The following is a 70,507-nucleotide window of genomic DNA, read 5'->3' as shown; positions in this document are numbered from 1 at the left end:
TTGCGTTGGATGTCATCATATTAGAATCAATTACCTTGACTTTTTATTTTTGTATTTTTAAAATCTTTACTCCAACTATAGGTCATACATAATCACACAATAATATTGATAATCTTTCTAATCCAGTCTAATACCAAACATACAAAATGCTCTCACTAATCATCTCAATTATTAAGTATTTAATTTTTATTCACATTTTCATTCCTATGTTTGAACGAAATACACACTTAATCGATTTATATATATATATATATATATATATATATATATATATATATATATATATATATATATATATATATATATATATTTTATAAGTAGATTTTTTTTTTTTTTTAACTCATGATAGCGCTAATCGTTTTATGAGTACTTAATAAATATTAAAAGAAATTATTAACATAATGAATATTATGATATACGGAGTAATTTTTTTTCAAGCAATTTTTGTAGAGAATGAGAAGATAAGGATGTAGGGGATCGGAACAATAGTTATATCGTGTGCGTCCTGACTCAAAACGATGTCGTTTTTATAAGTATTATTTAGTAATTTTGTTACAGTTTTTTTTAAACACTTGTGTTTATGTATATTATATTAAGAGTTTATATATATTATGTATTATGTTAGATTATGTGTATTATATTAGGAGTTTATATGTATTGTACTATACAATGATGCACATACAAAATAAGATATTTTTTTATAGAAGTTAACGATTGAACGGAAAACGGAATTTCTATAAATATATATATATATATATATATATATATATATATATATATGTATGTATAAAACGACGTCGTTTTGAGTCAAGATATATAACGTGCGTCTTGATGTACGATATAATTTGCCACTGGCAAGGAGTGGGGCCTACGGAAATGGGCACCGTCTGACCAGTGCAAGCTGTAACTGTAATACACACGCGCGGATGAGGGGGCCACAAACAACATTAATTCTATCATTTTGACTTTTCTGGGCCCTGAAACCTAAGCATACATCCATAGTTAAATGAACCCTCGCGATTTCTATCCATTCTTGCCCTTTTCTTCTTGTTACTTTCATTTCCTTTCTAGTTCCCTACTTTATTTTGCTATGATTGGTTATTTTTAAACCAAAAATGGTAAGAATCCCACTAGATAATAATGTTTCTGTAACATGTTACCCATTGATTAAACAAAAGAAAAGTGAAAAAGATTCACTACTGGAAATTATGGAATTTTCGACCACTTGAAAGTGATCTTAAATTAAGTCGAAAGCCTTGTTCCGATCACTTTTAGTATCCGGAAAAATCTTTGTTGCTATTTCCGACCATTTTTCGGACTTTTTGGTATCAACTTGATTTAAGATCACTTTTAGGTGGTCGGAAATTCTATAATTTCCAGTAGTGATTGTTTTTTTTTTTTTTTTTTTTCATATCAATTGTGAATTATCGTGTTAAAAAAATAAAAAATACATTAAAGTATTATTGTCAACATATTTTTGTTTAAGGTCGTCGCACATGATTTTTTTAGTAAATTTTACTTCTCATGTGTGCTTTTAGAGTTTTACATTCTAGCATGTTTCTCTTCATTCAAAAAATAAATAATAAAATAAAATATTGTGATGCATAATATATCACTTTTTACATTACCATCAATAGCCATGTCATTAACCGCTACGCCAGTACGCCACACGTATTGCAAGTAAATGACCCTGAAACTGGGTAACGATGCTTTATGTTTCGAAACAAGTGTAATGAATTAAGATGAGTCAGACTGTTTAATGTGATAAGTTAGGCTAATCGAGTCATTTAAAATGAATTGGACTGTTTGAGTCTTTCGAGACGAGTTAGGTCATGCATGTACTCTAATATGAGCTAGGTTAAGTTGGGTTAAATAGATCTTTTGAAATGAGTTGAATTGACCCTAACATAAGCAATTCATGATCAATTATTTAATTAGTATCTTGTTTAATTTTATTTTGTTAAAAAAAAAAGTTCTAATAAATGTTTGTATGGTAGAGAAATGGTATTTCGATTTTAACAAAAATGATTGGTATCTCACCTATTTTCAGAGAAGAGAAAAACGCTAAAGAGTGCCCATACTTGTTAACGGCGAGCATAAAAAAAAAATATTTGTAAAATTTGGAGAATTCTAAAATTAAGTGGTCCTACCATTCATTTTATTTTTTCACATACAAAAATTAAAGAGATGAGCATTAAATGCTTTTTTTTTTTTTTTTTTTTTAGGGAGACCACATTCACTAATTACTATTAAAAGGTGTATATATTAAATAAACTCCACTCTCATGTAGTAAATAAGATTAGTAAATTAAATTAGAAAGATCATGGGTAATGGACAAGAATGTGTTGGCTTAACAAGACTAAGAAATCTATTTTTCCTCTTAATTTTATCTCATAATGTTTACTTTTAGACGTGACAATAATACTATATTTATTCATTGACTATTGTAAATTGATAGACATCACTTCGCATTGATTAAATATGAAAAAAACCACTCATATATTGTCTTATCAGAAGGTGAATCATGAATGTAGCGCCAGCCCGTATGGGTAGTTCAACTGATCATAGGGGTGAAGTTTGGGAAGAATGATCAAGAATCGAGTCTCAACAACGGCAGTGAGCGGGGTTCCTTGTGTACAGTTAGCAAAGGTCTAACCTCTGTGGTCTACACGAGTTACCATAATTTACATCCTTCCAAATGCTCTGTCGGATCTGTGTGTGGTGGGCCTTTGGTCTAGTTGAGTTAATTGAGTTACCATAATTTACATATTTCCAGATGTTCTGTTAGATCGGGGTTAAGGATTCAACCTTTTGAAAGAATGAATGTAGCACCATTTTTTTTATTACATTTATATTTAAATTTCACGAGATAAAATTAATTTATTTAAGTCTTAATTGGAGCTTGTTTGGGAACAAATTTCCAAAAGCATTATTGCATCATTATGGTTCAAACTCTTATAAATCAATGAAAATTTAAGTCATACTCTAATATGTATGGCGGCCCAATGGACATTGGACAATGAATTCTACACCGTTAGATAAGCTCTTTTCTTTTTTCTTATTTGGATTGTCTGATCTTAATATTTTCCATTCTCCCCAACTATTATTAGAATTCGTGAAGATCTTTGATTACATAATTCTTGGCCCATCCCCAAGCAATCCGCAAATTATGCCATGGAATCGTGTTCACCGAGAATGGTGAACACAAGACAAAACGATGTCGTTTTTAAGCCAAAAAAAAAAATTCGCGGATGTGGAGTTAACGGCGCGCGTTTGATCAAATTATGAATTTTCTGTTATGAGATTATGAATTTATGAAAGTTCATAATCTCATAACAGAAAATTCATAATCGCATAACTGAAAATTCATAATCTCACAACTGAAAATTCATAATCTCATAACAAAAAATTCATAATCTTATAACAGAAAATCCATAATCTCATGGTTCCAAAGTGAATGTGTAGGCATGGTTCCAAAGTGAATGTGCAGCCATGGATTCATAATTTATGAATGTCCGTGATTTCGGACGGGAATATGTAGGCATGGTTCCAAAGTGAATGTGCAGCCATGGATTCATAATTTATGAATGTCCGAAATTATGAATGTAATGAAAATTCATAATCTCATAACAGAAAATTCATAATCGCATAACAGAAAATTCATAATCTCATAACTGAAAATTCATAATCTCATAACAGAAAATTCATAATCTCATGGTTCCAAAGTGAATGTGTAGGCATGGTTCCAAAGTGAATGTGCAGGCATGAATTCATAATTTATGAATGTCCGAAATCTTTGTTCACCTCAAATTAAAGTGAAACCGCAAAATGTGAAAATAAAGAAGAAAAGTCACGCAATTAATTATAAAAAATTAAAAAAAAAAAAAAAAAAAAAAAGATAACGGTGTACTAACACGGTTCCATGGCATAACGTCTGCAAGCAATCTCTAGCTAGTTTGGTGTTTTACTCCAGGCCCAAGAAAATGAGTGACACATTTATTTTATTTTGTCAAGGTGTACTCGGGTTCAAATGTTCACAATTTACATACTAAATATTTATAATTATCTTTTTAAAAATTTATAATTTGTATACTACGTACACATAAGGTTAACATATATGTAATTTATTATTTTATTTTGTATTCACAAGTTCCTTTCAAATACTACAGTAACACAATATTAATAAATTAAGATTTGATGATTCTGTATTGTATTCACAAATTCTCGTTGTTATGTGTTTTAACTTAGAAACACAATTTATATTCTAGAAGTTCATAATTTCAATATTAAAAATACAAACAATTTATATATTGTTTGGACCAGGGTCCACCTTCATGGTATATCAACTCTCAATCGATATATACAAGATTCCGTAATTAGAGAAAGAAAATTTAGTAGTGTTTTTATATGTTACGATTCAGGGGTGGAAGTGTGGAAGGGGAGAAAACTTTGTGAAAGTACTCAATTATTCTTAACAAATTTTATAATAAAACATTTTGTTGTAATATATCGGAAAGGCGGTAACTATTATCTAAAAAAGCGTTTTAAGTGAAGTATGCTTTGTGATCCTAACTAGCTAAGAAACACAAAGATGTAAACTAGACTAAGTTAACTATAATTAATCGACTCAAAGCAATAAAATAAATAAACAACTCTTAAAAAGAATCGAATTTAAAACCTTGAGATTAACAAGCCAACAGTTTAATTGTTGTTGTTGAAAGTTGCTCCGATATATAAGAACATTTTCCGTTGAACAGTGAACATGATAGATTGTGACAGAGGTTTGGTTAAAATTACAAATTTAAAGATAACTATAGGGATTTAATAACAATTCAAGAATAATTAAATGACTAATACCGCTATTTTCCCATCCAGGGATAATAGGCCCAAAATACTAAGAATTGGGCTCGGCCCATAACCTGATCTAGCATTCTAACGATGTTGAATCACTACAATTCATCTTCATCTGGACAGAAGATACGATTATGCAACTCCCGCCGGCGAACCGGCCTTCCTCTTCCAAATATTCGGAATCGGAATTGGAATCGGAATCAAAGCCAGCAATATAATGCGAATCAAAGCGCGAACGCAGATCCGATTCAATCCCCCTTTAATTTTCCGAGTCGTATGTCAACCTCAGATGAGTACGAGAAGCTAAGCACGCACACAGCTCACAGCTGTATTAACGGATAAGATAATGGTGACAACCAATTCGATCTCCCATGATGTTTTTTCGTTTAGGACACTTACATGTTTTTAAACCTTATCATCATCATCATCGATCTGTCAACATTACATACATACATAGATGGATTAACATCAGCCATATATGTGAGTCCAGATTTTTTTCACCGCCCTTCCTCGTCCATACATACATACAATATACATATATACATACGACTATACATACATTTATGATGTCGCTTCAATGCAAAATACAACAAATCATACACCCTGGCTTTCTGGATTCTTGTCCTCCACAGAGTGAATTCGAGTCTTGTAATCGCCATCGCACAGCTGTTTCTGCCTAACACTGCGAATTATTTTTTATTTAATTAATCAGGGAGATGGAGAGAGATCGATCGATCGGTAAGTTAGTTAGCTGCCGTGCCTGTAATCACCCACCAACTGCATTAATTATGTTTAGTAATTGTGCCACCTTATACAAACAATCATGTTTTAATTTCTTGCTCATAAAGGCGAGATTCTCTCGCTCTTGAGCTCCCAAACTCCAGTTCGACAGGATAATATATGGAGAGTTAAATCTGGTGATTCAGCAGTCTATTAAGTGGGAGAATCAATACCTAGTGCAGCCTACAACGAGCCAATAATAATTCGCTTGAAGGTGAAAAATGAGAGAATTGTCATTTTCGTTCCTGAGTTATTGAGTAATTTTTAATTTTGTCTTTGCTGGTATTTTGTTCTTAAACTTTTACGGAGTATCTAGATTGCTCTTTTTGTCCCTAATTCTTTTGGTAATTGCTATTTTCATCCTCAATTATTGTGCAATTTTCTAACAATTACCAAAGAATTCATTAAGGATGAAAAATAACAATTATCTAAAAATTAGGAATGAAAATTAATGACGAAATACGGGCACATGCATAAACTAGCTACGCAAATAACAATTACCTAATAAATTAAGGACAAAAATAATAATTTTCACAAAAAAATTGTATTAAGTTCATAGTTTAGGGACTAATAGTGCAGAAAATGATGATGGATTATTATAGGTTATAACACTACAAAAGTTGCGGACCTGGAGTAAAAAATATTCTTTTAATTTTACATTAGACTAAGCTTCATGTTAATTAAGTTTAGAGCACACTACTCTCGATAACATATATGTTTTTCTTCCTTAGTTAATTCCAATTTTGATCCTTGCATTATTATTATTTTTCATCTTTGGCTTCTTAAGTTTTAAACATATATGTTATTCCGTATACTTTTAGTTCTTGTAGTGTATTTTGAATAATTGAAGTGCTAAAATCCATTAATTTTAAGCTTAAAAACTAACAATGAAAAGAAACAATAATTAATGGACTAAGATCAGAATTAAGCCGTATTGTCCTTCATTTTGGTACACTAATTAAGTAATTAACATGTTTAATGTTGACATGTTATGCTTAATTCCTTAAAATTAATCAAATCATTTAAGTACATACTACGTACTTCCATAAGTACTTCCGCGTTCCGCGGGACTTCAAGGGTCCGTACGTTGAGCTGTCCTGGGACCATGTCGTACTGTCATGGATTTAACACCTCAACATAGTTTTGAAATATAAAGTAGGGAAAATGGCACTTTTTCCCCCTATGTTATATACTTATAGCACTTTTTCCCCCTCAATTATTTAAGTGGCTCTTTTTCCCCCTGAAATGTTAAATTGACATATTTACCCTTAAAATAAATATCTCATTTATTTTTATTCTCCAATAAATTATTACTATAATTTGGTTCAAACCAGATACTATAGTAACCAAACCAAAATATTCCAATTACAATTTATAATCAAAACGCGATATTTAGAGTTTATTAAAATCGCGAACTTGAATGGCCGGTTCATGTTCCGAACTGAAAAAATAAAATACATTTATTGTTGAATTTAAACTATTTTAAAATAAAAAATAAAATTTTAAAATATAGACAGTTCAAAATCGCGAACGGGATCCGGAACCGCCGGTTCATGATCCAGTTTTTTTTATTCTTAAATTTAATAAATTGAAATCCAAATATTGGGTTCTAGATCTGAATCATAACTGAAAGCTTTTAATTCGATTGCTATAGTGTCTGGTTTAGTTCGAACCGAACCGTGGTAATCGCTACATATACGCAATAATTTGTTGGAGAAGTAAAATAAATAAAATGTTTACTTTAAGGGTAGAAATGTCAATTTAATATATTAGGGGGAAAAACCACCACTTTTAAAATAATTGAGGGGACTAATGTGCTTACATAAATAATTGAGGGGGAAAAAGTGCTATAAGTATATAACATAGGGGGAAAAAGTGCCATTTTCCCTATAAAGTATTAATTGAAATCTATATTTAACAACATTTAAATGAATTCATCACCACGTACTTGAAATGAATTCAAACCTGTTAAAAGAATATACAGAATAGACAAGGGAGAAAGGAGAATCATTTCTATTCATTCATCTACTTCCTTCATATTACAACAATACATATATGTAATATACATTTGTAACGGAAGGTAATAATGGTAGACATAAATCTGACCGTTACATCAGTTACATAATCAATCTCATAATGTCCACACTTAATTATATTTATAACACTCCCCTTGGACATTATAACACCACGATCTTGCCTCATTAAAAACTTGCTAGGAAAACCCTGTGGGAAAAACCTAAACAAGAAAAGAGTACAAGGTATATGGATAGCATACATTCATGCCTCATTAAAAACTTCACTAGGAAAACCACGTGAGAAAAAATCTAGTTGAAGAAAAGAGTACATGATATATGTAAAAACATATATTGTATTGGTCGCCTCATTAAAAACCTTAACTTAAGAAAACCCTGTGGGAAAAACTTAGTTAAGGGAAAAAGAGTACAACCATAAGCCTTCAGGGCGCAAACAGCATAATCTTCAGGATTTTGGGGTTTCTCCATTTTAGCAATTATTTTGCAACTTTTCCCCATTGTCATTACTATATCATACTCATGCCTCGTTAAAAACCACACTAGAAAACCCAATGAGAGAAAACTAGTGAGGAAAAGAGTACATGATATTTATGCGTTGCAAATAGTGCGCAACTGTTAGTCTTTTATGACTTAATCTTTAGGATTTTACGTTCAATCTTCCGGATTGATTCGAGTAAATGTACTTCCCATCTCCCCCTGAAGATAACAATCTTCAAGTTCGACATGATAAAATGTATTTCAAAATTTGAAGAAATTGATTGGACAAATCTTCTGGATTGTCACTAGCGTAAAAATCTTGTACAATAATCATATAGCTCTTCTAGAGCTCATATAACATTGGTGCAACACAAGTGTTATTGTCCTCATTTTGATCATTTTGGAAAATTCATTGTATAACCAGTTTGGACTTGGCATTGCGGGGATCAAACACAATAGCCAGTACCCAAGTAGCCTATTAAAACGGTATCATGGTTTCTTACAAAAATGTCATGTCTTTGTATCTCGAAGATACCGGAGGATATGTTAATCATTATTCAAGTACTTCATTTGTAGGGGGGGCACTAAATTTTGCTAGCAATTTCATCGCAAATATGTTGCGATTATGGAACTTCTGGTTCTATAATGGTGCTCCAACGATAATGAAGTAAGGGACTTCGAGTCCAAAAAAAAAAGGTTCCTTATCTGCTTCAAGAGATTATTAGGCAACCTTTAGTTTGATAAAAACATGAAACTTATATGCATATAGACATGTGAAAAAGCATTTTTAGATGTAGGCTGACTGGTGTATATAAAAAAAAATCTTCAAAAAAAAACTCGATCTTCAAGTCGAGATAATACTTATAGCTTTCACAAGCTTTTTATTTCAAAAGTCTCAGTCTTTAAACATGAACTGACACATTATCAAGCTCTTTATATATTTCATTGATGTTTACACCATCAATCTTGACTGGGATAATAAATAAGTTCATTATCAACTCTTTATCGAGCACACAATGGTACATATTATTCCTTCAATGAGGATATTAACTCCATTCGCAACCCTTTAAAGAGTAAATAATGACACATAATAATACTTAAATAAATCCTCACTTCGAGAATTATGAATCCATCAAGGATTTCTCAAAATAAATTTAACTGCATATCTAAATTTATTATTCTGCCAATTGTATTATGTAGTGGAACTTAATGCCATTTACCATGGGAGAGTATATTTGATTAAAATCAATTAAGGGTCTCTGCGTGGACCCATAGGCTACAAACTCGCTGCATATCATATCACCTTGTTATTCTTACTTCTCTTTCATGCACACACCCATTTGTAACCTTCAAGGTTAACGCTTAATGGTGTATTGTTATAAAGAGAATTTATTCATATTAGCGAGTCGAGCTATGCCTTAATTGCTCCTTTATATATTAAATAGTGATGGCACTTCTGGTGCCTAACTCTGGATCCAGATTAAAACATAGTGACTATAATCATTGAAAAAGCAAAGAGCACATCTTGCATACCGTTTTCCAGATTGAAAAATATATGGCAACCACAAAGCAATTATCACCTCACCAAATTCAATGTCATCAGTGCACAACAAATATTGTGATGCTTCGTAAAAGTTGCGCCAGTCAATTATCATTGCAAGAATAAAACAAAACCACAGACTATGCTCATCACCTTGGGATTTTGCTAATTGTAGGAAAGTAGTTTATCACAATGGCGTACTGTAAATCTATGAAGATCAGTTTCCCATAAAACAGATCAAACAAAACGCAAATTTCGTGTTCCCAGTCTATAAGTCACATTACTATGCATATTAAGATTATTAGAAAGCATGAGTAGTCACAGTAGTAGCTTTCGAAGTATGAACATGGTCACAATTATTACTAAGTGTTGGCACTATGGTTTGAGGAGTTTGGGCAGAGTCATGGCCACGATTTACAGCCACATTAGCATAACAATGCTGATTAGAAACAGCAGAAGGATTCCCAGCCATAGTACCAATGTTAAGAGAATTTAAAAGCAAAATTTTCAAAACCACAGTCCAGAGAAGTACGAGAAGAAGCATTAGCAGTAAAACCAAATTAACCTGGGTTTGCTGCATTGCGTCCTATAGTAATTGAGTCTGGAAGGCGAGACCGAGCATCATCGGAACGGAGTCAACGCATTTTGCGATGGTGCTCTGTTGCGGCCTCTTCGATCAGTGTCGGCATCATCAAACGCGGCCATCAACACGGCTTGCTACTGGCGCGGTAGTCTCGCGGTGGAAGCGGTGGTTTCGCTCCTAGACAGTAGTCACGATCGGTGATGACGCACGCCGCGGTGGGTTGAGTTTTAGAGCGACGCCGCCGTAAATGGACGCCAGAGAAGTTCAAACTATTTCTCATCGTCTTCTGCTTCCCTTGAGCGATATTCCAGTCGCCAACTGAGGAGGCCAATCTGGATCGCCGACAGAGCTGATAGATCCGTCAGTAAGATCGTGAGGATTCACCAATGTCCACAGATCGTGTGCTTGATGGATGATTTGAGCGCATCCCCACCAGCCGCACCATGATCTGCGATCCCAAAGGCCGATGTCTCAACCTGCAATTTTTCCGAAAAAAAACCGCCGAGGCATGCGATCGATCTGAGGATGGGTGTCGATCGTCTAATCAGAAAAAAATTGCGACGCCTTGACATCATTATCGGGCAACTGATTTTGGCGATGATGCGGATTGGTGTTGGAGACGATTCTGGACAACGGCGAAAACACCCTCGCCATCCGTCGCTCATCCATCGCAACATAATCGCAATCCACGATCCGAAGATCGTCAGTCTGCTGCGACATCTCACGATCGTACTCCCTCTGATCAAAGCCAATAATAATCCATTGGTAAAGCATCTATGCTGATAACGTGTTAAAAGAATATACAGAATAGACAAGGGAGAAAGGAGAATCATTTCTATTCATTCATCTACTTCCTTCATATTACAACAATACATATATGTAATATACATTTGTAACGGAAGGTAATAATGGTAGACATAAATCTGACAGTTACATCAGTTACATAATCAATCTCATAATGTCCACACTTAATTATATTTATAACAAAACCTTTTTTCTAAAAGTTTTTAAGATCGAATGGAGAAAAAATTCAAAAAATTAAATCAACTCTACTGATGACTTCTTACAACTATATCCCTTGATTAAGAAATGTCAAAATTTTTATCTAATAATTAAGATACAATACTCGATTGTTGATCTCTTTCCCTTCACTGTTATGCATCACAATTTATCAAGGTTGAAAATTAAATTACGCATTTTTATTGGTACACCGAAAAACAACTAAACTCACATTTTGAAAACAATGCATATTACATTCCATCAACTAATGTCATTTCTTGATTACATCTCAACTAATTTCATGAATGTGCTAAATGTTAGGTTGGTGATGTGAAAATGGTAGTTTATTTTGTTGAATAAAATTTTTGTAAGACACTTGATGGATTTAATTACCCGGGGTGGATCCGAATTACTAAACCCGATAAATAATGGACAGGAAAAGGCGATGAATATAGGTCGCGGGGACAACTTTCGTATTGATAGTATTTCATAGGAGAATTACAAGGAATATTTGATATTTAGAGAATGTAGTAAATGTCCTCAACAAGACAATGATCCCAATTTTTATATTAGCTAACCTCCCAACCGCCCACGCTATTCTCGTGGGGCGGTTGGATCGCGGTTTGACCGAGTCCACGCGAGGACCCGGGGCAGTCTTCTGCCCCTGGGTCGAGGGAGGCCCCAGCCGTGGCCGACGGGTCGAAGTAGACCCCTGCCGAGGTCAACCTTGGCCGGGCCGACGGGTCGAAGTAGTCCGATCCCCTAGCCGAGGCCTTAGTCGGCCCGTGCCGGGGCTGCCGTCCTTGGCCCCTAGCACCATGTCTTCCCGGGTTGACCTTGGCCGGGCCGCGGGAGTCCCCTAAATGAGGCCTTAGTCAGCCCGTGCCGGGGTCGCCCTTGGCCCCTTGCACTACGCCTTCCCGAGTCGGTTTGTCCCGAGCCCGTTCCTAATATATCCATCAACACTTTTTTTTTTTTTTTTTGGGTATAGAAATAGAATGCATATATAATTTTGGCATTGATGTAACATTTTTTATTCTCAAAGTTTTAAAATTGAAACTTAAATAATTCAATATCAATCATAAGTTTTATCACTATACTATAAAAGAAAAATGGATGGTACAAATTTTGTATATAATATCAACTTTAATTTGATACTATATTATCAGATATGTTGTTATTCATAGTATCATATTAAATGAATAAAACATCATGTTAGTTAGTATGTTACTATGATATATGCTTTATAGATCGACTTATATAGTACTATACTCAATAATTGTTGATACTATGATTTATATATAGAGATTGTAATACCATTTATACATATAATATTTAGTATCATAACAAATGAACTAAGTACTATGTTAATGCTGAGATTAGAGATACAGTGACAAGCTGGCAAACTGCTACCTAGTATTTGCATTTAGTGTCACATGAAACAAATTAAACATTAATTGAAATTAATGTCATTTTGAAAGTATATCGTCACATGAAATGAATTAAACGATGGAGGACATGCATATATAATAATGTTATAATAATAATAATATATACTTTTTTATACTATATTACATATATATTGAGAGATAGTGATAATATTTCTCAAAGGACTGAACATGCACAACATTATTCCAACATCAGCTTACAGGTTTTTGAGACAAAGAACTCCACCATCTCTGAATATCTCCAGTACTCTACTGCTCCATGGGGTCTCACTGTAAATAAGCTTTTTATTTTTATTTTTTTAATACAACATTTTGTATTTTCACTACTGTGAAATTAATCTGGATTCGCTCTGCTTTATGCCGAGTCCACACAGTTTAACTCTCAATCTTGTTTTTTTTTTTTTTTAAAATGACAAAAAATTCTTTAACATGTAGACACACATACGAGAGTCAATTTTAGCCCGCGCTTATCAACTATTGCAAGCTATTAGGTTTTTATTTACTTATTTATTTTTTCGGATGATGAGAGAAATCCGTAGTCATTATGAACAAATGGTATGCATTAGGTAAGTAAACCTCTTTCATGTATAAACCACACTGAATAGGTAAACCACACTATAAAGATTATGTGCAATAGGCGCGAGTGAGAGGGTGTTCGAAAGAATCGAATTCGTTCTTTTTTTGCTTTAGTTTTCATGTGTTGAGCATCATAAATATAAGTAATAAATGTTCGTCAAACTACCCGCTTAAAGCCTCAAACTTTTAATTGAAATAAATTAAAACACATCTTTATGGATCTTAGTCGTACATATGTACGTACGGTGCATAATTTAGTAAATTAGAAAGCTGATCTAACATAAAATATAAAAATTATCTTATTGGAAACCAACACAACAGATGTATATATGATTTATGGCATTTTGTCTGTCACATTGTTGCCCCCACTTTGCAACACATAGCGTGTTAAGCATTAATTACGAAAGAATTGAAAAAATAAAAATTATAAAATTATAAATCATTCTTATGTGTAGGTTCAGCTATATTAATCAAGTGGCATTTTTGTACCCTATGTGCTTCTGCCCTTCCTTAAAACGACCATGTTTTTCTTTAATCAAGATTGCGACAGCTCCAACAATTTTTAATATTATTTCAAAACTCCATCCATATTATATTCTAAGTTGTTTAAGTAAAATAATTTTTTTATCATCATAGTATCTTCGAAAACTTTGCCGTATGAAGGATATGAAGCCCAACCTAAGGGGTCTTTAGAAACTTTGTGGGTTGTGTGAAGTCCCTTTTAAGGTTACGTATAGTTGACCAGTTTAAATTGAGTAGGTATATTATTGGGTATTCATATATCGATATACAATTGTTTAAAAATGGGTCTTCAAAAATTGTGCATTTTGAAGTTGTCCGATATTATCTTTGATCTTGATTCTATATAAATCAAAGCATATAACTAGTTATGAAGGATTGATATGATCTATCAACCATTTCACTGGCTGTATTTAGAACTAGGGAGTTGCAGATTAGAAGTCCAATCTTCTCCTTCTTGCCTCCATTTTCTTTTTGTACCTTCCTTCCCCTTGTTTAATCTCCATCAATGCTTAATAGTCATATTTCAAAGATTTGATTGATCACAATTATGGATGGAGTGACTCATAGTTAGTCATCAATATATAGCCTACTAAGCTAGAGCCAACAAGATGTTCTGATCTAGCATAGTTTTTAATTTCCCAAACCTCGCTCTAACTTGAGCCTATATTATCATACTCAATTCGTTTTATCTTAAATCACACATAATTTATTATATCAAAATCATATGTTATTCATGATAGTGTAAATTAGGTTGTGGTCTAAGAATTTGCTATGATTTTTGGTGAATAGAACATAGTGTATTGAAGTAGTATGCTGATCGATCGATCGAGCTGAGAGACTCTTATTAGAGGATCAGGTATTGCTATTGAGTGAAATGAGTGTGGTGAAAATGGGTACAAGATGACCCCTGCTGGTATGGAGTGAGCTATTTATACAATATATGCAGTTGGCATACTCTAATGAAGTCGGTCTAATGTCATGTCTCCATATATCTTTCACGGGATGGCTCATTAGGTCAGTTGGCCGGCCCATATGCATCTGGCCTCAAGCCGCACTCTCTCTTTTATTGCACATGACCTCTTGCATCTCAGCTAGTTATACCAAGAGATACATATATTTCATGTTACTCGGCGTCTCCATCAACTGAATAGGTAACGCCCACTAATATTATAGGTCACTTAAAATTTACACTTTTAAAATTATACTTTATATTACACATGAAAATGAAACTAACTCCAACTAATAAAAGTTTAAGTTAGTTAAGAGCATGAACCGTGCAAGCATAATGTACTTGAGAATATACCCAAGTCAAGAAACCGGCCAGGCCATTGAAGGAAAATGAGAGGAAGTTTCTCAAGTTGAATCAAGACAAAAGAAGAGCTAATTAATTAACTAAGCAATGAATTAAAATTTATTTTTCTTTTTCTTTTTTTCCCCTCTAGTTAATGCATTAAAGTCTAGAAGCTAAGGGTCCATGATGTCTTGATGAAAGCCAACAGTAAGTAATAAACTCTATGGCTGAAGGTCTCTTAGCTTATTCACCCCCACAACTCCACATGCCTTTGTTGTTTTCTTTCCTTTAATTTTCTCCATTATTTTACTCCATACTCACATTTCCATCAAACCCAAATCCCCATATTATATATATATATCCCTCAACCCCCTCCCATTCCCACAACTCCATCCATCTTCTCCAAAAACCCAACATCACAGATTCACATTTAACTCATTTTCTCTATCTGATCTCCCACAGCTCAAGATTCAAGAACAATAATATAATGGGTATCAGAAAGTCAAAGAAACTGCAGGCCCAGACCGCAATGATCAAGCAGATTCTGAAGAAACTCGGGAAAAAACATGGGTACGATGAAGAAGGCCTCCCCATCGACGTTCCGAGGGGACACTTCGCCGTCTACGTCGGCGAGAACCGGACTAGGTACATTGTTCCCATCTCCTTCTTGACCCAACCGGAGTTCCAAATCCTCCTTCAACGCGCCGAGGAAGAGTTCGGCTTCGACCACGGCGACATGGGCCTCACCATCCCCTGCGACGAATACGTCTTCGAAAATCTAACGTCGATGCTTAGGTAAAATGTTCCCGGCCGACCACTATTCCGACCATCGACCGACGACCGAGGGCTTAGCTTTGTTCCATGAAGCTATCAGCGGCAATCTACCACCCAGGAATCAAAAGTGTTGTACACTTAAGGATGGATGGCCTCATGGCCTTCTTGTAATCTAACTTATGACTCCAACATTTATGGGAGATTTAATTTTATCGTTTAATTTTTAGTTCATAATTATGTCTCTAATTACTAATCTCCTCGCGGTGGTGTTCGATTGTAAGTTGTTGTAACTTTGTTCCCTGCAGGGAGATTAGATATATATTAAATCTTTTTTTTTTTTATCGTAATGATAAATATAATAGTATAATATTAATCTTTATTTTTAAAGTTACCTGTGAGAGTTATGTTAGTTTTACTTTGACTCTTGTTCATAATATAATAACATTAAATAAAAGAGCTAACACATTCTGGTCTAATGAAATCAGATTGGACTTTCATATATATGAGAGGTTGTGGATTTGAGTTTCAGTAAAGACGGTATTTATACTAGAGTTAGTAACATTAAAAAAGTATTAAATTTTAAAAATAGTATTACAATAAAAAGATCGAGTGTAAAGTTTCGAAAAGATTCCGAAAAGGGTTAATACATGATGGGGATTCTTCCTTCATATTGTGCATGGTTGTATGCCATTCGTGAGCTTCTAAAAAGGTAGTGCTTCATATATATATATATATATATATATATATATATATATATATATTCATTGTGAAGTGAATTTTTGTGTCAATTGGTTGGCCACGCATGTTTCATTTACTTTACGTGTGTGTGGTTTTTTTTTTTTTTTTTTTTTTAATTCCTTGGTGTCTGTCCTATTTTGATAGTTGAATATGTTGATCCATATAAATTGAAGATGGTCCATGGTTAAAATATGTGTATAGTTGGGTGCACTAAATTTGCGACCATTGCACATGCGGACTCCAGAATGGGATTCAACGTACCACATCATTAGTACACTTATGAGTGTATGGATGAACAGCTGGTACAGTTAGAATAGTAGATGAAACGATATTGAATGAATTGTAATCGGAGTGGTCAAATCACTTTAATTGTGTAATTTTTTTTTAGTTATTACACAAAAACTTTTAATTGTAACGATATAGGTGTAAATATTTTCCCACACACACACACACACACACACACACACACACACACACACACACACACACACACACACACACACACACACACATATATATATATATATATATATATATATATATATATATATATATATAGATTTTGAATCCGGTGCACACCCCCTAGTCAGCCGAGCCCGTGAGCTCACTCCTTAGTCGTTGATTTTCTTTTTTGAACGGTTCAGATGGTGTTGTTATTAATCACACGTGCGCTGTTTGTTTAGGTTGAAAGGGGTGTTTTTGTACTTTCTTCTTGTCTTTTATTATGTCATTGCTTTATTTCCGCCGGTTATTTTGCGTGTGGGAAGAGATTTATTAGGATTGTCTTTTTGTTTCTCTTCCCATTGCATTCGATCCCTAGGCTATTCTAACTCCTCTCTCATCGCTTCGGCCGCAAGCTCCTTTTCCGTTCGTATCCTCTCTCCGATTTCAGCGCATCAATATCTCTCTTTATCTCCCCTCATGGCTTCCAAAGAAGTTAATGCACACGCCTGTTGACAAATATGCATCTACCTATGTTCATCTTATCATCCAACATCACAATCTATAATTTACGCTACCAATACCTCTTTAAACATTCTGTGTCCTACCGCACTCTAACAAATAGGTTACTCACGCACACACGTCCCATTCTACGTTGTTTGTATTACGATGTATTCTAAACAAACACGACAAAAAATGAAACCTGAAAATGCACAGACCGAAAAAAAGTAATGCACATACCGGATTTCATCTCATGATTTCATCTATAATAGAGGGTGCACCGGATTCGAAGCCTATATATATATATATATATATATATATATATATATATATATATATATATATATATATATATATATATATAATTTTGGGAAGTTAAAAAATTAAAATATGTCACTTATATATGCATATAGTGATAATTCGGGATCAGAACCATACATGCACACACCTACACATACTGTTGGTATGAGGTCATATGTATCAGATAAGTGTCTAAACTCAAATCTGTACTGACGAGACCTAAAACGAACAATATCATACTAATGTAGAGTTCTCATGCCAACACCCATGTGCTAGGTAGCTAGATAAATAAGAAATGAAAAAATTTACCACAAAAGCAATAAATTAAACTTGAATATCATAACTCCTCAAACAAACACATGCACTACACAAACTAAGGTCCACAATATATATATAACAATTGAACACAATATCAAAATAGTAAAAGATAAAGGGGTAAAGAATTTTGAAGGAGTGAAGGACATGTAATTAAAGGGTTGGCCTATGAGCATGGTCCTTTGCAAAACAACCTCTGACCCTTCCTAGACATATTGGGACGATACCAAATTTTGTTTACCAACACCCCACACATCCATAAACTATACCTATTCATTTGTATGCAGCTAGCTTGCATGCCCGCCCTCTCTTTATTGCTATCAATCAAACACCTATAACATACTCTCATACCAATTAATCCTCAGATCAAACGCGTCATATTTTGATGACAAAATGTTATACTTGAATCTCTAAACTGCCTCCCAACACTTTAAATGTGTGTACGTTATTGCATACAAAACAAAATTAACAACGTTTTTTAGTCATTTATAAAATTTAAACCGGCCTTACACTATACAGTTGCTATCCAAGCAAAGTTTCACATCTTATTTTGAGTTGAGGTGCCTTTAATTTCCTGGTTTGACCAAGAAACAAAAAAAAAATTAAAAAAAAAAATTCCAAGCTAGAACACCATGCATGCATTCATGACTCATGAGCATATGTCAAGATTTTCATCAGTTCCTTAATTTCCACAACGATCATAGAGGAGAAATTCAACTTCCCATCTATGTATGGGACTTAATTATCAATTGTTGTATGCATTGTAATTATCATATGGTGGAGCATGGTCCGAAAATGACACTGTTTTATAGATAAAGAAACGACGGCTTTTATATTTAACACTGTATTAGTAGTATGTTCATAACAAAATGATATTACATTGTATCTAAAATGAAACTGAATAACTTGTCTCATATATTGTGTTTATATTATCAAATGAAATGGTAATTGAATTTAAATGATATTTTAGTTGTGTTGAAATGAAACTACAATATGTATAAAATGAAACTGAATAATATGTCTCACATATTGAGTTTGTAATATCAAATGAAACTGTAGTTATTAATTTTGATACTTTAGTTATGCTGAAATGAAACTACAGTATGTATAAAAAGAAACTAAATAGCATGTCTCATATATTGAGTGTATATTGTCAAATTAAACTGTAGTTATATCAAAATGATACTTTAGTTGTGTTGTGATGAAACTACAATGTATACAAAATGAAACTGAATATTGTCCAATGAAACCATAGTTGAATTATAATTATAATTTAGTGGTGTTGTAATAAGACTACAATGTGTAAAAAATGAAATTCAATAACAGGCCGGTCTCACTGCAATAAGACTATTATTGTATGTATAATGTCAAATGAACCTGTAGTTAAAACAAAATGAAACTTTAGTTGTGCTGAAATGGAACTACAATGTATATAAAATGAAACTGAATATGTTATAAAAAAGAATTAATTACACGAAAGCGTTTTGGACCATTGTCACAGTAAAATTTGCCCTTAATTATGGGCTGATAACTTCCTTCATCTGGATTATATGATAAGCAAACTTAACAGAGAAAACACCAGGCCATAAGCTCAAAGGGGTCCAAATAACTTAGGCATATCTATCTAAACGGCCCCCATGCAGCTTAAAGGATCCAAATCATATCTATAAGTATATATATCATATATATGCATTAGTTTTAGGATGGGTGATTAATGATTTTGTGTATGTGGAACATTATATCATGCATCCAGGGTCCACCTAACCCTGATATATAGAAATTTCAATTAGGTCAGCTCGTTTGCATAACTAGTTTTATCGGGTTGTCAATCTTATCATTTTTTTTTGTCGAGTTTAAAATTCTTGGCATCTTATCATTTTTTTTTGTCGAGTTTAAAATTCTTGGCTCTAATCCTAAAACTTTAAGCTATCAGAGTGCAAATTATATCGTGCACCCGGGTACACAATGCATTGTGTGCCTTGATCAAAACAACGTCGTTTCTCGTTTCTGTCGTTGACTTCTAAAAATTAAAAAAAAAAAATTCCATGTTTCAGATGTATAAAATTATATAGTATAATACACATCAACTCCTAACATAATTCACATAATCTAACATAATACATAATACACAAATTCTTAACATAATACACATAAACACAAGTGTTAAAAATAAAAATAAATAAATAAATAAACTGTAACGGGATTAGACAGACGAAACGGTGTTCGTCGCATCAACTCTCCACACAACTTATAAAAATGACGTCGTTTTGGACCAAGGCGCATTGTGCGCCCTGGTGCATGGTATAACGATTGGTATCAAACGAGTCCAACTAAAACTTTTCACATTGGATTAAATTATTTAGCTCTAATAATCTTAAATTTTATGATCTTATTTGGCCATTTCATCGATTTTAGGCTAAGAGTGATATATATATATATATATATATATATATATATATATATATATATATATTCATTTTTAGTATATTACATAAATTCATTTTTAATGTACGACTGATACATATTTATTTTTAATGCATGGTGAATCAAAATTAACATATAATACGTTAAATTGAAGTACTTCGTATTAAAAATATAGTTTATTAGGTGAACCCTAGTCTAGGGTGTAAGTATTGTTGTGTATATAAGCCGGCCTAGATATTGGGCATGGCTAGGGCAGTAGGGTAATAGGTGTGATAATTGGTTAGATGGGGAAAGGTGGTCCTGGTGATGAAGATATTTCAGAGCCCACTTTAATTTGCAGTCAAATTATTTTATTAACGATAGATACGTATGCTGTTGGGATTTTAAATGATGGATCAATTGTGGATGAGAGATCATGAGACATGATAGGGATTCCAAGGATGACATATATCCATCTATATATATTTTCAAAATCTCCATTATTAATTATTCATTCACTTACCAAATCTCATACGTCTCTAATTTATAAAACATTATTTCGATATAATTATACTTTTATTATAATCATTATTTCAAAAGGTTGAATCCCAACTTTAACTTTTATTATAATCATATCATAATAATATCATATATGATCGATTTTAAATGGTCCGATTTTCACTCTAAACTCAACATGTTCTAAACTGTTCTAGACAACTCACTCTTCAAATTCTTTTTAACTTTCACGGGACCTTATCAAACACATGTAATTATGATTCTAACTCAAAACTCAAGAAGGATTTTAGATTTTTTTTTTTTTAAACAATATAAAAAAAAATAATTGTTGTCCCATTCACACAAATTCATCCATTAATGATGCTGCTGCTTCTAGGATGATGGTCCAAGTAGACTGGACCGGGCTTCTTCATTGCACAACTTGACCTTCACAATCGTGTATAGTTACGTAGCCATGTAGATGCCTTTAATATTAAAAATATGTTTGGTTCATGTAATTGGTCAGAATTGAAATAATATTTTGTAGAAATAAATTAATTTCTTTGTTTGTTTTGACCAAACGTGCTATAAATGTTCATATATTAATGAAATACAATACGAATTCTAAGCTCGATTCCTAATGGAAGCGGTCTATTAATTTTCTTAGTTTGAGTGAATTTGTTATGGATAACTTATGCTGATATATTCTTTTTTGGTCTTTAACTGATTAGGATTAAGATTGGATTTACCTATTACACAACAATAACACCATCGAATAGTGGTTGTTGGTATATCTGGTCACCAACAAAAAACATAATAGTGCCTTCATTTGATTTATGAGGATATAAACTGCGATTGATTGAAATTCTTTGATTTACAAGATAGCTCGTAGGACTCTATGTATTCTAGTCATATTGGTTATGTATCCTAGTCTTATTGCAACTCTGATCTTGTATTGTATTTATTATGTTATATTCTTGTGACTCCATTGATTAATCCAGAATATTCAGCACTATTGTGTTTTGGATGTAACCTTACTTGTGATCTTAGTCGATAAGGATCACAATGAGATCAAACAACTTAAATCGTCAACAATTGATTGCTGGTTCAAATAAAAAAAAAATCAATAAAATTAAGTCTTCTACTGTTGGGTGTACCTCTTTTTATCGATAAAATGTGCATATTTAATACTTAATTAAGAGTACATTTATATCCTACATATATTGAACATTGAATGTATTTGAAATTTAACAAAATTGCACATGCATCCGACATAGAAGAGGTACTTGAAGTTGAACTACATTGTACTATATATAATACTATACATGTTAGAGTGATTGCAATGACCTCACTTTTCTGAGAATAAGATTTCTTGTAAGAAATGTAGACATATGTTAATTATTAATATAGTAGATTTAACAATTGAAAAATAAATAAAAATACAGAAATAGAAAAAAATGATGATCAATTTTATAAAAATTACAAAATTTAAAAGTATGTAATATTGATGAAATTAACCATATCTTTTTTCCTTTATTTCTAACCACTGATCATTCTAGATGGATGACTCAAATTTATCCACATTTATTAACAAATATATTGTTCTCATTTGATCATGATTACGAGTACAACATTATCATCAAGTGCCTTGCTTTTAAAATTATTCAACTATTTTTAACTTTGATTTACTAAAAAATTCACAAATGCTACTCGAAGGTGCGTTATATGAGTGAAGTTCACTTGTAAATCTAGCAAGTTAAGGACTATAAAAAGATGCATTCAAAAAAAGGACTATAAAAAGATAAACGGACTTAAGTTATCCGTAGCTAAATGATTCAAATCAAAAAAATTAATAGACAGTTCAAATAAAATGTTGATCAAACTTAAAATCTTATAGTTACTAAGTGAGTTATTTAATTATAAAATTAAAACTTGCCATCCTTGTATATGTCGGCATGCGTTATTGTGATGATTTTTATTAGTTACTCCCTCTGTCCCATTTTGTTTGTCTTACTTTCCTTTTTAGTTTGTCCCAAAATGTTGTCCACTTTCCAAAATTGAACATCACCATCATTCTACTTTTTCCCAAATTACCCTTATGACTTTTGCTTTTATTTCCAAAAGTGAAAAAGTGAAGGGCATAATTGGAAAATACATAACATTTACTTTAATTCCTTAAAAAGCGTGCAAAAAGTAAATGAGACAACCAATTCGGGACGGAGGGAGTATTTATTTCATAAGTAAATTAAAATTTGAGTTTGAACAAGTTTATGGAATTGAATATGAGATGAGACGATATGAATGTGTAGTAATGAGTGCATGGTTGTTGTACATTTATTCTGATTAGATGGATGAAAGTACAGCTTAAACTAATGCACCTATAGACACGTTGCGACAGAAATGAAAGATCAACTATATCCTATATCCTAATTATTATTTTCTTCATCATATTAATATGCTAGATCCAGTTGATTGCTTCTAGTTTGTGCTTGCCTTATTTATCTATTCTAAGAAAAATTTGTGTGATATTTTTATACAATAAAGAATAAGTTTTGTGTAATAAGTCCATCTCACGTGAGATGTCAGGATTGTAAATGCACAATTTTTTAAAAAAATATTAACCTAACAGTTAAAATTATGCTTTTATAATTTATAGTAAGATATTAGACTCAACTCTTCAAATTTCGCTCAACACGAGACGTGTAATGTTTTTTTTTTTAGTTTAAATGTAATTCATGAAAAGTATTACATTTTAGTTTAAAAAGTATACAAAACTTATGATAAATATTATCTTTAATTTTGTGCTAATTACACTTTTTTTTAATCATGGCCAAACATTCAAATTTGGAAGAAGAAATTATTATTATTATTATTATTATTATTATTATTATTATTATTATTATTATTATTATTATTATTATTATTATAATTATTATTGACAAATCAATTTTTTTTAAAAAAATACAACACACAAATGGGAGTCACATCAGGATGTCAAATTAGGTAAAATTATGTAGGTTACTTGTTAGTTAATGCTATTTTTGTAATTAATGTGTATGTAGTATGCATTTAATAGAATATGATTAATTAAGTTGACCCTAAATTAGTGTTTTTACCTAAATACCTCTAATAATTAGAGGTTTTTAATAGAAATGAATATTTTAAAAGACCCATGAGGTATTAAGTGTGAATGAGTTACCATGGGTCTATTTGTACTGAATTATTGGGTTTGATTCTTGAGAATACAACTACTTTAAAATCCATAAGGGGTTGCTTTGTCATTCTTTTAAGATCGTTCTACCCAATATGAACATGATTAATTTTGATATGTGAGATCTTACTAGTGTACCCTGGTTGAGAAAACCAGTGGTCTAACCAAAATAAATAAATTGACTGATTTTAACACTAATTGCATTGCAATTCCACCACAATTCTTTGGTCACCCCAATTACAATATTTGGTTGGAGGGAATTGCAATTCACCCCTTTTATTGAATTGCAATTCAATGGTTGTGAGAAAGAAAAAAATAGATGAAATTACACTACTACCTTTGGTTATTATTATTATTATTATTAGGTAAAATTACATTTTTCGTCCCTAAGTTATAGGATAATTGTAAAATTCGTCCTTAAGTGTTGATCATGCTCACTTTTCGTCCCTAAGTTAGCATTGGCGTTGCACTTTTCGTCCCTGAGTTATAAGGTAATTGTAGGATTCGTCCCTAAGTGTTGGTCATGTTCACTTTTCGTCCCTAAGTTATCATTGATGTTGCACTTTTCGTCCCTGAGTTATACTAAAATTGTAAATTTCGTCCCTAATCACTACTACATAAATGGTATACTACGTCACTTAATAGACGGCGATTTTTTAAATAACCGATGTCTAATATATTGTGTTATACTACGTCACTTAATAGACGTCGGTTGTTTAAATAACTGGCGTATATAGTTGACATACATAGCGGTTGTTTAGCCGCAGTATATAGTTAACATACACGGCGGTTTTCAAAACCGCCGTAAAAAGTGTATTTTTACAACGGCATTCACTTACACGGGCGACACTTCGAAAACCGTCTCGAATGTTTAAACAAAAAAACCGCTGGTGATTATTTAAAGTGTATGATGTAAAAAAGTTAATTAAGCTATATACGGCGGTTATATAAAAAAATCGTCTTCTATTAAGTGACATAGTATAACAAAATATATTAGACGGTGGTTATCTAAAAAACCTCGTCTATTAAGTGACGTATTATACCATTTATGTTGTAGTGATTAGGGACGAAATTTGTAATCTTAGTATAACTCATGGACGAAAAGTGCAATGCCAATTATAATTTAGGGACGAAAAGTGAGCATGACCAACAGTCAAGGATGAATTCTACAATTACTCTATAACTCAGGGACGAAAAGTGCAACGTCATTGATAACTTAGGGACGAAAAGTGCAACGCCATTAATAACTTAGGGACGAAAAGTGAGCATGAGCAACATTCAGGGACGAATTCTACAATTACCCTATAACTTAGGGACGAAAAGTGTAATTTTTCCTTATTATTATTATTATTACACAAGTACATTTTAGTCTTTATATCATTTCTTTCATTCTCAATCTTAATAATTCCATTCCTCCCTAACAAACAACGTAATTTGAATTCTTACTTTATTCCAACCTTATTCTTTCTCACTGAATTACAATTCTTTTCCTCCCTAATTCCTTCTTTCCAATCAAACGTCCCGTAAAAATTTATTTAAATCGGTATTTATGTTAAAAGAAACAAGTCGAATCTCACTGTAAGAGTAGTGTAGATCTACCATACTATGTTACATTCCAAAAATGATAACTCTCCAATTTCACATGTCTAAAATCTCTATCCCAATAAAGAATCGAATCAACCGATGCACACATCTACCATGCATTCCAAACCTCTATCGCAACTTGATAAGGGTTGGAATCTTTGATAATTTTAAAGTAGAAATATTATTAAAAAGAGAGGAGAAAAAAAAAAAAAAAAAAACATTATATTGGCCTTAGGTTGACAACAATCTTAGCGATTGCTACACGTAAATTGATAATCACCTCTTATTGTGTTTCTTTAGAAGTCGATGGCGCAAAGACAAGAGGGCCACCACCTTTTTGAGGTTGGCATTGTTGTAAGGGGGCATAGTGGGCTCCAAATGTATCCAACGCTCTTTTTCTTTCAAAATTTGATTTTCTAAAATGAAGATGAAAGAAAAAGAATACTATGTCCAAGTTTACTCAAAAATTTAAAAAAAAAAAAATCCCGAAAGAGGTGATTGAGTGAGTGGAGTATGATTTTTATACTAGAAGGCTATAAATTCGATTGTTGCCTACACTTATTAAATCGAGTTGTGGTAATGATTATGGATTTTTCTTATCACCCAAATATTTACTATATTTATGTGATTTTTTTGTATAACTTTTAATGAATATTTCTAATATAATTAATGAATTTGTCCACCTCAATGAATTGAATTGAATTGATTATTAAATCGAGCTGTGATAATGACAAGGGTTAAATTAAATAACTCTAAAATGAATTGAATTGATTATCACATGACACGTACTATATTCTTACTCTCACTTTTTATTTCATTTTTCCTTCTACTAATTTGACTTGCTTGATTAAATTAAATTATTAAAAAAAAAAAAAAAAGTTGCCTCTACCTTTATTTCTTTCATTTTCTTCCCTAATAAAATTAAAACATATGGTAAGTATGTTATTCTCAGAGTACATATCATTTAATTTTTTTCTTCTCAATTAAATAGGGTCCGATAGGAGTAGGAGTGAAGCTTCTTTTTCTTTTTTTCCCCAGATTAGAGGAGAGGGAGGTAGACCCTAAAAAATCCCACTAGTAGCTAACTAGCTAATCCTTAAAACTATACGAGTTGGACGCATTATATTCCCATGCTATTGTCACCATTAAAGATAATCTAAAACTCTCTATCTCTGATGACGCTTGACCAGGTTCAGACCTCTCTCATGCGTTAAAACTTCATTTGCAAGGAATTGAAGTAGGTGTAATTAAACATCCAATTTTGGTAATGGTTTTGTAGAAACTACATACACTACTAAACCTCAAAATATAATTAATGTAAAGCTTTTTGTGTTTGAAGACACAAAACAAGTGTTACACAACAGTAGTTGAAGTTGGAAAGGGATGTAGAAATTAATATGGGACAAACCAAAATGGATGTATCCGATACAACTAGGAATGAAGTATATATGAATAACAAGGTTGTCAGAGAGTTGTGGGTTATTAAGACTGAATTAAAGTGTCCTACGACAATTCTTGCCTAGCGATGGGTAGTTGGGTTCCAACCTAATATATTGTCTGATTCTGTGTAATTCGGTGCAGGTAAACTGTGAAACATGACAGCGCGGTAACAATAAACATTGTTCAACTTAGGTTTTTTTTTGTATTCGACACCAGATTCTTAACTTTGATTCTTGAATCCTTTTCTTGCTTTGTTTGAGGGGATTCTATTACCTGTCTCGATGGGATTGGAATTCGATATGTTTTTTTTTTTTTTTTAAGAATGGATGTGGGAATGGAGAGAATTTTATTTTTTTTGGAAGGGTACAAAAAATATACCCGTATCACCACTTTGTTCCATTGTGAGATATAATTTACAGGGGAATTCTAATCGAGTCAGTGGGTCCACCAATTGATTTGATAATTACAAAGTTTAATTTCAAGCCTTCATTTAAGAGTTTTTTATTGGGTTTCTTGGTTTGAGCGGATCAGTTATAGGTAACGGCTTACTTCTTTATGGTCTTTTGTCAGCTAGCTAGAGTCATACGATGAGTTTCACCCAAGCTCACTTTCGAGTAGAGATTGAACTTTCTTATAAATCAAAGATGTAATTCACTTGTGTCTAAATAAAAAGAAGAATGAACTTATAAAGGTGAGATGACGTTTGTCTTTTCTTCTTTCTTGATCAGAAGTCTCAAGTTAATACAGTTAAATTAAAATTTATAAGCAAGGTTACTCTAGTGTGTGGTTCTAGGACGACTTTGATTGCATTAATTGTATAGTATAAAATGTTCTAATCCTTTCCAAGTATACATTATATATATTTAGGAAATAAGAATTTAAAAAAAAAAAAATCCGATTGCAAATAGTATAATGGGCCGCATGTACAAATTGGAGCCCAATTTTGTATGGGTCGTTGTCCGGGCTCTGAGAGTGAGCTATTTCTATGCCGCAGGGACTAACAGGAGTAGTTATGCTGTGCATCCGGATGCAAAAACGACGTCGTTTTATTAAAAACATGCGTCTTTCCTTAAAAAAAAAAAAATTCAGGTTCGATTCCAGCAACAGCATTATGTTGTTCATTCATTCTGGAATTTTAGTTCATAGATTATAGAATTTTAATTCATTGATTCTGGAATTATAGTTCATCGATTCTGGAATTTTAGTTCATAGATTCTGGAATTTTAGTTCATTCATTCTGGAATTTTTAGTTCATAGATTAGATTCTGGAATTTTAGTTCATAGATTCTGGAATTATAGTTCATCGATTATGGAATTATAGTTCATCGATTCTAGAATTTTAGTTCATATGTTGTTGCTGGAAATCGAACCTGAATTTTTTTTTTTAAGCGGATACACACGTTTTTAATAAAACGACATCGTTTTTGCATCCGTATGCACCATGCATGGTGCATACGGATGCACAGCATAATTTGCCGACTAACAGTAACAGAGACCAAATTTAGGTCCAATATACATCAAAACATGTTTGATTTTCATACTCGTTATTTGCCTCAAGTTAGTCACTTGTCTAGCAATCTGTCCCTTAACTGATTGAATCCCTCACTCCAATCCTTACAACAATTGGAACTTTCCTGTGCACGAATGGCGGCCTGCAATTCCCCAATTCAACAACAAAAAAAAACATCATATATGCATTCTATGTTGTTTTATGTTCTTTAATTTGTTTGCCTATTGGCACATAAACCAAAGGAAACTAACATATATACCACGAGGAGATTCGGATAGATTCCCTCCCTCAACACTTTCATATATTTTATTTTTAATAAAACTTACATGGACTCTAAATCAGTATAAACCGGCGCCATGTCATCAGATAACCTGAAAAATTTATAAAAAATTTTAGGCGAAAAAAAAATTAATGGTTTGTGGATCTAAATATACATTTTGAAAAATCAGGGTGCGGCATGAATAATCATGAATGGTTCATGGTGCGGGATGACACTTTAACCATAATAAAATGAAAAAATACAAAAAGATCTATAATTCACTTATAATGTTAGAACCAATATGGTTGGTGTGGTAGCTCAGTCCATCCACACCCATGTGAGCATAGGCGGACCACAATGGGGGAAGTGGGGGCTGCTGCCCCACTGCCCTTCTCCATGTAAATGGTATATATATTAAACATATAAACATTTAAACAAAGTTGGGTTTGGTTGAGATGGTAAGGTCATTATTTGACTTCAAATACTTCAAATATGAGTGAAAGGTTAGTAGTTTGAAACTTAGAGGCGTTTAGTTGCCAAAATATTGCCATTTGTTTTTCACTCTTTTTAATTCATTTTACCTTTGTTTTTTCGCCCCCACTTGACATAAATCCTGAGTCCGTCACTGTATGTGAATGGAGCAAACCATTTGGCCAGTCTCCTACTACTTAGTGTGCTGACAGTTGGACAACATAAGCTGATTACGGACTAAAGTCAACTTCACCCAAACAATTAATAATTAATAATAATAATTAATTAATTAATTAATAATAATAATAATAATAATAATAATTATTATTATTATTATTATTATTATTATTATTATAAAATGAAAAAATACAAAATGATCTATAATTGACTTATAATATTAGGAGTAAAAAAGAAAAAATGAAAAAGAATATTAATCTAGATAAAAATTAATAATTTTTTAGTCGATGGCACATTTTGTCCACTTGTGAGATCTAAATGGAGCTTTATAAGGAGCACAAATGTACTATTCTAACTACTTCAATAACTTAACTTATTTGACACTTAACACCAAACAAATCTATATAATTACTTCATTAATTTTCTTTGTTTGAGTCAATCAGGTGTAGACAACATAAGCTGATTACCGACTAAAGTCACAAGGTGAACTTCACCCAACTTTGTTCCGTGAGGTCTAAGTAGTAACTAGTAACTGTGGGTTTTCGAGTAAATTCAACATCAGCAAATTTGTTTTTAAAAAAATAATGAAAGTCCTTTATATATATCCCTTTGTTAAATAAAGATCACAATTTAAGATGGTAGCACCAGTAGAGTGGGGGACCCCAAAAAATAGACACAAAAAATCATATACACCCATTTAAACAAAAACTTCATACAGTAATCAGAGAGCATCATCCTCTGAGATGAAACACAACAATCAGAACGGCTACAGTTTTGGAATTTCTAGCAGAATGAGATATATATGTTTCACCAACATTTTCAGATCCAAGAAGGAAAAAAAATAAAAAAAAATTCACAAAGATCCCTGAACTTACTAGTTTTCAGTATGCCTCCAAGCTCAAATGTATGATATCAAGCCTCATGTCTTGAAATTCCACAGCAACTCTTGTATGAACCAAGGCCGGGTTGAGAAGGGGTCTCTACTTTTATCTACAGGACTTCTTCAGTTGAGCTTCTGTGTTTTCATGTTTTATTGTATGAACTGTTAAAAGAGCACCATGGTGTTAAGCCTGCAAGATGCAAGCTCTTTAACTCCCGCTTTTTCCTTTTGATGAGAAGAATCTGCTGAACCCTCGGGAGTGCTTCTCGGGTGTCTGGGCAGAAGCTGGGTAAGGAATACTCGACCTTGTAGGCCGGTGTTTTGAGCTGACAGGTGACCTCATTGGGTTGTTTGATTCAGAGTCTGAGGGGCTAAAACGAGCTTCGTATAGTTCCATTTGAGACTCTAGGTTCAGCTTCCGATTGGGAGAAGCAGCAGTGTCTATCTTAGTCAGATCAGCATCATGCAAGCTCAACCCGCTTATAGTTGGTTCTTCGTTCAAGCCTTCCCCTTTCTGACTTCTCGGGCTCTGTGGGGAGCCTATGAACTCTGCCTGAGGACGCAAAGAGTTCAACTGCTTCCCGAGAAGAAATATTGTTTCTTGACATTCTGCAAGCTTTTCTGCTGCAGCTGCTAACTCTTTCTCCTGTAATAAGATGGCATTCGGTATTGTTTACAAGGAGCCTAAAAATTGATTTGTAAAGAGTGTCTGGACTGAATCCAGGCGAATAAGGACCATAGAGATCATAACAGATGAAAGGCAATAAGGAAATGGAAGGTGGGTTTTTTACCTGGGCTTTCTTTGCATCAATCTCAGCTTTTGAACTTTCAATCCTGATTCAAACACCATAGCGTAAATGAGAAAATTCTAAAACATGGATTACAATGCAACGAAGACTTTAAAGATATCAGATACTCACATTTCCAGTTGTTCTTGAAGATCCTTGCATCTGGCTAGAGCATCATGATGACCCTTTTTCTCTTCTTGAAGTTCAACACCCAGAGTTTCTATTTTCGCCTGAAGAACATTAACTTCGGCTTGTAAGTTCTCTGCACGTGTTTCAAGCGAATTATATGACTCCGCCATACATTTAAGCTGTGTCTCCGCCAAACTGTTTGACTTCTGAGCAGATATTAACTGGGACTTAATCTCTGCCAGTAACTGCTCGGTCTCAGCCAACTGGGATTTCGTGCTTTCTAGATTTTCAGTGCGTCTACCTAGGTCAACCATCAGATTTTCTTTCTCTAATTTCAAATTTTCAAACTCCTCAGACGAGCATTTCCATGACTCGGATGTAGGAACAAGACTTCCATCATGAGGAATATCGGGATCCGAGGCAGAATCGGACAAGCGGGCACAACCATTTGAGTATCCATCTACCATGTGCTGCTGACCTTTGTTCTCTGGTAAAGCAACCTTGTCTATGCAATCAGCGGAACTAATCTCCGTTTCAGAATTTTTGTAACCCAGAATATTGAAATGTAGTTCACTCGCTTTACTTAACACAAGAGAGAGGTCAAGAACAAATTTTACGAGGCTAACTTTGCTGCTTACAACTTCCATGTATGTTGCAGAGAACTCATCGAGCTTTTCATAGAGTCCATTTCCATCTATGGAGGTGCCCTGCACAGCCTTTGCTTCTTTGCCTATGAACATTACGAAGTCATGAATCTGACAGATAGCATCTGCCAATTCTTGGCTGATCTGAGAGACTGAAATATTATCATCACGTTTAGTTGAAGCATCAGAAGATGGCAAAGCCTCAACATCATTTGTTGCTGAATGGGGATTCGAAGTCTCGGACATTTCCTGCACAGTGCGTCTAATATCCTCCAAGACCTTTTGCATGTCAGCTTCGCTAGACATTGACTCAAATATCATTAAAATTTTGGACTGCAGTTTCATGAATGGTTGGTGATTAGGTTCTGATACTTCCTTGTTAGAAGATGCCTGAGTTTCTGGGGCTGAGGTATTCGTGTTCTTAACTTCAGATAAACCATCTGAACTTGAAACTCCCCGATTTGAATCATTTGAAAGATATGCTAATTTCTCCATCTCCAAGAAGTCATCCATAAGCTCCAGGTGACTTGCACTTTCAGACTTGTGTGGACTTTCAAAGATATTATCCTTCTTGATATGCGAGAGCTCAGGCATTGATGCTGCAGTCCAGGACTCGGCACAACTTATTGTATCGTCATTACCATCTTCAGACATGGAGGCCAAGCTTCGAAGGTTACTTGCATTCTGTCTGATATGCATATTGTGCTTCAAAGGACTTGTGTAATCGCCATTCACTTGCAGCATTGTCTCCAAACTTTGAAGTTTGCTCGCAGTCTTTGCACATGTACTCCTGGAGATTTGTAGTTCGCTGTTACGTTTTGCCAAAGCTTCTTTCAACATCTTTGTTTCCTCTTCCATTCCCAAAAGGCGCTCTGTTAGAAGCTCGTTTTCTTTTTGGTACTTGTGCATATGGTCAAATGAAAAATCGGGCATGGAATGGTGTGGGCTGCTAGGAGGCTTTCCTGGAGATTTCCTCAACCGAGTTTCTTCATAGTCACGACCTAAACTCTCGACCTCGAGCTTCATTTGAGCAAGCGCCGCAGGGCCAGGCAGCTTCTTTCGTACAAGACCACGTAGTCTTTGGACCTCTGCTTCAAGCTTAGCAATCTTTTTTACCCCTTCCAGTTGCTGTTTGTTTGCGACTTCTGCAGATCGGGCGCACATATTTTTTTCCTCGTTGCGAATTTCCACCTCCTTGGCAACAATATGAAGTTCATATTTTAGAGAATTTATCTCCTTCTCGCAAGATTCAATATTGCCCTTCAGATGTTCTATCTCTGCTTCGGCTTGTGATTTTTCCTCACTGAGCTTAACCAGCATGTTAGAACGCTCTTGCAAAGATCTCGAAAGTGCAGAATTTTCTGCAGCAGACCTGAGCAACTCTTGGTCCAAGTTAGACATCTTCGCTTCAAACTCAAGCTTCATCTTGTCAAACTGTTTCGTTTTATTAACAACCACATCGTGCAATTTTTGTTCATGCTCTTCCTTCAAGTTTCGTATCTGCCTCATGCACTCCTTTAGAGCACCATCCAAGTGCGATGCACGGTCTTCAGCGGTAAGCTTTAACAGCGTGACAGATTCCAGATGATTCTTCAGTGCTGCAGCTTCCGACTCGGCTTTTTCCCAACCTGTGTAGCAAAGAGGACAATTGAAGTTCTGAAATGGACAAGACAAACTTATTTAAGGAAACAAATTTATTCATCAAACCTGAGACGGCTTCCTCAGCAACTTTAGCATGCTGTTTCACCAGGTTGTCCTTATTAGTCATTTCATCTTCAGCTGCAGACAGTTTTTCATTTAAGTCCTTAACCTCATCCTCTAACACTTTAACCTGTTCCTCATAGGACTTCACTTGATCCTCCAGTCCCGTGAGATGTGAATACGACTCAACCGAAATTTGCACATATTTTGGTTTCTTGAAGTTTTCCTGCTTGCTCTGGATATAATGAAAGAGACACAATTTAATGAATCAAAGACAAAATTTCCAGAGCAAATACTAAAGGGGAAGAAGCTCTGATAAAGCAGACATCTCCTAGCTCAATGAAGAGATAGATACATTTCAGTAAAAATTGACCATTACATTCGAGCCTATCAAAGAACTCTACGGTAGATATTTACAGATACAAATGAGTGGAAATTTCATAGGAACTAACAAAGATATTACGGAGTAATAATTATGATATAGAAAAGAATATGCACACCTCATCACCCTGAGCGGCATTTGAATCTGTAGCTGAGTCCACTGTAGTTGCAGGAATTTTCTCAGCAGCTGATTTATCAGAAGATTTCTTCTTCCACGGCCAACTCCTCCGATCCATTATAATCTGGCATCACAGCAAGGCATAACAAAATGAGAAAAAAAAAAAAAAAAAAAAAAAAAGTCCAAAGAATCAAGAAGTCATTTTGTTGAACCTATAATTGTGCTTAAAGATACCCTATTTGGAATGTTTTGCTGGTTTAAAAAAGTAAATCAGTTGCAAGATATATATATATATATATATATATATATATATATATATATATATATATATATATATACACACACACACGCACGCACACATTTGTGTATATATATTATATGCAAGAATGAGAAAGAAATTATAGGATCAAGACACATTATACAGCCTGCAGTGCAATACTGTAAAATCTTGAGTAATTAACAGAATTGTGACAGGAAGTGCACGTTTCTACTACTCAAAAAGAACATTTCAATGACATTACTATTACTATAGTTAGTAATATGCTAAACCAAAAATCTTAAAAGCATTAATATTTATCTGCAGCATCACCTCTAAAGTAAACTCTATTCCATAAAATGAAATCAAACAAAACAAGCAAGAGAAGGTGGTGAATCAGAATTTTTAAGCATAAGAACAAACACGCTTTTTTAGTAAGCGGAAAAGAAGATCAACCTGTGACCCATGTTTTTGCCACTAGACTACAAGGTCTTTGGCACAAGTTAAAAGAAAAAAAAAAAAAAAAACACAAAATTTAAAGAGTTTTCAACCTTAGGTAGGTAATCAGAAAAACAAGTAATTCTGAGAAGTTTCAGCAAAATGCTTGTTACAGGGCAAAGTGGATTTAATGATCAAAGGGCCGTACTCAATATTTCTATCAAACAATTAGAGATAAGTTATACTTAAGCCATTTAAAATACTGAAATGGTAGATAAAGAAAATGACCGATCACCACACACATTAAAAATTCACCACGAATATCACATCCTAAAACTTAAAAGAAAGTACTCCCTAAAAATTTTATTTCCATTCCAAGGAATATAGACCACCAACATTCATCAGCACGATCTATGCCAAGATTTTATTCATTTAATTTTTCAATCTCTATAACCAAAATCCAGACCGAAAATCTAAAAAAAAAAGCAATCACAAGAACAATCTCCGGGAAAATAATGCAGACTTCCTGCAACTACAAACCCCAAAACCCAAAATCAAAAGCTTCATCGATACAATTTCACCAATGCAGAATTACCATTTACCACCCTGATTGTTTTTTTTTTTTAATCGGAGAGCAGAGTCAAAGGTGGAAAAATATTTACTGCAAAAAATTTTAACCCGAGCAAGCAAGGAAGATAGCAGCGGAGCTAAAAATTCAGAGAATCTGAGCTGAAACGAAACAAAAAACCACTGAAATCCGTAACCAAAGTGAAGAGCAATAGAGCATGAGAAGCACCGACATAAGAAGGTAGAGTAAGAGAAACGGCATGCCTTGCGAAGAGGATAAGCAAAATATCAGAAAGAGATCCAAATAAACCAAACACATAAAAAACGCAAACTGAAGCCATATTTAACGCCTCTCAGGCTCTCACACTGGCACCATCAAACCACCAGAAGTTACAGAGCCCGCAAAAAAAGGCAACCAAAGATAACAAATCTCTGAGAAAACAAAAACTCACCAGTCACAATGCAATGCAGCTCCCCGGCTAGATAGATACAGTTTACACAGAAAAAAAAAATGAGAACCGTCACTTCTACTCTTTTAACGGTTTAGATCTATTTATCAGCTCGAGCTTATCAATTCAGCTCTAGAGAGACAAGGATAGATGTAGGTTGCTCCTTTAGTCCGAGCTTTTAGAGAGAGAAACTGCGGCGGAGCACGGCGGAGGAGCGGCGGTGGAGCGATGGCGATAGTGCAGTGGGAGAGGTTAAAATTAAAAATAAAAATAATAAATATTCGGCGTTTGGTGTCACTTAAAAAGGGAAGACGTTGGAAAGCTCCAAAAACTTCACATTTTATAAATTTCATTCTGTAAATTTTATTACTCGTATTTTTATTTATTTTTTTTATAATATATACGGTGGAAATTGGGGAATTATAAAAAAATAAAAATAAAAAAGGTGGGAGAGTGAAAAGACGGAAATGTGCATGGGAAACGAGATATTTACGAAAAAGCAGCGCACCGCGCACGCTTGTGGCAGAAGGAAGGTGAGCTGGAGGCGATAACATGGACCACCGCCACTAATAGTCCACCCAGTCCAGCTCATACTTGTCCACACCTTTTACCTACGGAGACATGTACTATGATTTTTTTTTTTTCCTTAAAAAAAAATTGTTGTTAAAAAAATAAAATAAAATAAATTTGATCACCACCATATCTCAGAGACACCAATCAAACTATCCACTATGTGTCAAGTCTAAAAGTGATTAGATCCCATATATGCATGTTGTTGTGTTTGAGATCTGTTTTATTTTTGTTGTGAATATCAGTGTATAAGTATTTAGGAACATATAAATCAGTTGAATCATATATACTAATTGAGTGAATAAAGTATGATTCTCATATCTAAATGTCACGAGTTTAGTTATTATTAACACTCTCAATTTAATTTATTGCATATGATCTTTTTAATGCTATTTACTTAATTAATATTCACTAAATGTTGCATAAATTAAATATTTAAAAGTAATAAACAACGTTGTGTAAAATATAGATTTATAGAGGAAATTTGTTTTAGAATATTATATTGATGATGTTGTAATCTAGCTATTAATAGAAAATATGGGTCTTTGTTGAGTAATAACGAAGCAATGTGGTTTTATTTTATTAAGAAGATTAGATTATGGTTCTCTTTCATGATGAGCAAATTTAATTGTTAAATTTTGTTGTAAAAATTCGTAACTTATTTTGTAATATTACTTTAAGATTCATTTTGGATTTAATATATATATATATATATATATATATATATATATATATATATATATATATATATATATGAAGTTATTTTTATGATGTCATTTTCTCGGATTTTGTCGTGATAATATTCCTCCCCCTAAAATGAGGCAAAGTATCCTTATAAGATATTTTACCTTTACTGGTATAGAGATCACAAAAAATGTTATTTTTAGACAATAAAACTTTTTTTATTCAGTAGTTAATTAATACGCAAGTAACATAAATCTCGATAGTCAAATCTAACAGAAGTTTACCAATATGAGTTTAAATTATAGTGTCAGTTGCTACGCAAGTAACAGAGGTATCAATGACCAAATTTAATAAAAAGAGTGTAACTTTTGGTAAGTTGTATATATAATCAAATACTAAAAGTGAAAACTAGAAGGCCACCAATTATATATGTTGTAGTTGTTGCCTGCAAATTGCCATTATTTCTCATTAATTCTCAGTCGTATAAAAAAAATGGTATATGAAGTACAAGTCACGGCTGGCCACCGCATTCCACTTTGTATTCACCATTCTAATTAAGTTGTACAATTTACTCAAATAATTTGACTTTGTCAGCTATGCAGTAATTACACAACCACTATGACTGCGTTCCAGAAATTTGAACAGTAAAAATTGTACATATGCTCCATTATTAGATTATTAGTTGCTGTTGATATAACCTTTCAAACTTTCTAAAGCGTTTGGCCGGAAATGATGAATTATGGGCGAAATGAATTATAATTTGGTAAAAAAGAATAATAATGTGAGAATCAAGTAGAAATTCAAATTACATTGTTTAGTAGGAAGAAATAAAATTATTAGAAATGAGAAGGAAAAAAGTGATATAAATACTAAAATATCATTGTGTAATAATAATCAAGGGTAAAAAAATTTGGTCATTCCTTTTTCCCTTCCCTTTCTCCCATTGAATTACAATTCATATGAGAGACTGTATAAATTACAATTTTGTGGAATTGTCATTCCCTCCAATCAAACACTGTAATTTGTGTGACCAAAGAATTATGTTGTAATTGAATTGCAATTACATCCAAACAAATAGCCCTAACTACATTCCATTATTGTAACATTTACTTTCAAATATCTCAATTTTTCCGCTCTAAAAATTTATTAAAGCACACAAGATAATATTATATTTTAATAATCTTATTCAAACACTCAAGGTACTTTTACATTCACATAATCTCATATTATATTTCAAAAATTAATATCATATTATGTTAACTGAACATATAATATAGAGTTAAGTTAGAAACAAACACATAAACGACGTATACCCATACACACAATCGAGTAATAATTACAAATTTCTATATTTACTAAAAAAATAGAAAACCAGAAACAATAAATAAGTGGTCACGAAATGTCATAATTCTATTTTACCAAAGTATTAAAAGTTAATTTGTCTATGAATTGTGCGAAGTGAATTTAGAATTGGACAAGAGTTGGGCAAGTGAATAGAAGATATTTACGAGTTAGTAAAAGGTGAAAAACGAGGATGCATATATATATATATATATATATATATATATATATATATATATATATATATATATATATGTTGTTATCAAGGCATATATAGGAGGGAAGATCAAAGCTGGCTTTGAATTTGCATAGGAATAGGCAAACTGCAAACATCCTGGTTGGATACAGCAACGTTATCACTTATCACTCTCCCACACACATAAATGCAAAAACATGCCACTATAAAAAACAGTGTCCGTGCGCTGCTCTTTTCTAACAAACTTCAATTCATTCATTTCCTCTTCCTTCTCCACTTTTACTTTTACTTCTTACTTACCAACATCTACCACACAAGAACTAAAATTAAAATGTCTATTAGATCTAAATAATCTAATAATAGTGAATAATAATAATCTACGAGAAACCTGATCTTAGCTTGTAGTAGCGGAACCAGAAGCCATGTTCATTTTTAATCACAGTTGGTGTCTTGTTGTGTTGCCTCTTGAACGGTAGACCGTTCACAATTTTTGTCTCATACTCGACTTAAAATTACAGATGTTGTATTGGTGTCTACTGGGCAGTATTGGAAAATAAGTACAACATCAACGCGCGATCTGGAAGCCTTTTAAGAAGTACGGACACAACAGGTGCATGGTTGAAGGGAAATCTGTGCCGTGTTATAATAACAGTACCTTAAAAGCGTGTGTCTGTACTTCTTAAAAGGCTTCCAGATCGCGCGTTGACGTTGTGCTTGTTTTCCAACCGGCAGTATGGGTATTGTAGCTGAATGTGCTAGAATATCATGTATCCCATCAATCCAAGAGGCACAGAGTCTGATTGACTAACAACTTTTAATTATATGGTCCAACCAAACTATTTAGTAAGCCTAGTCACGTTGAACCACTTAATTAAGACTCTAATATATAATATATATTATTATCGAAAATCTTACACTGTATAAATCATTTTTTACTTTTACTTATACATAATATTTGAAACCTCTCCATTTGTAATTTTTTGTAAAATTTTTACAGCCTTTATACACATGTGGAAGAGAGAAAGGAGCCGAGAGAGAAGATTGAGGTTTTAGTGCAATTTTTTTTTTTTTTTAGACTCAGTGTCCCACAAAAATAATTCATTTCTCATCAGTTACGCATGACATGCAACTGGTCTGATACGCGCTCACTCTTGCATTTGTTAACATATATCTTCCAATTTACCGCTTTCAGCCATCAATTCTTCAGGACAGAAACAACGAATATCCTCGAGATTAGAATAACACACTCTGGTTTTGTATTTTTATTTTTTGGTTTCCCACTCTTGCATAGTGACAGAATGATGGTCTATTGGTGGTGGCTGGAAAAAGCTAAGGGCCATCCATAGTGACAAAAAATGTAGAAGAGTGATTGCAACTGGAATGGTGAAAAAATGATGAACGAACAGCTTTGAGGAAATGGACACCACAGCACAAGTAGGGCGGGAATGTGCGATGTGAAGCTGAAGGTACAAACAAAACGTCATCATGGGATTTATCATTCGCTTTCTGCTAATTACAAATCATACAACTGTGTTGCCAATATTAGGAAAAAATATATAATGTGCGTATAACTTAATCTTTTATTTTGCAGTGAAGGGTACGATGTATATATGTTTGTGGACTTTAATTATAGTCAGTCAGGTACTACGTCGTGTACAGTCCAAATCTAACGACTCCTGTTACAAGATTCCATTTCCCATTGCTGGATTTCATGGAAATTGGAAACTAATGGTATTTTGTTTTAAAAAAGTTTTTTTGACAAGAATTTGACGGAGAGTATATTGACAAGAATTAAACTCCTGATTTTTTATTATGAGAATCATGTTTCACACACTCAATCACCCTTTTCGAGACAAAATAAAAAATCTTATTTAATTGTTTGATTTGTCAACGGAACATATTTCAATAATTTATTTTAATACTTGGTTTATTTAATGAATAAAAATTCAATATCCTATATAAAAATTAAGTGGATTAAAAGCCATTAAGTCATTAACCCACCCACCAGGCACCAACCCCTTCATAAAATGGTTGAAAATGTTGTTTTGGAGTGTACATTGGTATGGAAAAATAGTGAATAAATTAGTTAGCGCAGTTTAATCAGGAAAGAAAAATTCAAAGCATAAATGCAAGGACTATATGCAGCAGAAAAAAAGTACAACGTTAAAAGCAGAAGCTAAAGGGTATATTTATGTGATTACAGTCAAAGGGCAGCGCCCTTATACAATATAACATCAAATCACCTACAGTTCTAGTTCTAGTAATATGTGTTGTCCTAGGTTATTAATGGTATTTGCAAAATAAAATTAATATATAAATATAAATAAAGTAAGTCAGCTCCTTAAAATCATCAAACTGTTCTGACCATCTAAAAATATGTCATACCTTTTCCACTTTTTTACTGTACCCATGTTTTACCTCCGTAAAAAAATAATATACCTAATTAAAAAATCTTCATTTAACTCTCTTGATTTGGCATAAAAATATACTTACATAATTAAGCTCAAATATGCCTATGACTTCAAGTTACTCTCTTATATAACAATATAAAAGGTTGTGAGTTCGAGTTTCAATAGAGGCGGTATTAATTCTTTGTGCTTCAGTAGGTTGAGAAAGTAGTTATGAACAAATAGGGTAAATAGAACTCAAATATTATTTGTTCAATAGGAATATATATATATATATATATATATATATATATATATATATATATATATATATATATATATATATATATATATATATATATATATATATATATATATATTCTTATTGAATTCTTTTAGAAGACAAAAGGTGATTGTAAATGAAGATAATCATGGTTGTCAAGGTTTAAATTTAGACCTTTTGAGAAGATTGTTACATGTTGTTGTTGGCTTCACCAATCTCCGAGTTAGAGGTATAGTCATTATCCCCTCTGTGAACCTTTACATCAAAGAGATTGAGTGAAATTTAAATACATTTTTCGAAAAAGTCAAACAATGGTTGGCATTATTGCAATTTGCCAATTCAACCCTCTAGATGAGTATGAGAGTATAACTATTTTTTTGAACCACCAGGAGAAGTGCTTAGAGCTTTGATCGGGGATTGCTTAGGTCTCCCTAAGCCTTGCAGGGTAAAGGAGAAGCGTCGTCCTTAATTATTCCGTGGGGGTCAAGACCTCCGACACTCTTCATCCAAAAAAAGGTAGCCATAGTTACCTTCCTCAACCTCTACGTCAAATTAAAGGTACCCATTGTGACATTTGAGAATGAAGAAAGTAACCACAAAATTAAAAATCGAATTCTGGACGTTTGTATGTTTTTTTTAGATTAGATTTTATCATGTATCGTTAACAATACATTTGTCTTTACAATATTTATCAGCACAACAAGGCATATCATGTATGATTATACTCGATACAAAAATGACTAATCCTGATCATAAATAATGGTTGTAAATAAATGTATAAAAGGATGAAAAGCAACAGTGAAGTGGAGAATGGAGGTGAGAGTTGTAGGATTTCCAACCAACCAACTCCACTGCTAGTAGTGCTATGTACAGCCCGCATGACAATAGCGTTGCCGGGCTATATGTGCGCGGTCGATGGTGGACATATGCGACAATACGCCAACACGGTTCCGGTGCGGTTGTTATACGACCGGTGTGGGAGTGGAGCCATGCATCTACTTCACACCTTCATACGACAATGCTGGCCCGGGCCGGATCCACCACCACTCAATAGCTCCAATCGTACATTCAGATTATGTATTTGCAGTTAACATAATTCATTTTTAAAATAAATTTTGAAAGTATATATGTTATATACTTTTCCAGACATTTTCAATTCAAAGAATTTAAGTTGGAATTTGAACTTATGACCATTAATTTAAAATGATAAGTGAGATGTCATCATCCTTGACATAAATTCTTTTTTTTTTTTTTTTAATAAAAGTGCTAATTCATTAATCAAAGCTGAAACTAACGTTTACAATAAAGATTGAAGGAATGAACAAACATTCCTTACCGTCAGACATAGAAACAACTTTCCTAGCAAAGCTACAAAAAACTTGATTCGCAGACCGTTTCACAATTTTGAAGCTGAATTCTTTGGAGGACTTAATGCTTCTTTAATGATCTGGTCAAACGTACCCAAAGACTGACTCTGGTTGAATAGTCTTGCACACCATCCGAGTATCTATTCTCATTCTTCTATCTATTGACAATATCTTCATTGGGCTGAACTGCATATCATAATTCAGAGGAGTCTCTTTTTCATTGTCATGTTTGTCACCCAGGATGAGATTCATATACGCCATCACCAGTTTTATTGCTTCACACTAAATGAAAAAGAACTCGCCAAGTAAACAAAAAGAAGAAACTCGTCAAATGAGAGGAAAAGCACAGAAACTACAAGCAAAATTAAACCAGTAAAACAAAGCAAAAGGGAAACAACAGTGTGAAAATAAAGGAGTAACGACCGTAGTGGTAGAGATGGAGGGGTGTGGGCGTAACTGGTGGCGAAGGTAAAAAATGGAAGAAAAGATGGTTAAAGCAAACGCTGTCTGTGGTGGAGATGGCGGCAGAAAAGACGATTGGACACCGCCTCCTCTTACTTCACGGAGGCAACGACTGTGTCGACAATAATAAATTCATTTTTTTTTAATGTTCATATTAATATATTATATAAAAATAAACTTTCAATATATTTAAAATAATAAATATTTATTTGTAATTCAACTTATATTGCAATGTGAATTACAGCCCGAGATACAATGTGTCAATGTCCCGGTGGAGCATCCGATGCGTTCCAGTTCTCCACGTGAGGGCAATGCAGGGACCAGTATCCACCACACGTTTCAATCAGGCTATAATACATTTATTTATAAACATTTATTGGTACACTTAGTTTTCATCCTCACAAAAAAACACACTTTTAATTCATAAATTATATAGGAATAGTTATTAATAACTTATGAACTGAAAATAGTGTCACCTCTAAAAATGTAATGCTATAATACAAAGCACAACTAAAACACTCACCCGATTGTTTAGGGTTCAAATATACATTTCTCCCGCTAATTTTTATATAAAGTCATTCAAACATTAAACAATAAACAATTTCTTCAAAACCAGTAAAATCAGAGATGCTAGCTACATCGATTCTACAACATATGGTCCTTGCCTTCTTTAAACGTGCATGGTCCATGAATTGAAGTACACTACATAATTACAATCAAACAATTAACATATCGCTATATATACAATCAAACAAGTAACAAGTCTTGGGAAAGTTGTTCATATTGGTTTGTGATCGGATCCCGAATAAAATTGAGGACCAAGGTCCACTATGCATATTTTGAACTTTAATTTGATCCATATTATCTACTAGTTAATATATTGTGTACATTCAATTAACCGATTACTATATTTACCTATTCTAATTTTTTTTCTTCTAAGTTTATAATATGTGAATTGTAGATACATATTAATGCTACTAGTTTTTTACGCGTATTACGCGATTGGGATAATGTCCAATGTTTTTTTTTTTTTTTAAATAAGTACTTTAATGTATATCAAGGCAAGATTATATTGGAATTGTTCATGCATAGATAATTGAATGTTAAATTTGCGTATTTAAATAGGCAATTCTAAGTTTACAAATACAAGATAATATAGTCAATGTTGATTATAATTGTCAATAAAATAATTGTATAGGTATGGTTGAAACCAAATATGGGACACAAGGGAGAGAAAATAAAAATTAGGGCATAAAATATTAAATATATACTAATATTGCAGAGCTAACTGCTGATTGCCAAACAATGACATTGCGAGATAGTTTCCCACTTTTAATTTGTTGTGTGATTTGAATACTCTTTTTGTCAATAAATCCCCCAAGTAGTTAATATGATTGGCTTAGTTATATATATTTTTTAATTTTTAAAACAATTATTATTATTATTATTATTATTATTATTATTATTATTATTATTAAATATATGTATACCCTTAGGTCATTTTACATGTTAATCTAAACAGTTAAATTTTTCAAATATCTTTTTACCAACCGTTGATATAATTCGATGGTCAAATTCGCTAATATAATTCGCTATCGCTAACCGCTAACTGCTAATTGTCAAACAAGGACATTGCGAGGTAATTCTCACTTCAATTTGTTGTGTGATTTGAATACTTTCTTTGTCAACAAATCCCTCAAGTAGTTAATATGATTGGCTTTATTAATTATATTTTTAAAATTTTTTCATGGTATCAATAAAATACTTGGTAAATAAAAATATAGCACTATTTTGTATTATAATTTTGATATTTAATTAAAAAATAGTGCACAAAAAAATATAATAGACAATGTAGTGAATATAATCAATTGATGAATTTGAATGTAAAGAATTTTTACATTGGAGAAATATAAAGACAATATAACTAATAAAATCATTTCTCTCCCCACCAAAAAAAATAAAAATTATTTCTCTTAATTAATTTATTGATAATGAATAATTTTTTTTTAATAAAGACATTGTAGGAACAATGTAGCGAATATAATCAATTGATGAATTTGAATGTAAAAGAATTTTTATATTGGAGAAAAATAAATACAATATAACTAATGAAGTTATTTCTCTTATTTAATTTATTGATAATGAATAATTTTTTTTGAATAAAGACATTGTAGACACATAATTCTAAATTAAAAAAATGCATATGTATTTTTTTGTTGTAGCTACTAAATTATTTATTTAATTTAATAAGAGTAAAATAGAAAACTAATTATACCAACTTTGATTAGGATGGGGTTCGAACCTAACACCTTTCTTATTGAAATCAATGAGTAAGTTAACGGTGAACTAACAGAAATTAACGGAAAAGGTAATATTTAACGGAAAAGTTAACAGATAATCATATTCATTAAGGATAAATTAGGAAATCTTAAGAAAAAATTAAAATCTGATCAATCGGAGCCATTCATTTGATTAAAAAAATTTAACCGCCATTTTTTCTACCCATTATAGGCCTAACTCTCTTGGGCTCTTATTAGTATAGTAGATTTTAATTTGGACCTTGGCCCACAATATAACAAGTGTACTATGTATATGAAAGCGAAATTATTTTTAATTTTTACACAACTAGGCCTTATACGTGGGGGTACAGACATTATGCCATGGAACCGTGTTCACCATTCATGGTGAACACGGTTTTAACGGTGTTAGTACATCATTATTTTTTTTTTTCTTAATTAATTAATTGTGTGACTTTTCTTCTTTATTTTTACATTTTGCGGTTTCACTTTAATTTGAGGTGAACAAAGATTTCGGACATTCATAAATTATGAATTCATGCCTGCACATTCACTTTGGAACCATGCCTACACATTCCCATCCGAAATCACGGACATTTATAAATTATGAATCCATGCATGCACATTCACTTTGGAACCATGCCTACACATTCACTTTGGAACCATGAGATTATGAATTTTCTGTTATGAGATTATGAATTTTCAGTTATGAGATTATGAATTTTCTGTTATGCGATTATGAATTTTCTGTTATGAGATTATGAATTTTCATTACATTCATAATTTCGGACATTCATAAATTATGAATTCATGCCTGCACATTCACTTTGGAACCATGCCTACATATTCCCGTCCGAAATCACGGACATTCATAAATTATGAATCCATGCCTGCACATTCACTTTGGAACCATGCCTACACATTCACTTTGGAACCATGAGATTATGAATTTTCTGTTATAAGATTATGAATTTTCTGTTATGAGATTATGAATTTTCAGTTGTGAGATTATGAATTTTCTGTTATGCGATTATGAATTTTCTGTTATGAGATTATGAATTTTCATAAAATTCATAATCTGAAAATTCATAATCTCATAACAGAAAATTCATAATTTGATCAAACGCGCACCGTTAACGCCACATCCGCGATTTTTTTTTTTTGGCCTAAAACGACGTCGTTTTGCCTTGTATTCACCATTCTCGGTGAACACGATTCCATGACATAATTTGCGGTGGGGGTAGGGCGGTTGCGTTTGTTGTAATGAAAATAAAATTGTTTTGAGATATAATATTGCATATTGAGAAAAACAACAGAAAAATACGGAGTATATGTTTTGATTATGATCCCATGAATTTGTGGTAACTGGAGTTAGGTTTGCCTTTATTTATGTAAGAGGGACTTGTTTTTTTGTCTTCTTCTTTCCTCTGCCGACAATCATTGGAGATAAAAACAAGGGTTTAATAGCACCATTATCTTAATCTTAATTATCAAAGAGAGGAACCCATCATTAGACATTGAATGACAAGTAAACATATTCATTTCTCAAGTCCTTCATTTGATCATTAAAACATATAATTTTGTTAATTAGTACATGCATATTAATGCTTTATATTTATAAATAAAAGTGTGGATGTTTAGTAAAGCTTATGATATTAAAATAAAAATAAAAATACAAGAATCTAAACAAGTTATTGGAAGGTAACGTAGTTGGAATGTTCGTGTAAAGCATATTTGTAAAGAGCATAATAGAGTGACTGATTTTTTATTTTAGTGTCTGTCCCTTGCTCCATGTACTGGACTTGCAAGTTTTGAAAGGCTCGAGCACCTCAATCACTCATCTTTTTTACTGTTGTTGAGCGATGACAATATAATAAATGTTATTGATGAAACTCTGCTTCAATAAATGATAGTTAATTTTAGAGTAAATACCAACGGAGGTCCTCTGACTTTGGTGGCACTGCCACTTTTAGTCCTCAACTTTTAAATCAACCACTCTTAGTCCTCTTACCTTTTGTTTCTAGCCATCTATGGTCCTTCCGTTAAACTTGACCATCTAATGCCGTTTTCTCAAGGATAATTCAGTCCTTTCATAATTAATTTATTAATTATTATGTTTGCCTAGTCATACCGAGATATTCCAACGTCGTTTTGGCACAACCTTCGTACCAGCTTTTGTACGCCATTTTGATTCACGAGCTGGTTTTGTACACGTTCATAGCTGGGAAACCATTGTTTGACTATTCTGATGAGGAAATTAAACACAATAATTAATAAATTAATTATGAAATAACTTAATTATCTTTTAGAAAACGGCATTAGAGGGTCAAGTTTAACGAAAGGACCATAGATGGCTAGAAACAAAAAGTAAGAGAACTAAAAGTGGTTGATTTAAAAGTTGAGGACTAAAAGTGGCAGTGCCACCAAAGTCAGAAGACCTCCGCTGGTATTTACTCTTAATTTTATTTTTACAAACAAGGTATATATATATATATATATATATATATATATATATATATATATATATATATATATATATATATATAGAGAGAGAGAAGCGCTCACATGTGGCCATGTTGTTAGGTGTGGTCATATGGTCAATTATAGACCATTAGATTAGATAGATCTAATGATTCATATTAATCAAGATTTTTTCCAGTATTTTCGCGCACATTCTCCTACCCAGAGAACTGTAAGGGTAAACTTGTCATAAAACACCGGAATAGGGAAAATCACATTGTTGTGTGTTTTATTACACTATTGGTGCATGTTGTCAACACTGTTGGTGTATTCTGGAACCCGACCGCTATAAATGGCCATTGTAATTACCATAACACGGGAATACACCATTGGTGTGTTTCACTGTGGTGTGTTTTATTACACTATTGGTGTATGTTGTCAACACTATTAGTGTATTCTGGAACCCGCCCGCTATAAATGGTCACTGTAATTACCATAACACCCCCACTTACTAAAACGCGTGAAAATTTTCAGAATTACCACTGCCTTTAGATTAAACTGATTCAACGACCCAGATACGACCACACGACCACACCTAATGACATGACCACATATGAGCGCTTTTCTATATATATATATATATATAGAGAGAGAGAGAGAGAGTTGCTTGAGGGAGTTGATTGGTCGATTTAGGCCGTCAGTTTTGGTCTAATATCGGATTAACACGATGATTAATGAGCATCCCCAGGTTCCATAAATACAACAAACAAACAAAAAAATAGAAAGAATATATGGCCCCACTTAATTTATTTGGCATTTTTCTGACAGGGGGGCTCATATTTGTTTACTAGCTTTACGTACCTCAGCATTAATTACACTAATTATAATAATCTCAACTATTTTGTGAAATACGGTTCGGAAATCTGTACGTATATTACTTTGATTTATCAAAAAATTTACAATTACGACCATTAGATCTTAACTAGCAAAAGATTTCACTGGAATTAAGTATAAAATTTTATGTTTACTAAGTTAATTGTCAGACCAATTTATTAGAAATATGACTCATCTTCCTATGTTTTTGTCCTAAATTACTCCAATCAACATAAATTTTATTAATATTTTCCATATTTTTTTGTTGATGAAGGAAATCTACACCCACTATCGGACTGTGTTAGTAAGAATTAATCTCTGACATTTAGATATGAAAATTATACACGGCACCCACTTGGCCACCCGTTGCCCATTGGGACATTTTCCATGTTTTTTTTTTAATTAATAAAAAAAAAAAACACTAAGTTTTTCTAAAATCATTTTTAACTAGAAACCTTAAGTTCTTCCCCCTGTAATTTTCTAGTGATAAAAAAATTTCAAAGCTTTCAACCGTATAAATAGACTTACCATAAATTTGAAAGAACTCAACCGTGTTGATCGGACAACTAACTTATAAATAATCACAACGTTTTAAATTCGACTCTCTATTATCAAATAATAGTTGCGGGCTTTCTTTTAAATCAAAACAAATTTACTATACATTATTTCGCATAAATCGACCGACAGTGATGAGTTGAAATCATGCAATCTTGACTAAGTAATCTTTAGTGATGATATGCATCATTATAGCTCAAGATTACCTACCCAAATTCTTATAATGAGTAAGTCGACACCTCCAATTATTACGTTAATTAATGTTAAGCACTATTATATTAACAACGCTAAGCACCATTAGGTGCCCAGTCATTCCTACTTGAAATCCATGCATCATAGTCATAATATTATGTACGAAAAAAATTAGTTAAACATCATGAAGGTGTAGAAAAGAAATTGTTTAAGGACAATAGCTGTTTACTTCGTATTATTTGTAGTGATTGATGTTGTCTAATCGTGTTTATAATAATCCTGGTAAGTAATACGTTGACATGGCATCGGCCACCTATTAATTAAGAATATATAAGATGTTTTCTAAGAATATTAAAAGTACTAAACAAAGCTTTGTAGCATGTCATGTTACATGTATCATCATAATCTAATCTAAATAAAAACTAATGAGTGTCAATGAATGTTATACCTTACATTCATGTCTGTTATTTCGTTACGTTATTTTTATACATTATGCTATAAGAGTTGTACTATACAATATTTTAGACAAACATACCCCTACCGTTATAACTTCCGTTATCTTCTCCACTATTATTGTTACCATGCATATGCATCCATCATTTTTTTTTTAAATCTTCTTCAATAATAATAATATATACACATTATATATTAGTTATTTTCTAAAATATAAATATCAAATTTATAAAAATGTTTACATTATTATTATTATTATTATTTACAATAATATAAATATCTAAAATCTAAATAAATCTAAGATTTTAATATAAAGTACTAATATTAAGCACCTATTTTTGTGCATCGCACATAGAAAATACTAGTATATATATACACATCATCATTAATTAATCTCCTAATGTTCTGTGTCTAATTTCAATTCGAGTGTAAGTTGTTTATTAGCCTTATTAGTTTAAGTGAGTTAGCTATGAGTAACCTAGTCTAATTTATTTTATTGTGATCTTTTTCCGGTTAGAGTCACAATGCGAGTTTCACTTATATAACACAACTTCAAATATCGGTTGTGCACTCTTTCTTAATTTTTATTTTTAAAAAAAAACCTTGATGTGTTACATCTATCCAATTTGTGTTCTCTAATTCTGATACTACATATATTCGATTTAGATTCTGTATTAAAGGTTTGGGCACATCAAAACTCCAATTATTAATAATTTGGCACGTTGGTTAAGGTTGATAATTGCGATTCGGACAAATTTTATCGAGAGTAATTTTGATTATGGTATCTTAGTGCTTTTATTCTATGTGGGCATTTTAAACCGTTAGTCTTAGTTATTTGCATGAAAACGAAGAGTAAGATATAGATACAATTGTAGGATGTGTCCGTGATCAATTAAAAGCATAAATTAATAGTTACATTGTACAATTATGTGTGTGGATTGATTAATTACTCTTAAGAGTTGATATTAAATAGTTACATTGTACAATAAGTAGTTAGTGGTAACACCAGTCGAGTAGATATGACAATTAACTTATTAATAACCATAAGATTTCAAATTCGATTTCATGTGCGGATGTCTATTAACTTTTTTTGTTTAATTTGTCGACTAAAGTTACAAAGCCGATTTTACCAATAGCGTATTTTTGAGTAACAATTGTAAAATTTCTCGTAAATTAAAGAGAAAAATAAAAAAATTTCATGCATTATAGTTGAAATAATTATTTGTTATATTTAATATATTCATCATTAAACATGTAATTAGTCTTTGGTCGAGTATTATAATTACTGTATCAATTATTTTTTAAAAATTAAAAAAAAACAAGCTAGCTAATGTCAAACAACTGACCAAGAACCTAGTCCAATGTCATACATAAACAAAATTAAGGACTATATAATTAGAGATTCTAATCCTGTTTAGTACGTAATTGTATTGTCTTTATGCTTTTGGGATTTCGTACGTTTTAACCACTCTTCGCTTTGCTGTCGCACACTATATAATAATTTAATAATAACTGTCCACTAGTGCTAATTAATTAATTAATTAATTAATGCATTAAATATGGATGCATGTAAACAGCAAATCCCCACTGCCAGCTGGAGTGATAACATGTCTATACTTAAAAACGAAAAAAATAAAAATCCAATAAAACTCAATAACCTGAAACAGTTGATCGATAAGTGCTATCGAAGGCATCCGAGTTAAAAAAAAAAAAAAAAAAAAAAGTATGCGTCCATACCCCGGCCTAACAGAACATTTGAATGGTGTAAATCATGACGCCTTAATGGATCAGTAAACATGGTCAAATTTCAGTACGCACAAAGGATTTGGCCCTTTTGTAAATAATCCCAACATTATCGCTGTCCAAATTTGAACATTAATCTCTTCTCTTAAATATTACCTAATGAACCAGTGAGATAAGCTGTGCGGGCAAACTTAATCGATTCTTGCCACCAACAATGAAAATTAGGGTTTGATTTGAACTCTTTATATATAAAAGTGTACAGTTTAGTATTGAATTTCGAAATTAGATTAACTAGATTTTATCTTCTCATAATTAATCTGGAGGCCATTCATGGAGTCCATAATACTCCGTATAATATATGATGAAGAAGCGGAACTTGATTTACGGAGTATTTTTTATTTTAAAAAAAAAAAATCAACAACTTTTGTTGCCTTACTGGAATGACAGTGGGGCATTATGAGAATGTGATGAGATTATGGATCGGATATGAGGCAAAGGTAAGCATCATAAGCTACAAACTCAACCACAATATTATAAAATATTAAAATACAGGAAAAAAAAAAACAAGAAAAATTTATGAATACGGCGCTGTATTATTCTATAGTCTATACTATACTATATTACTATATATGGTCACAAAATATTGTCTTGGTGTATACATTCAAAGAAAGCTTCAACCGCAAGGAATATGTCCTTTCAGCTACAACTAATTAATCACCTTTTATTAATCAAATTCAAGAGTATAAGACAAATATATAAATACCATTTTTTATGACTCAAAATTTTCAATTTCACCAAATTATATTTTAAACTGTACTCGAAGAGAATAACTATGAAAGATTAAAAAAAAAAAAAAAAAGACAATCTAAAATATAAGCGTAAGTACACACAACTCACATATATATGCATTTGTTATTTTTCTCACCTCACATTAATTAATCATGACATACATATCATGAGGTGCAATGTGTAGTTGAATTTGGTCCTATTATGTATTTTTATATGAGAATATATAGGTTATGATGATTTTTCCAAATGGTGGAAAATTTTAGGCTTTGCTTTGGTGATACGAAAGCATATTAAGGGCAGGCCTTAAGGGTAGAAATTAAAAGGGATGGCCAAAAAAGAAAAGTCATAAGAGAGATGAGAATTGAAGATAATATGGGAACCAAATTATTCCATTTGGGACCCTCACCCTACCAAAGACACAACTTTAATCCACCACCTTCCCTATCTATTCTAGGAACGTTCCATAATTTCATTCCTCGTTAGTTTCTATGTATCAATCTTTTTTTTTTTTTTTCCTTTTGTAATGAATTTGCCCACAATTACTATTTAAAAGTGTAATTGTATAAATCAACTTGTATATATATTACATAATAAAAATAAGTTATACTAAAAAAACTTTATACAATAAATTTAACCAAGATAGTGTTGGTATGAACCGAATCTATGACTATCCATGTGTAGATAAGAATAAGCTTATATGTATCAATCCTTTTTCTTTATTGGTCACATAATGCGGCAAGTCGGCAACTATATATTACATATTGATTGTAACAATATCGCATAATCCTTTTTCTTTCTTCCCTATTTCTTTTTAAGAGTTCACATATATTTGAAAATAATTAAAGAGTTTATACTGAAAATTTTTAAAGATGTTAATCAACCGTTCAACACTAATACATTTTGTACTAGATATAATTATGCACCACGCATTATATGTCCGATTGCACCAAGTACCATAGAGACAAATATTAGTTAATAGAATTGACGAAAAAAAAAAAAACATAAAAATTCTCAATTTTTAATTCTTTCATGCATAGTATGGCTTGTACGTTTATGATTATTTTTTGTTTCTTCAATTCCATTTTTCATGTTAATACGACATAGATTGTTTCATCGGATTCGATTTGCCTTTGTCACTTTTACTTTGGAGGCCCTATCCTCTTTTTGGTAACTTTTATCCCATACTGTTATATAATATGTACAATCATTACTAATTTATATGTACATAATATATTATATTTTATTACTCCAATAATTAACACGCTAACCATATTTTTTTTCTACTAATCGAGTTTATATTATATTATTTATTAATTATATTTATCGCAATTAGCCAATTACTACTAATCAAGTTTATATTATATTTAACACGCTAATGCTCTTCTTATATAATTCCATGTAATTTAGTAATTAAGGAAAGGACACTTGTTGAGCACTCCAGGTTTCTTCACTTTTTTTTTTTTCCGCCCTTTTTGTTGTCATTCTTTCATCATCTGATCATAAGAGGATGGTCCCCCAATTAGATCATGGAATTGGAATCATGCCAATTCACAACTAAAATAAATAAATAAATAAATTTATTTATTGAATAGTTAGTACTTTTTTTTTTTCTAAAAATGTTTAGACCTCAAATCCAATGGTACCCACCTGCCCATGTCCGGTTGCAATTATTAATCTTATTTTTTATTGGAACCCAAAACCCTAATTGTGACTTGTAATAGCATATCATCATTAAATTACAGCGATTCTCTGGTGATTAAAAAATGCTCCAAGAATTAATATCAAAGTCGTCGGTTGCTTGCCATCTCCATGGAGATGGCTGATTGTCGCATTCTCTGGCGACTACTTGGTCGCTTTCTCAGAAGGTGACCAACTGGACCGCCTTCTCGACGTGGAGAAGTTGAAAAGGCTAACAATTAATCAATCAACTGAATTGTGTTCCAGAGTTTTGAGACCCCAGAATATTTAATTTTTTTTTCTTTTGTTTGAATGCAAAAGGAATGATGATGAGGTGAAGGGGGCTGGGTGGCCATCCAGCTTTCTGCAGTTTGCACCAAAAAACTTTATAATTTCCATATGAAACTGACAGAAAACCCACAGTGATGTAAACTGGGCCGAGCTTGAATTGGCTTCTTCTGTTTGCTTTGCATCACTGCCAAGGAATTGAAGGGTTAAATTTTGATTAATTAGAAAGGTAAAGGGATCATACATTAATTACCAATACACCCTATGTATAGTCCCAATCACACCTAATCATATTTATTAACCCTACACAAATTCAAATTCTCATTGTGTAGTTGGAGATATTGATCGATTAGCTAAGGCCCAAACAACATTTTCCTACTCAATTACTTAATTCTCACATAAATACATTACTTGCTTTAGTTGATCTTCCCTTTAAGATGAGATCAAGAACGGCTAGCAGTCGTAGGATGTAAGGTCGAGACATGTAGTTCAGTTGAGACACATTTCACGATTTTTATTATTGGCTAGTCTCCAGTGTAAGAACGGTGAAGAATCTTAAGTTTGAAGTTCAAACTTATATAATTGATGTAATAATACAGTATGCTCAGGGTTTCTGGCAAATTATATCGTGCACCGCGCGGTGCATAATCGATTATTGCACCGCGCATCAAAACGACGTCGTTTTATTTAATGAAAAGAAACGGAATTCGTTTTGCGCCGTTCTGTAAAAAATAACTCTGTTCTTCAGTTTTATTTTGTATACACTACAGTTTCAGTTCAACACAACTACAGTTTCATTTCGATATAACTACAATTTCATTCAATATTTATACACTCAAATATGTAAAAATGTTATTTAATTTTATCTTATAAGCACTATATATAGTTTCATTAAAACACAACTATTGTTCATTTCGATATAATTACAGCTTCATTATTTTACAATATACACTCAAATATGTGAAATGTTATTCAGTTTCATTTTATGTATACTGCAGTCTTATTTCACCACAACTACAGTATCATTTTGATATAACTGCAGTTTCATTTGATAATATAAAAATAATACGTGAGGTAGCGTCGGTTTAGATACACTGTAGTGTCACTCCGTTAACACTAACATCACGTCGTTTCTTTACTTAAAGAAACGACGCCGTTTTGATACGCGGTGCATAATCGATTATGCACCGCGGTCCACGATATAACAACTGGAATTGAATGGCCTAATAGTTCATACAGAATGGGTTCGTCTCAAACGACTTAAACTCAACAAGGTCAGCATGTTACACCCCGAGACGTGGCGTAAGCAGTTTATACATAAGGCCCAACTCATGTATCTGGACTAAGGGAACAGAAACCCACCTTATAACCTTAATCAATGTAAATCACTCTAAGTTATTCCATATTTGACCGGTTAAAACTAAAAATGCTAATAGGTGTATGTCGAACTTGAAGCTTATTGTTACCCACCTAACAGGCTAACCAACTTAATTGGGATTATTCTCCATCAGCGCTTTTGTTTTCTGTCTATTATATTTAATTACACTATATATATATATATATATATATATATATATATATATATATATATATATATATCTTCCAAAAACCTGGCAGAGTTGGTGGAAGCATGCTTGCTGCATTATATGTAGGTTGGGTGATAAATAGGGTTTTTTACTGGGGGATGCTTTCCCAAATGGATACATACAGACATGTGTATACAACAGTAGTCAGTAGAAGCTTTAATTTGGAGTTTATTTAATTTGTCATGATATGATGTTATAAACTGCAACTATATATATATATGGTGGCCTCTCCAAGTCTGAACAGTAATATATACTTACAACCCAACATCATTTGACTGCAACTAGACATCTATCGTCCAAGGTGGTGGGGGTTCACTGTTCACATGTGCCCCATTATCCAAAACCCAATTAAACATGTGGAGGATATGCATGGGCTTTTGGTTTTGGACAAATGCTTGTCTCGAAGGAAAAAGGGCCGGGCCTGAATCTAGGACTTTTCAGGTCTGGTCAAGACTGGACTGGGAACACCCCATAGAAGTTAGAGGGCAAATTATGCCCTGAACCCGTGTCCACAATTGGCCCAAAACGACGTTCTTTTTTTTTTTTAAAAACGCGTCATTTAGTTTTTAAAAAAAAAAAAAAAATTACGCGCGTCTTGCTGTTAACGGCGTTATTTTTTTTTTTTTTTGGATTATGAATGTACAGTTATGTCATTATGAATGTACAGTTATGTCGTTATGAATGTACAGTTATGCAATTATGAAATTATGAACACAGAGCTCTAACATTATGAACTTACAATTATGAACATATAGTGATAAAATTATGATTATGGAGCTTTAAAATTGTGAGTATAGAGCTCCGAAGATTATGAATGTACAGTTATGGAGTTATGAATGTACAGTTATGGAGTTATGAATGTACAGTTATAGAGTTATGAATCTACAGTTATGAGATTATGAATCTACAGTTATGGAACTATGAATGTACAGTTATTGATCGAATTATGAACAAAGAGCTCTGATATTATGAACTTACAATTATGAACATATAGTGATAAAATTATGACCATGGAGCTTTAAAATTGTGAATATAGAGCTCCGAAGATTATGAATGTACAGTTATAGAGTTATGAATGTACAGTTATGGAGTTATGAATATACAGTTATGGAGTTATGAATGTATAGTTATAGAGTTATGAACGTACAATTATGGAGTTATGAATGTACAGTTATTAACATATAGTAATAAAATTATGAACATATACTCCTATAATGAAGCGGTCTGAAATTTTTAAAAAAAAAAAAAAAAAAAGGAGATAACAGTGCCTAACTGCACTAATACCCATGCTGGACACGGGTCCAACGCATAACGATTGTTCATGGCAAATTATTCTGTGGACTTGGGTCCACCTTCCAATGTAGACCTGAGTCTAAAATAGACAATTTACATATTGAATGTTCATACTTTTGTAAAAGTAAATTATGAATATTTAGTATGTAAATTGTATATATAAACTGTGAACATTCAATATGTAAATTATGTATTTTTATCATTAATATACTATATAAAAGATATACAAAGTTCTAATATAATTACAATATATTATAAATGATGAAAATGTATTATCATAGTATAATACATTTTGTAAAATCCATATATATTTATTTACAACAAAATTAAAATAAAATTTGGCCTAGCAAATTGTCATCCGTACCCCACCCCCTCACCTCCCTGAAAGGGTTATTGATGGTCTAATACTATTTCCTTTCAAAACCCACTCATATAGCAATGATCCAGTTGTTGAGAAGTTGTATTTTATTATTATTATTATTATTAATTTTTTTGATTAGATAGATGAAGACGCTTTATGAACATATCCTAACTATAAAAGATACTTTTAAACCCATATCATATTCAAATTAATTATTGTTCACATTGAATCGATCCAATTAAGAAACAAAATACGTACTAGCCACATTGATAAATGTATTTAAAACTTTTTGAGTTGTTTTTAATAACATAGTGAAAGTTCAAATCCTCAACATATAGATTCTTTGTGAACAAAAAGTGTACATAAAGCTATATAGTCCAGACTAAAATTTTTTGTGTGCAGATGTTTACAATTTAACGATACTTGAGTTTCCAAAAACCAAAATTTTAAAACATGCATCAACTTGCACGCCAGCCATATTTTGATAATGTCATGAAAATAATTAGCTTTTTTTTTTTTTTGAATGCCATGAAAATAATTAGCTTAATTGTTAATAATACATTTATTTATGTTTATGCATGTGTGAAGTGTGATGTTAAGGGAGTCAAAAGACGTTTGGGTTGAGTGGCTTTGCAAAATGATTGCCACTTGCCAGCCTGATAACGTGCGTTGATTATTCATTATATATATATATATATATATATATATATATATGTTCACCATTAGATTACCCCCAAAGGCCAAACCACCGTTTGATGTATCCTATGGTCCACCACAACATTGAATGCAACGTTGATCCTATACCAATGTGAACATAAAACATTTGACCAGTTTTCTTCCTACTCATTATCCTTTTCCACACTTCCTGCCTTCCTTCTTTATTAGCAAAATTCTTCATCATTTCAATAAAAAAATCATTATTATTTTTTGACTAAAATCAAATCACTGTCTTTTTAAAAATAAAAAAATAAAAATACAAACATAAGTCTAATTATATAACGGAGTACAAGCATTCAAAAAAAAATATAATGGAGTACAATAATTAATTTATTAAGCTATTGCCTTGTTTGTGATAGTGTTTTTAATCTCATTCGTATTATGATCGAAAAAGTTTCGTTTGACCAACTATCTTTTGAAGTAAATAGTTCACTGTACTGGATACAAATCTTATATTTTGAATTGAGTATGCTCTCTCTGCTCTTAAAATAGTAGTCTTCTTACAAGTCTTAAATGATGTCTTAGTCAATGTTATGCAAATGCATTTTTATTCACTGCCTTAAATCGAAGATTTATTTGTCTCTTGTCGATAATTTGTTAGATAGAAACCAAACATTAACTATACCACAAAAATTAACATATATGTATATTTTACCTGAATTTTAATCAAAATAGCCTATATGGAGCGGATCATTTTCATTTGTATGAACATTTACATTTGGCATTTAATAAAATTTAAAATATATTTATGCCAACCAAAAATTTAAATTAACAGTTAAATAATATGTGTAATTTGTATATTACAGTAAATATTTAGGTATATTTTATGTTGAAGATGTTGACTGAAGATAAAAATGTGAAAATGAACATAATATGTTGTTTATTCAATTATGACCGTTATGAAAAATAAATAAGTCGCCAAATGCATCTTAAACAATCATTCTTATAATATTATTAAACATAAGAAATAAAAAGAATAAGTGTAAAATGTGAATAGAGTTTTGAATGTATAGATTTGTGAATTCCACCGTTCACGAGCCGAATCCGGTATCCGGGACGACTTGACAGCCATCTCCGGCCATATTCCGGGGACCGGAGTGGACTTTGGCTTAGCTCTCAAGTCAGATAAGTATTGAAGCAAAATTACAATTGAGAAAAACCCCCCCAAAAAAAAAAAGGAAAAGAAATTCCGGTTAACTGTGCAGACGGTCTGACTCGGACGAGCCAACTCGGTCTCTCTCTCTCTCTCTTTCTTCGTGTTAACAAACCGATTTATCGGAGACGCCGTGCAGAAGCGGCCGCGATTCCGTCCAGATTTCTAGGTTGTTCCGGAGAGCGACGGAGCAGTATCTCTGAAGCTCCGTCAAGTTCATGCATCGGGCCGAGCCGGTGTTGGATTGGGGCCGGGCCACGTACCGGAGAACCTCTTCGAACAACGACTCGTCGCAGGGGATGGTTAACGGGCCGGCGTTGGTGAACCCGTACTCCTCCTCCGCCTGCGACAGAAGCTTCGCGAACACCGGGTGGTTCAGGTACGTCGCGCGCACCACGAATCTCTTGCAGCTGCTGCCCACCGTCACCGCCACGTGTCCCGTCGGCACGTCCGACGGGACGCGGCCGCGCGCCGCTTTCTTCCTCCACCGCCGCAGCATCTGGCGGAGCCTCACAATGTGGCGGATTTTGCTGCAAGCAGACATTTTTTCCGGCGAGTTCTTCTCCTTCTTTAGATGTACGCTTAACTGTTTGATGAAATGACACAGATAGGGATTTTTTGACTTTTGAGCTCGACGAATCCCCCCAGGTATATATATTGGAGCACCTGCGCATATGCCCCTGGTTTTCAAGATAATTACAAATATGGGATCCAGTGCAATATTCTCGTAATTGTACGTTGTTACTTGTTACGTACCACGAAACTTTGAACGAATGACTGCAAATTTTTATTTCCTAATATATTTTTTCGAATTAGGATAAGTCACCACTATTTTATGAATCCTTATTTATGGAACGAATATGATAAAAATGGAAATATAATAAATAATACTTAGATTGAAAAACGTAATATTAATCATGAATATATTATTTATGAATTGAACAGTTACTTATGAGAAAAATACATTACTAAATATTGATACTTATGTGACAAAATGTTATACAATCATCATAATACTTTTTAAAGTAAAATGTAATATTAGAGGTTGAAGAAATTGTAATACTTATGACAAATTCGATCATTTCATGTATAAGGATTCGCGAGACAGTCTAATGGGAGATTGTGTGATTTTATTAAAAAAATTTCTATATCACATATTTTGCTAATAATATAAAAATATATAATTTCATTAAATATGGTGATTTTTTTTTTCATAAAAGTTTTCACAATTTTAGTGATGGTGATGATTGGGTGGTTGGGGTTGATAAAGAATTAAGCAAAACAAAAAGATTATGAGAGTACAAATGTTTGTATCATTATTTGTTATTTAATGTCATCAATTACATCAAGTCATGCTTAAATTTTGTGCATATCTTCTTTTAATTATGCCGCATCTTATTATTAGCAAAAAAAAAAAAAAACAAAAAACAAATTCTATTCTTTTTATTTTGTTAATTTTATGTTATAGCAAATTGAGGAGTGTATCCAATTACCTAATTAAACTGCAAATATTTCTAATTAAAAAAATTAAAATAAACGCATCAAATCCTAAATAGTGAAGAATAATGGCATGCAAATAGTATATATATATATATATATATATATATATATATATATATATATATATATATATATATATATATATATATATATATATAGTACTAACTCTATTACAATAATTCATGACCACCCATTTAAGAGAGCAACTTGACCACAAGTCATTAGATAAAATATTAAAAATTACATATTGACCTTATTGGGTTGAATTGATCAGCTATGCACAACTTAAACTGGTTTACATACATCATTACGATTATTTGTTGGCTAGGATCACAAGACAAAATTTACCCGGTTAAGATCACAAGACGGAATTTACCCGGTGTACATTGAGATAATAGCTGTGGGTTTTACTCATCAACAACAAGAAAATCTTGAAAATTGATTATTACACCAATTCTTTTTATGGTATCACGCTAATTGTGGTAAAATAATCATGGGCAATTAATGAAAATAAATATAAATATTTTTTAAAACAGCAATGTAAACCATTGGTAGAGTTGCTTCTGATTGGGATCCACTAAGCCTTATCTGGATTAATCTCATCTTGCAAGATATGAATATGGTAACGAGATGCAAATTAATTAATTAACCGTATATATTACAATGTTATGATGAGATAACAATGGATAACTTTAAACATTAAAAAAAAAAAAAAACATTTTTCATTTCTTGGCAATATAACAATGCTACGCTTGAAGTCTCGATCCGATCTTTTTTTTTTTTTTTTTTTTTTTTGGGTGCTCGTAACTAATATTCAAATGTGTGTACTGAATAAACCTATTTTTTGATCTTAGCTGTTAAATCACCACAAGCTAAGAAGGTGAATCATCTTAGGCGACCTATATATAATTGACCTATTCAAATTAAAAATATTTTGGTTAGCCTAAAATAGTAAACATGTATAGTACCACATTAATCCAACTTTCATTACATTCATGCATCTCTTTCCCTTTAATTTCTTCTCATTCTATTTCAATTCTTCATATTCAGATGCAAATTCCACTTCATATTTTCCATTGAATATCCCTATAAGGAGAGGACAAAGGCAATTATGGTAGATACATATAAATATATAATACAGCTAAATAATTAATTACCCCAAAACATTAATATTGAAGTGACCTAGTGACATTGATACAAGTTTACCTACTCTCCATCGTTGAACTTAGCCTTTTCCTTTACTTGTACGTAGTACAGTGACCAGCTGGCATTCTGGAAACTCAACTTCCTCAATCCATACAAGACAACCTTAATTCCTGGTTGTTGCTCATGCATGGAATCTTGTTGCTAATTTAAACTATACAACATATACTCCACACATTAATTACTCGCATATATAGTCTCAATCTAACTTCGAGACTCAACATCAAACTGTACATTTCTGCGCATAAAAAGTTCTATCTCAAACCCAAATCATCAATGTTCATAGTAGGAATCAAACCACCATTCTACTGCTGAAAGCAAGGCTTAAGTAGAAACTTTAATTTATTATTTGACCAATGCATTGATACTTTGATAGAGAAGTATTATATTATTTATTATTATGGCTCCTAGCTAGGTGAAGATCAGAACTGAGAAGGTAATAAAACAAGAATTTGTATTTGTATTTACCATTTTTGGATCGATTTTTTTTCCTAAGAAAAGGCACCCTTTTTGGTCTAGAAAATGATATTTATGCCATTGTCAACTGTACTGCTCCTTTTGAAAAGAAAAAAAGAAAAAAAAAGTACCCCTGTACGTGGTACTTTGAACAATAATTTATTTGGTGAAATCTATAATGATGGAACTAATAATTAACTTTGATTTAAAAATATCATTACTAGAGATTCTTACGTGTTATAGGTTGATTATTTATGATTTTTTTTTTTTTAAATTGTTGGTCTGAAAGTTATAGAAATGTAGAGTTGAAGAGTGATTATTGCCAAATGGGAGTAATAAAAACCCTAATATTTGTTTTTTTCAAAAAAAAAAAAAAAAAAAAAAAAACCCTAGTTTTTGTAATAGAGGCTATTAAGGTGATAACATGAACATAATAAGACTTCTGCCGGTAAACTTGCTAACATGTCACTTCATTAGGTTTGACGTATATGAGTGCTGGATTATTCCCCTACAGCTCTATGGAGCTTAAAAGTATTTTATCGGATAATTCTTTGGTGTTTCTGATTTGAAGATGGCCCCCTCATCATGTCTCTAGCTGCCTAGCTTGAGTATTTTTTTCGGTACAAATTTGTTATTAATTGGATAACTAAACGCCTAAACTTTTTGACGACTAGCAAGATTGACATTCCTCCATTGCTTTTGGCTAATTCAGTTGGAGTGATTTATGTTTGAATTGAGACTCTATAGTAGGAGGAAAGAAAATTCAAGAGAATCTAAAAAAAAAAAATGGTATTAGCTAGCTAGCTACCCTCCCACTAATAATAATGAGAGAGGTATGTAGTTGGTCAAAGCATTTTGCATTTTTATTTTTATTTTTTGTATTAATATACTAATTAATACAATTATAAATCTATGATTCATTACTAAATAATCAACATAATTACAAATTGCATATAACAAACACTATTATAATAATCTAACTAAATACAAAACCCCATGCATCCACCTTCAATTCTAGAAAACTTGAATCCTTAATATTAAATCATTTGGGGAAATTATGAAATTCATCTACTATACTTAATTTAAATTTATAAATTCAAAAATGAACAAATTGGGCAGTTGAGCCCATGTGCAACGATTCCCTGTGCTTTCTTTTATTTAGCGTTCTTTACCTAACATTTTCTGGGGAGTTAATTGTATGATGATATGAAATAATAGAAATAATAATTTTTTAAAAAAAATTCAAAATGAATTGTTTTAATTTGCCACCACTATTCTTTTACGAGCATCTTCCACGTTGTACGCTCCAAGAAAATAAAACATTTTCACGAACTTCTCATTACCCGTTACCTCATTGTACGACCAAATTGGATGTTTTAATTTTAATTTTAATTTTTTTTTTTGAAATCACATCCTATAATACCCTGTCATAATACCCCACCCATCATTCAACAACGACTATCTCAAGCCACTAATATTTTCATCACATTAGAAACTAATGTTGTGACAACGCTAACGATTCATAAACTAAACATGATAACAAAATAAGTCCGCATAAGCTTAGTTCACTAGTTTAGTAGGCAATATTTGAAAGAAAAAGATCATAATATTAACAAGATGTATAATTAAAGAATATGCAATCAAATATAATTGTTGAACATATATGTGCAATCCAACTATCAAATTAGACTTTTAATTGAGATGGAACACCTGATCAATTTGTTATCAAAGCCAATCTCATGCTAAAGGTTGAGTTTGAATCTTCGCAGACTATGGTCCACGTCTTGCTTGGAGCACATCAAAAGTAATTGGCCCACACACGTGAAGGGTGTGTTGAGATATAATATAATATATAAATAAAAATGTGCAATAATTCAACTATCAGTTTAGGCTTTTAGTTGGGATGGATCACGTGTTTCAATTCAAACCAACTATTTTCGCACTACTAAAGACCAAATTAGAGGTGCCATTTTTCTCCACTATGATGAGTAAATCATATCTTGCGTTATCTCCTCTCATAATTGATTAACGGAAAGGAAATTAAAGGATTAAAATCATGATGTCTTACGTTGTAAGCATGGAGGCAAAGTAAAGTTGGATTGTCAGTTACCTTGCAAGGCTACATAAATCTGTCAAATTTGTCTGTTGTTTGTCCTAATTACGTTAATTAAGCCCGAAAATCACGCCCATGTCCTCTAAATCCGTGGATCACCGATTGGATTTTAGCGTTGATTAACTGTCATTAAGATTACGTTTAATTCACTTCATTAAACAACAACATTAAAATTTCCCTCTGATTTGTGCCTCGGATTTACTTCACAGTCCGATGTTCAATCCAGAACTCAATATTCCTGTTGTTAACAAGGTCTGGGGCAAGATTCTATAAGCAAGATTTACTTTTTAAAAATAAAATAAAATTATAAATAAATTTTCACATGGATCTGAGAAAGCTAGCCACAAATTAAATGGTATATATATATATATATATATATATATATATATATATATATATATATATATATATATATATGGTTGAATGTTTGCATGTGTCTTATGTATGATATGATTGAGTTCATTGAACTAAGAGAATGATTTAGAAATGTTTGATGGATTTGGAAATCTTTTGGCGACCAGTTCTTGTTTGTTTTTAGTTAAAAGTTGTAGTTATATGCTCAACACGGGCCAATTACTTGGACCAGAGATTCAAACCCAAACCCTGACATTTGGCATGACTGATATCAAATTGAAACATGTGTTTATTTTAACTAAAAGTCTAAGCTGATAGCTGGATTGTACATTAATAATTATATGGCGCAAGTTTAGCATGCCCTTTAAACGTGTAAGTCAATTTTGTATAATGGGCTCTAAGCATCACGTGAACATAGTCAGTCGAAATTCAATAATTATTATGTCATGGACCATGGTCTGCATTGCAAGATAAAACGCTAATATATATATATATATATATATATATATATATATATATATATATATATATATATATGTATATATACTCATTTTTAATATATTACATATTCATTCTTGTATTGTATTAAATATTCACTTTTATATACGACTTAAAAATAAATAGGCAGTACACTAAAAATGAAAATGCAATATACTAAAAAAGAGATTGTATCAATGATCAATTTACATACAACATGGACAGTGGTTCACAGTATAATTCTTCTTAATTAACTCAATAGTTAAATTGCTGATGGATATATTAAGTATGGGCTCTGGGCGAACCGACCCGGGAAGACCGGCGCGAAGGCCTAGGGCGGCCCCCGGTTGAGGCCGACCAAGGCCTCGGCCTACGGCCTCGGGCGAGGCCTACGTGGGCCTGGAGGCACAAGATGGCCCTGGGCACCCGCGCGGACCCGATCAAGGCGCGATCCAACCACCCCACGAGAATAGCTAGGGGGGCAGTTGGGAGTGGGAGGCTAGTATAAAAGGATCAATTATTGTCTTGCCTAGGACATCTATTTTTATGATTACAACATTTTACCTTGTAACCATTCTACAACTATTATCAATACTAAGTTGTCCCCGCGACACACATCTTTTCGATCCATTATTTGTGAAGTTTAGTGATTCGGGTCTACCCCGGGTTAATTAAATCCATCAATTGCATATTTATGTTCTATATTTTATATTGTGTATGCTAAAAATCACATACACATGCTCATCATGGAATGAAGAGTGATTAATTAACATTTGTTTTTTAAAATGTATAGTTAAAGGGAGATTATTGTTTAATGATCAGCTGTGGAAGACTGCAGTTTGGCGCTGACAGGATAATAAGTCAGTGTTTCATGATTTGGTAACCCCAACTTAGATCTGAATAATTTGCAGAATATATTCGATTTAACCAAATGATTTAAGAAGATATGAAAGATTTAAGTCTAATAGTTTTATCTAATATGTTGGATTTCTTTAGGTGCTATCTAAGCCCAAGGTGCTTGGCAATCAAAAGAACTTTAAATACCTAGGAATGTGATTTATCCACTACACACCATTGAATAGTGACAGCAAGATTTTTCTCGTCACCCTAAAAAAAAAGACCTGACATTACATAAGATATGGAAAGCACTAATATCCATAAATAGCTCTTCATGTTGAGAATATAACCATTAATGTGCAATTCAACTATCAATTTAGATTTTTAATTGAGATAGAGCACATGCTTCAATTTAATATCAGAGCCAATAAAATATTTCTCAAACCAGAAGGAATATATGAAAATACACGTATACCGTAATCTTTTTCTAGATAGTTATGACTTGGCTTGATCTCTCATTGTGGATCCAATGCATATATGTTTGCAGGCTTGAAGTAGCTGATTAATCATGGTTCCTTGAGTATAATTATGTGTTAATGTATTTGAGTTAAACTTTATTTATAAGTTACTATAATAATATATATAATAGTTCTATTGATAATGTATTTTGTCATTTTTGTGAAGCATTAAAGTATGATGAATTTAAATTTAAATATTAGAAGATAATATATTGTTTGTAGAATTTGTGTTTGTAGCTTATATTAGGAGATGCTTTCAAGTTTGTCTTGCACATGCACATGCACACCGTTAATTAGTTGGTTCCATCGGACCAAGACAACACTATATTTCTATTTTCTAGTAATCATAATATAATATGTGTCGATCAAGTTAGACTGCTGGCGAGTGGCGACACAGTTTAAAATTAACAATTTTTTAGTTTTTTTTTTTAAACAACAATTTTTTAGAGTTTAATTAAAATAAAAATAACAAATGTCTAAAGGCCAAAATAGTTTTTTTTTTTTTTTCCAACTGTAATATAAGCATACATTATCAACTTATTATTATAAAGCCACATTATTTTAAGATAGTGTAGCTAACATGCTGCATTTGCATACTTCACCGCACACTATAATCAAGATGAAAATTTAGGGTGTGTTTGGTTCGCACATAGGAATCGGAATCAGAATGGGTATCAAATACTTGGTAATAGTAATGTGGTTTGGTAAAAGTATTTACCATGTTTGGTAGTAGGGTGGAATGTGAATGGTTACTAATAGTAGTGCTTGAGGAGGAATAAGGGAATGAAATCCTTATTTTATTTGGGTATATGTTTTTCAATTAATGGGGTATTCGAAACACATAGTGTTCTAAAAAACCTATCAAACAAACAATAACAATCACTTTCATACCCATTCCTGTGAGCAAAACATGTCAACCAAACAGACCCTTAGTGTAATACTTATGTACAATAAATTTTATTTTTATGAATATATTTAAAGAAAATTATGAACCTATTACCGAGCCAATGTAAATATATATGATTTACTTGCACTTTAATATTTGTGTACATTAAATTTTTACATTTATAATCATATAAAACAAACAAATATTATGAATATAATATGATATGAATGTATTAAACATGACACACTTATAATATACATTAAGTTTTGTTTTTATGAATGTATAAAAGAAACATTTATGAACCTAGCTACTACAAAATTAATAAAAATATATATGATGTACCTCTAATTTATTGTTTAATATATATACACTAACGTTTCGATTTATTAACATATATTTTTATTTTTTACCTTCTTCTAATCTATGTGAGATAAATAGACTTACAATTTTAAAAACGATCCATTAATCATCAGCTAGCCAAACCGAATATTGACCTAATCATCATTTTGAGAAGAATTGACCAACAATAAAAATATATATGCATATAAGCATATTCGATTTTTATTTTTTTTTTAGGTGGTGAGATAAACCTACCAGTCTATCTGAGCGCAAATTATGCTGTGCAACCGAATGCACCTTGCAAGGTGCATACGGTTGCAAAACGGTGCCGTTTTGGTTAAAAAAACGTGCGTCCCACTTAAAGAATAAATCAGGTTCGATTCCCGGTAATAGCATTTTTATATATCCAGAAATTCATAACTATATAACCACAATTTCATAACTATATATCCACAATTTCATAACTATATATCCACAGTGAATGAATGAAGTAAAAATCCACAATGAATGAATGAATGAAGTAAAAATCCACAATGAATGAACTAAATATCCACAATATATGATTGAACTAAATATCAACAATGAATGAACTAAATATCCATAAATTCATAACTATATAACCACAATTTCATAACTATATATCCACAATTTCATAACTATATATCCACAGTGAATGAATGAAGTAAAAATCCACAATGAATGAATGAATGAAGTAAAAATCCACAATGAATGAATGAATGAAGTAAAAATCCACAATGAATGAATGAATGAAGTAAAAATCCACAATGAATGAACTAAATATCTACAATATATGATTGAACTAAATATCCACAACGAATGAACTAAATATCCATAAATTCATAACTATATAACCACAATTTCATAACTATATATCCACAATTTCATAACTATAAAATATCCACAATAATGCGATTGCTGAGAGTCGAACCTGATTTTTTTTTTTTTTTAAGTGGGACGCGCGTTTTTAATCAAAACGACGTCGTTTTGAACCGTATGCATCATGCACATGGTACATTCGGTTGCACAGCATAACTATTGCTATCTGAGGGTGTGCATTGAAAAAATCTTGCTTGTGTGTACTAGCCCACACATAATAGGTAAATCTCAATAAGAAAATATTGTGCAACTAACCGTCTCAAGTGAGATGATTTGGTAAGAATTGAATGTTGGTGATAATGAACCAATAATCGATTTAATATCGTAAAATAATATTTATATATACACACACGAAGTATATAAAATATTATTCGATATATATATCCAATATATATATATATATATATATATATATATATATATATATATATATATATATATATATATACACACACACACACACAAATATATATATAAATCAGACCACCATGGTTATATGCATGAATATCTACAGAAAAGATATATACATATCAACCAAATGGAATTTATAATTCACAGATTATAATTCCAACCAAACTATAACATAAAAGGGGGATTTTTGCTTAGAAGCATAATCCAAAACCGAAAGAAGGAAAAGATGGCTCGTGTATGGGTATAGGGTTTTTAGCGTGAGTCAAGAGACCACTCTTTCCTTAAAACCTTATTTGCCACCTCCCAAAAGTGCTAGGAGCGTCGTGGCCTAGGTTTCCCAGGATAAAATGCGCTACGGTTCGACGTTTGAGCACCCAAATGAGCGAACCCGGCGAACTAGAGCAAAGCTATGAACACAGTTTTGGCAAAGAAAGGAGTAGAAGCAGAGTTTTGAAGCTTGAAAAACAAAATTTCGTGTGTTGTGTGCTTGTTCACTCCATTGCAAAAATTCTGCTGTCCTACTCCCTTCTTATATAGGGTATGAAGGATCCAATAGCATCATTATGGCATTAAATTTGGTATTAAACCAATCTTTGTAACACCTGAAACAGCCAGCCCCATTATCATAGATTTATATTCAGATTTAAAGTTGGAATTAATTAAAAAATTAATTCCGCAAGTGTTGAATTTAATCTCACACTGGACTGGTTGCAGAAGTC

The 70,507-nt window shown here is 32.3% G+C and overlaps 3 protein-coding genes across 3 annotated transcripts; 1 reads left to right on the top strand and 2 right to left on the bottom strand.

Annotated features, from left to right (window-relative positions):
* Nucleotides 1–15,328: 15,328 nt before the first annotated feature.
* On the top strand, nt 15,329–16,213 carry LOC109149329 (auxin-responsive protein SAUR50-like). Its single transcript, XM_019297047.1, has one exon. It carries the CDS (start codon nt 15,588–15,590, stop codon nt 15,897–15,899), a length of 312 nt encoding a protein of 103 aa, XP_019152592.1. The 5' UTR covers nt 15,329–15,587; the 3' UTR covers nt 15,900–16,213.
* Nucleotides 16,214–30,389: 14,176 nt separating this feature from the next.
* Nucleotides 30,390–36,378, bottom strand: LOC109149727 (filament-like plant protein 4). The gene is made up of 6 exons (XM_019297673.1): nt 36,074–36,378; nt 34,362–34,484; nt 33,868–34,096; nt 31,520–33,788; nt 31,391–31,433; nt 30,390–31,245 (listed from the first exon to the last, which is right to left on the bottom strand). The coding sequence occupies exons 2-6, from the start codon at nt 34,476–34,478 to the stop codon at nt 30,808–30,810; spliced, it is 3,096 nt and encodes a 1,031-aa protein (XP_019153218.1). The 5' UTR covers nt 34,479–34,484; nt 36,074–36,378; the 3' UTR covers nt 30,390–30,807.
* Nucleotides 36,379–59,569: 23,191 nt separating this feature from the next.
* Nucleotides 59,570–60,509, bottom strand: LOC109149537 (auxin-induced protein 10A5-like). Its single transcript, XM_019297345.1, has one exon. It carries the CDS (start codon nt 60,339–60,341, stop codon nt 59,904–59,906), a length of 438 nt encoding a protein of 145 aa, XP_019152890.1. The 5' UTR covers nt 60,342–60,509; the 3' UTR covers nt 59,570–59,903.
* Between the last annotated feature and the right edge of the window lie 9,998 nt (nt 60,510–70,507).

Source organism: Ipomoea nil, unplaced genomic scaffold (genome assembly GCF_001879475.1).
Source record: "Ipomoea nil cultivar Tokyo-kokei standard unplaced genomic scaffold, Asagao_1.1 scaffold2159, whole genome shotgun sequence".
Classification (NCBI taxonomy): Eukaryota; Viridiplantae; Streptophyta; class Magnoliopsida; order Solanales; family Convolvulaceae; genus Ipomoea; species Ipomoea nil.
This window is presented reverse-complemented; position numbering and strand designations above follow the sequence as displayed.

Coding starts and splice junctions, on each gene's coding strand:
- LOC109149329 (XM_019297047.1), top strand. CDS start 15,588: ATGGGTATCAGAAAGTCAAAGAAACTGCAGGCCCAGACCGCAATGATC.
- LOC109149727 (XM_019297673.1), bottom strand. CDS start 34,478: ATGGATCGGAGGAGTTGGCCGTGGAAGAAGAAATCTTCTGATAAATCA. Junction 33,789..33,867: donor TGCTGAGGAAGCCGTCTCAG/GTTTGATGAATA, acceptor TTTGCTACACAG/GTTGGGAAAAAGCCGAGTCG. Junction 31,246..31,390: donor TTGATGCAAAGAAAGCCCAG/GTAAAAAACCCA, acceptor ATCTTATTACAG/GAGAAAGAGTTAGCAGCTGC.
- LOC109149537 (XM_019297345.1), bottom strand. CDS start 60,341: ATGTCTGCTTGCAGCAAAATCCGCCACATTGTGAGGCTCCGCCAGATG.